Below are 72089 nucleotides of genomic sequence, written 5' to 3' on the forward strand. Positions count from 1 at the left end.
TTGGAAGAGAAGTACATGCGGATGAAATTATTCAGTGCTGACAGATGGGCTAGAGGTCTCCTCTCCTGCTGGCCTGGCAGCCTCTGCATGGAAACCCTTGCCTGGGAGATGCCCACGCCAGTGAGATGCTGGAAGTACAAGCCCAGCAGATATAATGGCCATGAGTCACAGTAACCTGCCAGCAGTCAGGTGCTTAGGAGGGAAGCTGAAGCCAGGACACACACTGAGCTGAGCAAGTAGCAGGACCATCCTGTTGTGCAGAACACAAAGAGCAGAGTGTTCAAGTCCCAGGATCAGGTTTCTCACAATAGAAGCTTGAGCTATGCCCTGAGCTTCAGGCTGTGCTCCAAGGTCGGGGGACAAAGCCCTGTCTCTTCCTGTCCGGGAGGATGCCACCCAAAACACATCCATTCCTCCTGGGCTTGGGCAGGGGGCCAGGACCAGCGGGGACCTGTCTCTGCCCATGAAAAGCTGAATGAGCAGCCCAGCACCTGTCAGGGTCCCAGAACCTCAGCTACAGCCTCCCAGACTGGGAGATCGGGGTTCTGCTTTTCATGGGTGCTCCGTGCCAGCGAACCTTCCCTCTGAGCAGCTGCAAGCTGTCTGCTCCTTTATGTTTCCGGTTTAACTGGCCTGGCCTTCACGTGAGGCCCTGTGTTCAGGATCCCAGGTCTAAAGAAAAAAAAGAAATAAAGAGGTAGGCGGCCCCTATTCCTTCAGAGCTGATGGACTCCCAAGTGTCCTGCCCCTCAGCCTGCCGGACAGCACAGAGTGGCTGGGGTTCTTTTTGGCCTATTCAAATTTTTGGATCACAGTCAAGCTTATTACTCTTGGCTGACAGTAAACCAGTGACTAACTGGGTAATTAAAGCCACAAGTCAGGAGGCCTGGGTGGCCCCTCCTCTGGAACCTCCCCCAGTGAGTGGCCTGTTGCACAGGCGAGTGTCTCCCCACAGCAGAAAAGTTTTGTGCATTGAAAGCCCTCTAGGATAACCTCCACCTTCTCTCAATGTCACTTCTCCACACGTCCATGGCTGGCTTCATCCCCCGTCACCCCTCCCCACCCCTTCCCCACTGCAAGGAAAGAGGAAATCTAACCACATCTCCGCCCCACCCCGCCCCGCCCCCCCACCACTGCCCCAATGGGAACATGACAGAAGGTTTCCAACTAAAACCCAAGTTACTCCGCAGAGCTTCCTGCCAGCCTGACGTGCTGGAGAGCATGGTGTGCCTGCCCCAGCTCTTTCTGTTCTACACAACTTCTCTGCTTCAGGCTCTCGAGAGCCTCCCCACTTCGTGGGGAGAGTAGAGAAGAACTTTAAAGCAGACAAGGCCACAGTTGAGGAGACCCCAGCTTGCGTCAAACACTGTGTCTCCTCCTGGTCTGGAGCTCATGGTGAATGTCTCTCCCCTGTTTCTGAAACTAAGTGAAGAACTGCTGAAGCCACAAAGTCCCCAAAGACACTTCTGTGTCTCCTTCTAACCTGGGGTGCTTGGGCCTGCCCAGCAGGGACGCTGTCTGTGGTTTACACATTCTTAGATGCCTCTGCCCAGCTGACCCTCTCTGACTGTCCCCACTCCCCCTTCTTCAATTTTGCTCCCTGTCCCTTTGGCATCCCTGTCTTAAGCAGCAGCCCTTTTTCCACCAAGGAGATATGGGTGGAAGAGGAGCTGCAGTTAGGGGTGAGAGGACTATATCATTTTTTTTGCATGCTATTCTAGAATAGGTTTGTGGTTATTTTAATTTAAGAAAAACAATTAATGTTCCCTCCGAATCTTTGAGGACCTTTGTTTGCTGGAAGTTGTGGACCATGCTAAGCCCATGGCTCTGTGCTGTTACCTACCTTGGCAAGCTGCTGCTCACACTGGGATAGAACAACCCTGACATAAGAAGCAAGAGGAATTTGGCTTTATACTTTTTAGCAAGAACCTCTTTCCACTGAAACTGTAAAACTCTGGAGGGCAGAGGCTTTCTGACATTGAAACTCCTGGTCTTGTGATAATACCTGAAAAATAGCAACTGTTCTCTGATGATGTATGCTGGTTGGATTACTATCATTCCTTTAAAAAAAAAAAAAACAGTTGAAGTCACTCTCTGTTCTCAAGATGCTGCATTTGCAAGTGTTTAGGCCACATGCGTGTTAAGAAATTGCACATATCACCAAAAACTGATGTTACCAAGCCCCTTGTCTCATCTACCATCTTATCACCTCTGTTTAGCAGGCTAAGACATAGCAAACCAGATGAACATTCAGGAGAGCTGCAGACATTTGAAGGCATTTGAGGCAAAGAAATCCAAGGGAGCTCTAATCTAGAATGACCCAAGTAGAAAGATGGTCCTGCTGTGAAGTGGCCCCAAGCCTCAGACCTCCCTTGGATGGTACCAAGTGCCTCTGGCCTTTGGGGCCATTGAAGATGCTCAGCTCAGAGTCTCTGCTGTGGCTGAACTTCCTGGCTGGCCAGGCCTGAGGGAGGTGGAGGAGGAAACTCTGTGGGTGAGCTGGGTGAGTGGGTCGGAGCACAGCACACACCCAGGGGTAACTGCAAGGAGGTGACTTAGGACAGAAGAAACCGCAGTATGGACAACCCCCTCTGCAGAAGTGACTTTCTGGTCCCTTTGTCCCTCAGACACACTCTTCAACTCAAAAATATTAATGGTGCATAGCTCGGAATGCAGACCCACATGTGTCTATGTATATACCTGTGCGTATGTCCTGCCAGAGTTCTTTGTTCCCAGGGAGAAACATAAGGTACCAACATCATAAACCTTTTCAGTGTCAAGTTACTACTGCTTAAAAAGTAACAAAAACAAACAAAGAAAGGACAATCCAGCCATCTATGAACAGAGAAATTTAAGTAAAAACGATGTGAGTTCTCACCAGTTGCTGATGATCAATATTCCAGAAAGGTATGATGTGCTGGCGACTTAGTTTTTAAGTGTGATGACAACCACCAGTTTAATGAAGGGTCAAATGTTGGAACCCTCTGAGTTATACATGAATGTTGGTAATATTTTAAATATTACCAAATATTAATAGTGGCATTTTGGTGATGGAAATAATTCAGCCACATCATGGCAAGTATGAGTATTTCATTTTATTCTCCTTTTCTAGAGTTAGTTTATAAGTCACTTCAAAGTAAACTTTCCCCTGGTTATCCTTGAGTTTGCTGGTTCTAAGGAGGGACCCAAGGACAGTATCCCCTGGGAACCACTCCAAGCAATGGGGTTAAGTCCCTGTCCCCCAGGGCATCTGCTGCCAACAAACCAGGCCACCAGACCTGGAGGGCTGCATGTTGGTCATAATGAGCCATCTGGCTGCCTGGTGGAAGAAGCCCATGGGAGCAGGTGTCTGCGATATTACTGACATTACCATTAACCTTTACCAAGGAGCAGGTTTGGTTTTATCCAGAATGGCTCAGCCTCCACTCTTGGTCCAAGACACTTCAGAGATTAGGCTCAAAATCATCAGCCTCCAAATTGAATATTTTCTTATAATTAAGTATTTTTAAATTGAAGTATAGTTGATTTATAATATTCTGATAGTTTCAGGTGTACAACAAATTGATTTGAATTTGTTTTTTGCAGATTATATTCCATTATAGGTTATAATTCCCTGTGCTGTATAGTAAATCCTTGTTGTTTATCTGTTTTATGTATAGTAAAATCTCATACTTCTCATTTGTCCCTCCCTCCAACCTTTACTCTCCCATTTGGTAAACCGTAAGTTTATTTTCTATGTCTGTAAGTCTGTTTCTGTTTTAGATATAAAATCATTTGTTTTATTTTTATATTCCACATATGAATGATATCATATAGAATTTTTCTTTGACTTACTTTATTAAATGTAATATTCTCTAGGTTAATTTATGTTGCTGCAAATGGCAATATTTCATTCTTTTTTATGGCTGAGTACTATTCCATTGAGTACACATGCCACGTCGTAAGCCAGTCTTCTGTGGATGGGCACTTGAGTTGCTTCCATGTCTTGGCTATTATAAGTGCTGCTTTGCACATTGGGGTGCATATATCATTTTGAATTAGAGTTTTCATTTTTTCCAGGTATATACCAAAGAGTGAAATTGTTGGATCATATGGTAGCTCTATTTTTAGCTTCTTAAGGAATCATACTATTTTCCACAGTGGCTGTACCGCTTTACATTCCCACCAACAGTGTAGGAGGGTTCCCTTTTCTCCACACCCTCGCCAACATTTATTTGTCGACTTTTTGGTAATAGCCACAGATTGAATATTTTCTTGAGCAATGGGGCCTGTGGTGCACCTGGGTTGTTCTGGGACTTCATTCTGCCCATCCCCCTCCCCATCGAGAAGGAGGAGGTTGGGTCTCTACCTTAGTGTTGCTCTTGCGTGTGTCCTGACCGATCACAATGGTAGGGCCAAAGCCTGGCTGCTGGGGATTCCTTTGCTTTTTAGATAAATGTGCAATTTAAGAGTATATAGCGTAGCTTTAGAAGAAATCCTCCAGCTATTCCTTGCTTCCAACAAAATGCCACCCCCGAGATTTTCCCATATAGAAATCTGTTTTATGTATTGCCACACTGAGACGTGTGTCATGAATAAATCGTCTCTATTAGAGTACCAAAGTATTACATAAGTGATTAAGCTTTAAAAAAATAAAAGAAACCTCAAAGTTGTCATGTCAGAAGTTATTGCCGTGTTACTTGGGTTCAATTGTTTTTCTAGGTGGGAAAGGAAATAGTGTCACAGTCTGTAACTGGGTGTCACACCTGAGGAAGCAGGCTGTGTTATTAGGGGTTGTTGGGAGCAGGGTCGCATAGAGGAAGAGCTCAGGTGAGCTCTGTGGGTCCCTGGCCCTACAGCGGGGTATTATAGAGCAGTGGAAAGGGGGATTTCTAGGGCCTCAGAAAGCCAGAGCCTTCCTTCCTCTCCAGCCGAGGAACTCACCTAGGAGATGGCTTTCACTCTTAAGACCTAATAGTCTCCCTCTGGGGGTTCTGCTCATCTGGGAGCAGACTATTAGAGCATACCCAGACCAGTCCTCTGAACCAGGTTTTCTGCCTAGAGTTTCAGACTGTGGCTTGAAGGTATGGTTTTCTTGGCCTGCTGCTGCTGCTGCTGCTAAGTCACTTCAGTCGTGTCCGACTCTATGCAACCCCATAGACGGTAGCCTACCAGGCTCCCCTGTCCCTGGGATTCTCCAGGCAAGAACACTGGAGTGGGTTGCCATTTCCTTCTCCAATGCATGAAAGTGAAAAGTGAAAGTGAAGTTGCTCAGTTGTGTCTTAGTGACCCCATGAACTGCAGCCTACCGGGCTCCTCTGTCCCTGGGGTTTTCCAGGCAAGAGTACTGGAGTAGGGTACCATTGCTTGGTCTGAGGAATTTCTAAATTCAAGGTGTCATTATTTTAAAACTGGGAGAATTCAGGTAAAATGGAAACTTCTGACTTCTTTAAAGTAGCAGGAGTGTTGGCAACGTTAGACTCTCATTGGTACATGGCAACAACAGTCAAGAGCTGGTGGTGGCCAACCCCATGAACTAAGGCACAGGAATCCGTACACGCACACCCATGCAGTGCCCCCCTGCTCACTGTCCTGTAGGCAGGGAGGATCCCTCCAGGGACCACCACTCCATTCTCTCTGCCACTCAGAGGCAGTCTAGACACACATTTCCGGATCAAAGTCAGCCCCAAGAGCCATGACTGACTCCTGCCTCAGCCCCCACACAAACACAAAAGCCTCCTCTCCATTTAGTAAAGCCAAAGAATGTCAGGATCAACCCATAATTGAAACTTTTTGAAAAAGAACTAAAGGCAGCTTTAGCCACAGCATTCCATAGCTCCTCATTAAAACCAGGACTTCCTGTGACTTGGGGACAGCTGGAGGCACAGAGCTGAATAATTCCAAAGCTCACGTGAAGGATGTTGACCTCCAGAATGCACAGCAGACTTGTGAGATTCTTGATAGGCTCTTGAGTCTTGAGGCAGGTGTGTTGGGTGTTCCAGACCACAGCACAATGCCAAGAAGCCCCAAGCCCTCAGGGACAAGGCAGTGGACAGTCACAGTCAAGGCCGAGGTCCCAGTGACCCCAGGCGAGCCCAGTTCACTGGCTCCAAGGGAGAACCAGCTAAGAAACAGGCCCAGCCCCAGAGCCCACTCGCACACACAGTACATGCCGCGTGCTCAGCCATGTCGGCTGCTTCCAGGGGTACACACTGACTCTCTCATGGGGTTCTCTGTGAGGGCTGCCATCTCCTCTGAACTGAATTGTGCAACATGTGCTTAAGGAGGCTTTGTTGTCAGAAAACCCTGGAGCCCTTCGAGGGATCTTAGGTAGCATCTGCTCCAGGGTTCCCAACAGAGACTGCTCTCCAGAATCACTTAGAACATGTTGCAAATACAGATTCTGAAGCTCCAGATCTCACCTCCCCACCCTATTCCCCAACACACACCCAGAGATTCTCCTGACCAGTCATGGTTGGGAAACCACTGATGTCATGCAAACCCTTCACTTCCATTTCTAAAGTACAGTCCGAGGTTAAGTAACTTTTCCAAGGTCACACAGCTGGTCTGCCAGGACTGGGCTTAAAGTACAGGTCTCTTGAACACAAACCAGGGCTTTTTTAGTGCATGCAGTCACAAAGAATCAGCCAGGACTGAACAACTAACACTTTCTTCACTTTAGGCTTCCCTGGTGACTCAGATGGTAAAGAATCCACGTGCAGTGCAGGAGACCCAGGTTTGATCCTTGGGTAGGGAAGATCCCCTGGAGAAGGGAATGGGTACCCACTCCGGTATTCTTATCTGGAAAATCCCATTGGCAGAGGAGCCTGGCAGATTACAATCTATGGGATAGCAAAGAGTCGGACACAACTGAACAACTAACACCTTTTTTCTACAACACACCACCTCCTGGATGTACCCACGAAGGGGTGGCCAGGCAACTCCAGAGGGTTTGGATGAGGAAGAGGATGAGAGGCAGAGTCTCTCTGCATGTGAAGCCGCCTCAGATCCCTTCCCTAATGTTAGCTCCCATTGTGGTTTACGGCCCAGATACCTCAGTCTCTTGGCATCTGAGGAGGAGATTTTGCTTCTTCCTCTGTAATTACCCCAGTTTCACTTGTTCTTTCAGAAGCCGGGGAAGGAACTATGCCTGTGTGTGTAGACTTCTCTGTGCCTCAGTTTACCTCTATAGAAAATTGGAGAGGATGGCGGCCCCTTGTGTCTGCCTTTTTGGAGCGCCATGGACCCATTGTGTGGCCTTACAAGGGCATCCTGTGCTCACTTAGGCAGATAAAGAAGCCTTCCATGCCTACACAGAGCTGGCCTTAAAGTCAAGGCTACTCTTGCCACATTTTAAATAATTATATGTCAAAATACCATTGTGACTCCTAGCTACCCCTACACCCCCTCCAGAAAGGGCTGCTGATCTTCTCTTGGTCTCTGGAGGGCTGGTAAAGAATTTTGAGGGGGTGATCTTGGAGCCCCAATTTTGTAGGACTAAACAAGGGCTTCCCCTGGTGGCTCAGAAGTTAAGAATCTGTCTGCAATGCGGAACACCCAGGTTCAGTCCCTAGGTGGGGAAGATCCCGGAGAAGGGAACAGCAACCCACTCCAGCATTCTTGCCTGGAGAATTCCACGGACAGAGGAGCCTGGGAGATTACAGTCCGTGGGGTCGCAAAAAGTCAGACATGATTGAGAGACTAGCACACACACACAAGATAAAACATTAAATACTACTACTACTAGTAAATAGCTAGGATTAAGTTGTTATTGTCAGGCACTCTGCCAAACATTTTACATGCATTTCATTCTCACTACAGCCCTGTAAATGAAGTGTTACAAGTTTTCTCATTTTACAGATGTGAAAAATTGGCTCAGAAAAGTTAAGGAACTTACCCAGGATCACAGAGCTGCTAAATGACAGAGCTGGGATTCAAACCCACATACTCTGGCCTCCAGGGGCAAACCTCTGATAAAAGGGCCTGATGACGGGTCTCTGTCATCATGAGGTTAACCTTCCATGTGTCACTGCCTGGTGCTCCCTAGTGGGATGTCACACCCTGATGCAGCTTAAGCCAAGGGCAGCTCGGGCGCCGCTGCTCTAACTGTCTGCTGGGACGTTCACAGCTCTGTCAGTTCAGGGACTGCCTGACCCAGCCTGACCAAATTAGAGCAGCTAATGGACGTGACATAATTTGACATGTACATTGTTAACCGAACCCCATGGGAGATGATTTAAAATAGAGACAATACCATGCTCTGAATTATTTTTGGGTTATGGAGCCCTTATTCTCTAACTCTTCTAGGAAAAAGAATTGTGTCATGATAAACCAAAAACCCCCAAGAAACTGCTCCAGGGTCAGGAGAGCAGCTGAGTGGCTGGATTGGCAGAAACTCTTCCTGAGAGTTTCAGGGATTTCACCCTTATTTCCTAACAATTTATCCCCCAAGCATTGCCCAAATCCCAGTTAAGAGCCAATAAATTCTATCCATCCTCCTCCCCCAGACTCCCCAAACAGCAGGACTCAGAACCCCAGTCAAAACCTAGCACTGGTAAGACTGCAAAACAGGTGCAGCTTGAGGCCCCATGTGCATCCCCCATCTGCTTTTCCCTCCCTCAGATGCACAGGACCAATGAGCTACCCAGGGGCCGTGCTTAGCGACCCACACAGGTGCACCCTCTCTGAGCATCACCCAATCCTAGTCATAGTCTTCCCCGTTCTGTTCCCCATGCCCTCATGCATGCTTCCTGACCTTCAGAAAGAGTATGTGTGTCCCTGCGTGCTAGTGCCACTCGTCCTCATGGCTTAATATGTGCTCATCCTCTCAAGCAAGACCTACTGACTATATGATACATACACGCTTGTGTGCTAAGTCGCTTCCGTCATGTCTGACTCTTTGCGACCCTATGGACCATAGTCCACCAGGCTCCTTTTACAAACTGGAGCACTTTAAGTAACACTATTTGGGAAGGATGGCCAGGAGAGATATAGAGCACATGGTGACCTCCATATGTGCATTCGCTTTTCCCCTTTCCTAGCAGAGCTCCACACTTCTAGCCGTGCATTTGGGAGAGATTGACCTAACTGCGGTTCTCTGGGTGGACCTTGGTTAGGGTCAAGACATCCAGTGGGTTCTATTGTCGTAGCTACCCTAGCCACAGTGATTGGCTTGGGGCTGGCCACCTGGACAGGCTAAGAATAAAACCATGGGAGACTAAGAAGAAACGAAGAGACACTGGGTCTTCTTTGGCTTGTCCAGCTATTATATCTGGCCTTACTTAAGTCCACACAACCTCTGAATTTCTGTTACATAAGCAAACAAAGCCTCTTTTTGTTTGAACCAAATGAATACATAACACAATAATACGTAACCTCTTGATTCCTTTTATGATTGAGCTCAGAGACCATTTTGTCAAGTTATATCACCTTTATTTTACAGCTTATTTAACTTTAAAAATGAACATACCAAAAAACAAATAAAATCCCTAATTTTCCACTGTTTAGTCAAGGCCTTCCAAAAATTCCCTAGGTTTGTGATGTCCCAGGTGAAGGAGGAAATAACAATGGTTTCAATAAAACAGAAGCCTATTTCTCTATCATACAAAATAAAACAGGATTCTGGCTGATATGGGAGCTACAGTGTCATCAAAGTTTCGGATTTCCTCTTTTTGTTCTGCCATCCTTAGCATATGACTTGCATCTTCAAATTCACTTCATGGTCCAATGTGGCAGCTAGAGCTCCAGCTATCACATTGATCTTCTGGTCCAAGAAGGCACAAGAGGAAGGGAGAAGGAGAAAAGAAAAACAAGTATGTCAGCAGTCTAGCCCCTCTTAAGGAGTTTTCACAGAAGACCAACCCCAAGACTTATGCTTATATCTCAATGGCCAACCCAGATGCAAATGTGGTTGACAAATGTAATCTTCCAGCTGGGCATATTGTCACCCAGTTTAAAATCTGAGTTGTGTTATGAAGGGAAAAGGGACGAGTAGATACTGTGTAGGCAACTAGCAGTTTTTGCCCCATCTCACTTCATAACCAAGCCTGGCTTCAGTGTGTAGTTCTGTTGCTTGGTATCTGCTCCTCCAAAGAGACTCCCTGATTCAAGCTGCAATTACCCTCTCCACAGACCCTTAACAGTTGGTAAAGAATCTGCCTGCAATGCAAAAGACCCTGCTTCAATTTCTGGGTCGGGAAGATCTGCTGGAGAAGGGATAGGCTATCCACTTTAGTATCCTTGGGCTTCCCTTGTGGTTCAGCTAGTAAAGAATCCACCTGCAATGCGGGAGACCTGTGTTTGATCCCTGGGTTGGGAAGATCCCCTGGAGAAGGAAAAGGCTACCCATTCCAGTATCCTGGCCTGGAGAATTTCACGGACTGTATAATCCATGGTGTCACAAAGAGTCAGACAAGACTCAGTGACTTTCACTTTCACTTTTTCAGACCCTTAACATCTTGAGCTGGTTGCTCTCCACCCCCCAGCCCCCCTCCCCCCACCACCAAGGATCCCTTGACCACCATCTTGTTAATCCACTTTTATTGAGCACTGCTGTCTTTCAGTAGAACACCTTAGTCTTTCATTAGAATCTTGGCTTCCATTTACGTCAGCACATTTGATCTTTTCTGTCACGCTCTAGTCAGACCCCATTCATACCTACCCTTCTTCATTCACCAGTCTCCCTAGAACTATGTTCTTTACAACACAGGTCTGCTCTTCAATATAAGTTTCTAACTTCTTTCTGGCATTAAAGTTCTTAGTCTCATGGGTGAGCGCCTAGGGCAACAAGGACTGTGGTCGAAAATAGCAGCTGAGTGGGGGCTGGTCTACAGATCGTCATGGATGACTACCTGTGGTTTGGTCTGGGGACAGGTGACTGAAGCCAGGCCAGTGACTTCTTTTTCAGTTCTCCCAAGGCCTTCTGACCCCTTCTTACACATTTCAGACCCTGTGGACAGCATTGTAGGCCTCATTAGTGAGCAGCACACACAAGGCAAGTCAAACAATAATAATGAAGTGAATTATTGATGTGATGGAGACAAAACATCTGCTCCTCCCTACCTCACCTGCACAAAAATAGAAAAAAATAAAGATAAAAAATCAATGCCTGATAAAGCTAAGAAAATGTGTTACCTTGAGTCTTCATATAAAGAATACCTTTCAAAAGTATCTAGTTCTTTCACTTGAATTTCCCATTTTGATTTTAATTATAAACTGGAAGTTATTGTAACTCAAAAATGTACATTCTCTTATGTCTTTCAACTAGAAACATCATTAGGCAGATGTGAACAATTATCCCCATTTGGATTTCTTTTTAAGTTTTTCAGAGGAACAAATAAGTTATGCATTAAATCCTTGGTTTAAAACTAAGCCTATGAGACACAGTATTATAGGTTTAACCAAGACAGCTTGACTTTGGATTTAGAAAGTTGAATTGATCCCATCATCTCTTTTATTAAAACTATCCATATATTCTTAAACCAAAGAAATGAAATAATGCATATTTTAGGGCCAGAAGCATTCATTATCTTGATGACTAAGAGATAAAGGGTGAAAAGATTTAAGATCTAAGAGACTTTGTTACTATGTTGAAAGGGGAGGAGGTAAAGAAATTCCAAGGGAAGGTGTTGGCATATATCCCCTCTGCTTTTTAATTTCCAATGACAGACAGTGACATCACCATTCCAAACAGTTCCCATTCAGATTAAACAAAATGTGATTCTCTGGGGAAAACGGGCAGCATAAACCAAAAAGAAGTGCATCTTGCTGAAAAGCCAGTCTGTACCCAGTCGTGACACCACCATCAGCCTGACTGGACCCCCGCAGAAGAGCAATGCCGGGAGTGACTTCACTCCCCTAAAAGCACAGTCAGAAGTCCCCAAGGAGGCCAGGGGAACTGGCTGGATCTCAGAGGAGACTCTCTGGTGCTGAAGAAGACAAAGGGAGGAAGACAGTTTGGGAAACAGAATGACCTTGAAACAACCTTTCTGCTTATCTCAGAAAGGTCATTAGAAGGAAAATGTACCCAGAACAACATTCTCCTCTGTCTGGGAGTCGAAGACCAGCCAGGCCCTGGCAGCCCTACAGCCTGGGCTTCTTTCCAGGCCTGCAGCTCCCCTACCGGCTGTTGAGCAATGTGACCCCGGACAGGCCTCTGAGGCCAGGGAGCCTGACCATTAGCTCACGGATGAGAAATTGCACTGTCCTTGGAGAGGCTGCCTAGTGGACTTTAAGAGCCTCCCTTGTGTTTTCCCCCTCCAATATACCACAGCCTGGTTTCCTCTCCCCTTCCTGTCGGAGCATTTTGTTGTGAGGACCTTAAGCCGCAAAGCTAGAGGGGGCATGCAAATCATTTTACACAAGAGGCATAGGTCCTGTACAACTAGCTGTGTGTTGCTGGACAAGTCTCTTAACTTCTCTGTGCTTCAGTTGTCACAACAGTAAAGTGGGGATTAGGATCGAGTTTACTTAAAAGGGCCATTAACCAGCATTCAGCGAAATCCCACTGGAAAGCGCCAAGGAACAGTGTGCAGGTCACAGAGCTCCATAAAGGCTGGCTGTCACTGCAAGTGTCAGGGGAGCAGTTTTTCCACACGTTTCCACTCTACCAACACTCATTCACCTCTCCCAACAGGGGACAAAGATGATAAGAGAATGAAATGTCTCACTTGATGTAGGAATCCTTTCATTGTGTCAGTGGTTCTTGAGATATCAAAAGTGTGTGTGTGTAGATTACTTTAATTTTACAAAGTCTACACTGATTAGGCTCCTTTTTCATCCAATAGTGAAAGGCTATGTATTCAACTGTGAGTGCACTGGCTTCAGGAACATGCGGATAAAATGTAACCAGCGTTATCTTGGTTCAAATTCCTTTTTTGTGACCAACTGTTGTCTCAATGAACCTTTGCAGGGTTTTTATTTGTTTTCTTCTTAGTTACAGCAGAGAGTAGAATAAACACATCCAGACCTTCTCACACGGAGATAGACTGATGCCAAATTAGGTCTGTGGAGGCCTCATTTTGGCTCCCCTGGTCACCATGCCGAACAGATTTTCATGCACATTGAAGACAGTCCATTAGTTCTTGGCAAGGAGAATGAAGTTTTCGAAGCTGCTTTCTCTAACAAACTCCCATTCCCCACCCACTCACCCCCTGCCACCCCCCGCTTCTCATACACAAAACCTTGCTGCAGGGGAGAGGCTCTCCCCCATTTGTGGAGAAGCGAGGTCAACCCCATCTGTAATCACCCGGCCACAGCCTTGATAGTCGTCACCTCTGGGATGCCCCTGGACTCTGCCCCATCATTAAATTCCCAGGGCACCACCCAGATTAAAATCTCTCCTTCTTTCTCAGGAGGGAAGCATTTTTATTTCAAAATCATATGGTAAGGGCTTTGAAAAGTAGTTTGCAAACTTCTCTGCCACTGGGGAAGGCATGTCCATTCACGTCAGAGATTTTCCCTCAGTGCCTTAGCTGTTGCACTGAGCTTCTGAGCTCTCACAGTGCAGCCAAAAAAGAAACAAAGAAGTTTGCCTCTATTTGTCACAGTAGAAATGTAAGCCATGATGATATGGTTGAGCCAGGGTTCTCAGTGGAATCTTTAGACTGGTTCCTGGGAGGAAAAGCCAGGAGGTTTCTGTTATAGTACCAGCTGCCACAGGGCCTGGGTTCCTTGACCTAGATGTGCTCTGAGCAAGGCGCCTTCTAGTAAGGGAGCAAGCACTGTAGTGAAAGAGGCGGAGGATCAATATTCACCAGCAACCAGTATTGTAGCGCACAGTTACCATGGTAACATCGTCAGCCCCAAATGACTGTCATGAGGTGAAAAAATTCTCTTAAAATAAATGAAACCAGAAAAGATATATTTATAAACCTCTTACCAAACACCTATCTATTGATAAAGTAGAACCTGTTCCTTAAGTGACAGATACTCACAGATTGGGAGGAATTTCATGACATAAACATTTTCTTAAAAGAATGGTTACTCACCCCCTAAAAATGATCTGGAAAAATAACAAATGCAGATTTTCTTTTTAAATATGGAGAGTTCTAAGGAGTGATGGGCCTATACACTTAGATATTATGCAGTTATGACATTAAAATTCTGCACTAAACTGTCGATACCTTGTTTGAAATTTACAAAGTGGTACTTAGTAGGAGTTTTCTTCTAAGTTGGACACACTATTTCTGGCAGGACCAATAAATAAAGTGTCATAAAACTTGTTATACAATGAGAAAAAAGACATTGGTCACACAGATTAAAAACTTGTGGGCACAGCTTTTGTTTTGTTCTTGAGAAGCTCCATCCTGCACTCGTCTTTCCTAATGAACAACAGTGTACCCAGCCAGAGTCCCCAGGTTCACAGCTCCCTGGCAAATCAGAGGTGGCCTGGAGATATAGTTCCAGGCAGTAGCGTCTAGGCAGAAGTCCCTGGGGAGGATGTTGTTGGGTGACAGTTTTCCAGAGTCTCTCTCATTTCTGTGTACCTTACAAGCAGAGAACTTACTGATAGCAACAGAGTATCCTTCCAAGCATCCCTGCATAGCATAACAGCCTCTGAAGATACAGATACTATCCAGAGCAAAGGGCAGGCCTGCCTACTGCTCATCCTGTAAGATTTGGGGTCCCTGAGTTCAAGGTTCCTCTCCCTGGAGGCAACCCATTGAGTGTGCTGACATTCCTGTGGGCTTATCTGTATCACCCCTATGGGACTTGGGCAAGGAGAACTACCACAAATCCTGCTGCTTGCTGTGTGCTGAGTAATAGAGCTGGCTGTCCCTGACCCAGGAGTCTCATGACTTCTACCAGCAACCATGAAACCAAGGCAGGCTAACTGCTTAGCTTGCAAACAGGATGATACCTCAGACCCTTCATTGTTTTTGGTTAAATTTTTTTAAAAAAAGAAAGAAAAGTAGGAGAGAGTTCTTGCCCACTAGCCCTTCTCCTTTCTTCCCGCCTTGAGGTTTCAGCAACCTCAATTTGGGGACCATGAGGTGACAAACATGAGGACAAAGGCAACATGCTAAGGATGGCATAGCAGAAAGATGAGGAAACTGGGTCCTAATAGAGAATTACTGTGGCAGCCCTGGATTGCAAAACTTGAGTCTTCTTGTTATGAGATATATATGCCTCAATATATCAATGTTGAGCCTCAATATATCAATATATGATATATATATATCAATATATGAGCCTCAATATATCAATGTTATAACAAGTCAATGTTAATTGTTTTTCTGCAAGCAAATGCATCTCTAAAGTTTGTGTCAAACATCGTAATTACATAAGAGTAATTGTGTCTAACACAGGCAACTTAGGGCGAGTATGTTGCTACCCTCCTTCTTGATCTGGATTCTGTCTTTCTGTATATGAACATTATCGTATATATCTTTTATAAGTTAACTCAAATCCTTTAGGGGAAATCAGGTAAAATTCAATTCAATAAGTGTAATTCAGTCCTGGTCCAAATTTATCTCTAAAATTGTATGAGTAACCCTTAAATTATTAGTTATCCTTTAAGGTATTAATCAAACAATAGGACGATCTCTTTCTGGAAATGTCTGCCACATACCATAAAGTCTGCTTAGTCACCAGTGTGTACCCAGATCCAGCAGAATGGCTGGCTCATAGCAGGGCCTTTGACTTTGTATTAACCAAGTGTTCATGAAAGGTCTCTCTTTATCAAATGTGTTGGTTATGCCCAAATGGTTCACACCCATTAGGATGACTTTTTTTTTAAGATATAACAGAGAGTATTTCAATACATTAGTTCTGTCATTTGACTATAATAAGCAGTTTAAGGAAAGACCACAGGTCAACTTCAAAGAAATAGTTTCTTATCTTTGTTCCTTGTGACTGTAAAATGCCACATAACCTAACAGTGGAATTCAAGGAATCTGTTCAGCCTTGAAAACTAGTGCAATAGGATACCAGAAGTAATAGTAATCACCACCAGGGATGAATACGCCTTTTAATGTTACGTACACACATTATTTTTAGAAGATTAGACAAAATTTAAATTTGTGTCAGAAAGAAAAATCAACTAATGTACAGGGTGAGAATATAGGAGGTTAGAACCTTACACCAAAAGTAGAATAAAGCAAAAGATGCTCTGCACAATGAGTTTATAGACATCCTTAGTATTGTCTTCAGTATATGTTATGATTCCTACTTTTGGTTCAAAATCTAAATTATACGAAATTATCTATAATATGTGTTCTTGGTATGATGTCTGTTTAAAAAATCTCTCCAAACCACAATGAAATACTATTTCACACCCATTAGGATGACTTTTTTTTTTTAATGCAAAACAGTATTTGCAGAATGTGGAAAAATTGGAACACTTGCTGGTGGTACTATAAAATGATGCAGCCACTGTGAAAAACAGTTTGTAGTTCCTCAGAAATTAAACATAGAATTACCATGATTCAGCGATTCCATTCCTAAAGAACTGAAAAGAGGGACTGAACCAGATACCTGCACCCAAGTGCTCCGAGGAGCATCATTTATAATGAGCAAAGGTGGAACCCAACTGTCCACCAGCCTATGAAGGGGATTAAAAAAAAATGTAGTATATGTACACAGTGAAATATTATTCAGACATAAAAATGAACAAAATTCTGATACATGCTACGTGAGAGAAACTTGACTATATGATGCAAAATGAAAAAGGACAAATACTGTGTTATTTTTGTCCCAAAAGACAAATATTATTTTTTTTTCCCTTTATGTAAGTTTCCTGGAATAGGCAAATTCACAGAGACAGAAGGTAAAATGATGGTTACCAAGATCTGGGCAGGGCGGTTGGGACGTTGTTCCTTATTGGGTACATACAGAGTTTCTGTTTGGGTTGATAAAAAAAGTTCTGGAAAATAGTGGTGATGGTTGCTCAATATTGTGAAGGTCCTTAATACCACTGAATCGTACACTTAAACATGGTTAAAATAGTAATTTTTATGTTGTATATATTTTACCACAAGGAAAAAAATCTATTAAACAAAAATTAAACTGAAAAGATGAGTTTTGTTTATTTGTTTTAGAAAGAGTAAATAGAACGGATTTTTAAATTCTGTTTGGGTTTTGTTCTGTTTGTTTCTGCTTGCTTTAAGCCCTGCCTGACTGTGCTAGGAAGGAGAGTGACTAAGATGCCCCCACAACATTGCCAAAGCCATTCAGGCTGTGGGTTTGGGTGGTCATGCGCCTCAGAAGGTCTTATGTCATTTGGAAAGCTCTCTAGTTTGGCAATCTTACTTCACTTTGTCAATGCCCAGGAGAGTGTATCATTGCAGCTCCCCTCCCCCCATCCCTCAGGCGTATGTTGGGCTAGGATCTGTTTGTGAAAATATTATTTTAGGATTGCTTTCACTCCTTTCATCTGCTTATTTTCCTTCCTGCATATTTCATAATGTAGCATAGAGATTTCTGATTCAGCAGTTAAAATAGTCTGTGCATTAGTTATCACTTCCTTGTGACCCACTTTATACACAATTACTCATTCTGGCATTGAAAGTCCAGATTAAAAAAAAAAAAATCCCTGGGACTAAAGTATGTATTAATATCTGTGGGAGTAAAAAGGAGATATTGACCAAATATCTATTGGCAGCACTCAAAGGACCCCAATCAGCCCCAAGATTTCCCATCTCATTTACTCTTCTATAAAAGCTCTCAAATTACACCCTCTTCAGTTATTCCACACCCACAATCCCACTTTTTCCACCTCCTCTACTTTCATTTCCTTCCTCTCAAAATACATCTCTATGATGAATCCACCAAACACTACTGTCTGCTGTATCTCCCTGCGCTAAGGGTCGAGGGGAACTCAAAGAGCAATGGGACAGTCCCTGCTCGGAGAAGGCATCCACGCCAGTGCAGTGTCCCCCCACCCCACAGACTCAAATGTGCTACGGGCACCCCTAAATGCTTACGACAGGCAGATTCTTGGGCCCCACCCCCCGCTAGAGAATCTGATCCAGTTGGTCTGCCCTTTTAACACCTCTCCAGGGAATTCTGATTGGGACCCTAAGAACATATTTTGAGAGACACGGTGACACAGTGGGAGGCAATAGAATCTCTTGCAAGCTTCACTGAGGTGGCTCCAGTCCCACGAAAGAACAGAGAAAGGGGAGACAGAATTGGTCTGAGAGATTGAGGGAAGGCTTGCTGGAAGAAGTGCTTTTGAAAAAGAGCTGAAAACTAGACAGTGGGAGGCACAGAGGCACGGTCATCTGCCGCCCCCGCTCTCGAAGGCGAGGGCGAGACTTTGGCCACATTCCTCCTGTCCAGGACCTTTGGAGCAATTGGGGAGGACAGGAGACCCTGGGATAAGGGATACACTCCTCTTGGAGAGGCCAAGTGGATGATACTTTTTTCTGGGGTTCCTTCCCTCACACAGAGCTCCAGCTCTAGACCCACCTGCTAGCAGAGCACCCTGCCCAAGGTCCTTCGCTTCTCTGACCTTGAGTGAGGGATGATGTTATCTGCCTTGTAGGCTGGGTGTAAGAATTCAGTGAGTTAATGTGTGTACAGTACCCTTGGTACACAATTTAAATTCAATTTATAAGAGCTAATGTTATTCTTATCATTCTAGGTTTTTCTTTAGAAGTGGGATTACTAGAACAGCGGTATAAGTGTTACTAAATGGGACGCATAAAACAATGTGTACAAATTTTGAGTTTTATAAAAGTGTCTAAAATTTGACTGCTAGAGATAAGGATGATTATTCATATTTATATCACTAGGTCCTTGGGAGGATATATACTAAGATATTGTTGTTTAGTCACTAGGCTGTGTCTGATTCTTTTGCAACCCATGGACTATAGGCTGCCAGGCTCCTCTGTCCCAGGGATTTCCCAGGCAAGAATACTGGAGTGGGTTGCAGTTCCTACTCCAGGGATTGAACTACATCCCGACCCAGGGATCAAACCTGTGTCTCCTGCTTGGTAGGCAGATGCTTTACCACTGAGCCACCTGAAAAGTGAAAGTGAAGTCACTCAGTCATGTCCGACTCTTTGCAACCCCATGGACTATAGCCCGCCAGGCTCCTCTGTCCATGGGATTTTCCAGGCAAGAATACTGGAGTGGGTTGCTATTTCCTTCTCCAGGAGACCTTCCCAACCCAGGGATTGAACCTGGGTCTCTCACATTGTAGGCAGATGCTTTACCATCTGAGCCACCAGGGAAGTCGAGAGCTACCTGGGAAGCCCAAATCAAAATATTAACAGAGATCATCTCTGGGTATTCTCTGTGTTCTTCTCGCTGCATTGATAAATGGCAGCCACTCTCTTCCTCCTCCTCAGTTCTCTTATTCTCTCTCCTTCCCTCTATACGCACACACACACACACACACAGAGCTAGTTTTAATGCCTGGAAGTTAACACTTTTTTCTCCCAGGAGACTCTTATTAAAATGTAAATATATTACCTGGGAAAAGCACCAGTTTCAACTCTTCCCCCAGGTTATTGATTCAATCAGCTGGCTGAATCCTGGCCCACAGTGAACACAGGTGGAAGGACTGGGCCAGGGCTACCATCCCCCAAGGATAAGCCCAGAATAAGAATGATGGCAGTGAGCATTCCAAGAGTTAGAAGCCACAACAAAAACAATTTGATGTTCAAGGAAAGGAAACCAAAGACCAGAGTAGGTTTGCAGAGGAAGGCTTGAGAGGGAATGGCTGCCTGCTCTCTGATTTGGTCGATGTTCAGTTGGACACAGAGGAATGAACCAATGGACCTTTCAATGTCTCCTGCGCAGTTCTGTAAAAAGCCAATTATTAGGTGAAAAGAAAGATCATGAGACTGGAGATTGGTTATTTGCACACACCTGTTCTTCTTGGCATATATTCTAGAGCAGAAGGTTATGGTTTATACAGTGAGTTTCAAAGGGCTGGTAAGTAACTCACTCTGAAAGCCCTTCTGAGATCTCTGAGTAGATAGATGTAACAGTTTGGCATTAAACTGACTCATTAAAATGTTTCCTGTATGAAAACTTCCCTTTTTTGATTATCTTATTTCATAGCTCTATTACTTTTGACCATAGGGTTGGTTTTAGAAAAGCAAAACCCTGTAACATTCCCTCCAGAATATTTTCATACCACAGTTGAAATCTACATTTTTGGAGAAATGCTTTGAGAGATTGGTATTTCCGAAATGCAACTTCGTTGTTTTTAGTTTTCCCAAATTTGAGACAGAAACACTTTTTTTTTTCCTAGAGCCCAGAGCCATCCCTGCCTAATCAGGGCCCAAACTTCATATCAAAGTTCAAATTGTAAGAAACAGATTTCCAGTTCTAGAACCAGGGGCTGCATAGAAAAGAGGATACTTAGGTTGCCAATGGAGACAAAGCCTGACACCGTCTCACATGTATCACAAGGAAAAATAAAGGGAGGTGGGAGGCTGAAGGAAGAGGCCAGCTAGGCTGTAACCCGTCTTCCTCGATTTGGCCTCTACTTCAGAGGAGGCTCCAGGAGTGGGTCTTTCAGGGCTCTGTCTTTGAAAGAGACAGGCCCAGGGGTTTGCTGGGCCTTCCTGGGTGAGGATCTCAATCCAGATCTGGAGGGAGCCTTTCCCTCTGGCCCTTTCAGTAATTCTGGAGGGAAAGGAATACAATACCCCAGGCAGGCAAACCTGCACAGCGAATAGAGAACAGGATGGGCAGGGGCAGGAAGGGTAGGGCCGCACTGGGGGAGGACAGAGGGAGGAGCCCACCAGAGCAAGTAGTGGTGGGGGTTGGTTTTTCTGCTAACCAGATGCCAAAGGGCGTCTGCAGGGCAGGGAGCTTGCTGGAGCTTCCCTTTCTCTGCCTGAGTGGGTGTTGCAGTTGTCTGTCCTGGGTCCTCTATGTTCTCCCCTACCAGGATCCGCATTAGAGCATCTCGCCTACCTCTGCAGCTCCCATCTGCATCAGCGCTCGAGGTTCCCAGATCTCTTCCCTGGGGACCAGACTCATGCATCCCTCCTCCACCATGACATCTCACTGGTACCTCAAATCCAACCTTTCCTGAGTGACCCTGGTACCTCTCCATTCTAATATGCCCTCTACTTGGATTCTATTATCTCAGTCAGGGGATGGGGTGCTCACTCACAGCAGAAATCTTCCTCACCATCCCACCCTTGCATCTTACCAAGTCCTTATGACCAACTAGACCCTTTAGCCACCCTAACCACAACCTGGGATGTTAGTCAGGCCACCGTCACTCTCAGGGGACTGGAGTTGCAGCCCCCTCCCTGGCCTCCCTGTCTCTACTCTTGTCCTCCTCATATCCAGCCTGGCTGATTTTTCAAGCAAGCAAATCTGATTCCATTTCAAGCCTCTTTCTATGTTCCCACTCCCATGCAATATGTTCAAAACCTAAACTTGGCATTGGCAGCTCACAATTCTATTCAGAATGGCAGCTTTTTAAAAAGTTACATTATGAACTATTTAAAACCCACAAAAAGGCATAAAGACTATAACAACATGCATACCCATCCCCTAACTTCAGAGATAAAGCCTTATCTCTACAATAGCCAAAACTGCCCCTGCGTCCCCTCCCCTCCTCTCCCACAGAGGTAACTGCCATTCTGCACCTGCCAGCACTCCTCTGATGTCTTTGTAATTTTCCTTAACATGGCTTTTCTATTTCATTATAACTTGTCATTTTTCCTTATGAGCCTCTCTTGCTGGTTAGATTTCAGGGAAGTCCAAGAAATGCTATGAAGAGACCACTGAAAAAGTTGTCCCTTCAGGTACATTCTCAGACTCTCAGGTCACCTCTCCTCCTTGCTGCTCTCCAGCGTGGTGCTTTGTATAAATTCACTGGGTGGGAGAGGTGGTGTCTTTGGGGACCCTTTGGGGACCCTTTGGGTAGGGGTTGGGAGGGTAAAAGACAAGGTGCTCAGACCCATACCACACCCTCCAGATCCTCACTGATTCCTGCTGTGGGGTAGCTGGACTCAGCCCACTCAGCTTCTGACTCCAGGGCTGCTCTGCTCCCTCCCCTCCAGCTCATGACCCAAGAGGCCCTCCCAGCCTTGGCTAGCAGCTCCCCTTGTCCTTTACCACTGCAGACCCCAGAGTAGACTCTGATTCTCAACTCAACCATCTCCCGTAAGACATGGGAACTGAAGGGAGTTCAGAGAAGCTAAGCTCCAGCCTTCCTCTGCCTAATCACACTACTCTGTTTCACTGTGATAAGTTGGGGCAGTTTGAGAGGTATCTTCCTTTCTGATCCCAAATATGAAGCAGAGTAACATCCACCCACTCCCAGGTCTGAGGTTCACATCAACCTCCCTGACAAGCAGACAAGGTTGTCCTTCATCTGCACCCTTCTTACCTCTGGGGTAGGTAGTCTCCAAAGAGGACCATTGTTAATTCATCTCTCCCTGTGTGTGCAATGCTCCTCCTATCAAGAAGTAGAAAGTACTTCCTTTCCCTGACTCAGGGCTGGTCTTGTGACTTGCTTTGATCAACAGAGTGCAGTAGAAGTAATGTTCTGGCAATTCTGAACCCAGACCCTACATGCACTGGAAGCTTCTTCTTCCTCTCAGTTGGAAGCCATCTGAATGTATTCTGATGTCATCATAGTGTGAGGAAGCCACCTGAAGAGGCCAGAGAAAGAGAGAGAATGGCCCAGCTCTTCCATTTATCTCAGCCAAGGCACCAAACCTGGGGGTTAAAAAGTTTTCTTGGATGTCTCAATTCCAGTAGATACTTCATGAACAGAAGAACCACCTAGCTGAACTCAACTCAGATTGCAGAATTATGAGAAATGATAAAATGTCGTTTTAAGCCATCAAGTTTTGGGTGGTGGCTTATTATGCTCAATAGTAAAATGAAACACCCCTCCAGCTGCATTTCCCCCCACTGCCTGCCTCATACTTTATGCTTCAACAACTCGTAGCAGCCTGTGTGACTCCCTGCATAGGCTGTGCTGCGTCTCACTTCCATACATTTTATTCCAGCTGTACTGTCTTCTCCCCACCTCACTCCTCTGCCTGGCTAACTCCTGTTCCACTTCTGACTCTCTCTCTCTTTTTTTTTTTTGATGCATCTATATTTCCCTTAGGCAAATCCCATCATTACACTATAATTATCTATTTATGTATCTGCCTCCCAAACTAGGCCTGAATTCTTTAAGGCTGGATACTATGTCTCATTCAGCTTTAAGACATTACTTTATATGGAAATGTGAGCAAGTCCCTTAAACTTCTTTAGTTCAGTTTCTGTGTCAGTCAGGGATAGAATTTAGTTGTCTGTAACAGAAACCCAACCTCACTGGGTTAATGAAACAATGGTTTATTTTTTCAGGCACCAAGACTGAAAGTAGGCCTTTGGGGGCAGAAAGAGTAGCTTCACAATGTCAAAATACCCCAGTGTTCTGTATTCCTGCTTCACCACCCTTAGGATATGGCTGTCCTCCTTACGGTTGCCTCAAGGTCACAACATAGCTGTTCGAGCACCAGCCTCACATCCGTGTTGAAAGAACAGGAGGAAGGAGCAATGTCCATACAAGGACAGCCACACTTTCCCAGAAATCCCCAGAAGACTTCTACTTAAGTCTCACTGGTCAGAACCATATCACATGGCCATTCATAGCTGCAGGAAAGACATGACATATGTTTGCAAAAATGATTAATGTTGACAGCAATCACCCATGGAGTATAAACGCTGAACTACAAGCAGTAATTGCTTGGGGTTATCTATCTGTAAGGAACAAAAAGAGGATGGATTTGGGGGTAGCAACTGGCAGTGTCTGTATCATTCCCTACCTGTAAAACAGGACTAAGACCTACCTTGTAGAGCTGATGAAATTGAGAGAGAATGCAGGCAAAATGCTGTTCTTAGTACCAAGGACATACTATGCATTGAATAAAAGCAATTCTCTTTCTGCATTTCCAGATGTGGCGCTTAATTCAAACATCCAAGAGTTTTCCCTGAAGGGGCAGAGAATTAGTTGGCTCAAGGCAACCATCCCACTCTGTCTACAATGCTTCTGCGGTGAATTTGCTTCTGACGATTAACAAATCTTTTCTCAAAGGTCTATTCAATTGTTAATAAATCCAAACAGAATTATCACTATGACTCTTCACTTACAAAGTGTGACCCAGAAAAAATAAAGCTTGGAGAAAGAGACAAAAGGCAAACGAGCTGTTTTCAATGCTTTGTGGCTATTGTGCTGTGTATTTCATTTCTGATTCATTGGGGAATATCCAGCACATAGGAGTCACTTAGATTGGTGAGCAGCCTCAGACCAGGGGGGTTAAGGATACAGTCTCCAAATTCTTAGTCACTGGCACCTGGAAATGTTAGCAGTAGGAAGATTTCTTTTTGCTAGGAAACTGCTCTGTGCATCTGTAACCACCCTTGCCCCGCTGGGGTTTTTTGTTTGTTAAAGCAGACTAAAATTTTCTGTATAGGTTAGGACATTTTTGTTTGCAAGAGAAAAACACAAAATGCCTTAATAAAAAGTGAATTTATTGCCCTGACTAAAAAGTCCAATGTAGAATTTCAGGCACAGCTGGCTCCAAGTACTCACAGGAATCTCTCCATCTCTCAGGTTCTAGCTCTTTGGTAACAAGACTGGCCACCTGGGGCTCCTGCATATCAACCCACCACCTCAGCAATCCCAGCAAAAAGAGGATGCCTTTTACCCAGTGGTTCCAGAAAAAGCTCTAGAATTGGCTCATCCTGGGTCACATGCTTACAACTGGATCAATCACTGTGTTAAGGGAATGTGGTTCTCTTATTGGTTAGTTTGGGTCACATGCCTGAACCTGGAGCCAGGAGGTTGGTTGAAATTGGGAGATGATGCTCCAGAGCATAATTAGGGTACTACTACCAGCAGAACAGTGTGCCCAGGCCCAGCCTCACAAAAGTTTATAGAATTCTAAACAGATTCAGATTCATTTGACTTTATTGAAAGTTAACACCATAATAATACCAGTGATATTCTTTGCCATCTGTCAAAATCCTACTCATTTTTTCAGGCTCATTTCAAATGCCACCACAAACAAATCTCTCTAATGAGATTAATTTTCCATCAGCACTTTATTTTTCTCTCATGACATGTATTATTTCTTGCCATGGATTATGGTGAGTTACACACCCACTTGTCTCTACCCTTGATCTGAACAAGACACCCCTCTCATTCACTATGGAGAGCGTGAGGATAAGGGTTTCTGTCTGGCTGTGACCAGGCCTTGGAATGCAGAGAATGCAGGATGGTGAGGAGGGGAGAGATCACATGGCCCCCTCCAGGAAGAAAACACATCCATGGGGCAAAATTGGATTTTAGAAGTCAGGCTGGCTTTTCTTTTTAAAGTCATATTGGAACCATCTTTTTTTTTTTTTTTAATATACATGTGTGATGAAACCTGGAGAGAAGCTGAAAACAGATTCAAGGCTTGAGATGGCAGCAGTCTTGGAAATATCATGTCCTGAATGAATTAGGGAGAGAGAGAGAGTTGTAAGATGCCTTCCCGTCTTCAATAAACAAAGATGCAAATATCCCAGGTGCCTTTTATACCCTCCCCAGGGCTAGCAGCTTATTAATCAGTTCAGAACCTTTCCACGCTGCTCCAGTTTTTTACAAGCTGTCTGTTTCCTCGCCTGTCCTTGGTGGCTTCCTTCCAGGGACACTCCCCTTGGGTGAAAAGGCGCCAGTATACGGAGATCCTTCCAGAGTCACCGTTGCTTGCAGACACCTGCAGATTTCCCTTGAACGTTTCCTGTTCAACTCAACAGGTTTTAATTATGTGAACTAATATTTGCTCACTCTTAAACCATGTTTACCCTCGTAAAAGGCAAACTCCAAAGGACTAGGATTAGGCGAACCCAGAAGGAGCTAAACGTTTATGTAAATGGGCTCGTGATTTCCCGCCACCTCACATTTCCTCACTGCTCCATCCTTCTGGGGACTTTGCACCTTGGTCTTCTCATTTAGAGCAAATGATCACAAATTCTCTTTTCAATTTCCACCTACCCCTGGTAGAAACAGGACTAAGTTCTCCTCCTAGAGACACCCCATTTTTCTGTGCAGAAACATCCTCTGTTGGTTCCTTACTCGAGACTCTGCTGCTACTGCTAAGTCACTTCAGTCATGTCCCACTCTGTGCAACCCCATAGACGGCAGCCCACCAGGCTCCCCCGTCCCTGGGATTCTCCAGGCAAGAACACTGGAGTGGGTTGCCATTTCCTTCTCCAATGCATGAAAGTGAAAAGTGAAAGTGAAGTCACTCAGTCGTGTCCGACTCCTAGCGACCCCATGGACTGCAGCTTACCAGGCTCCTCCGTCCATGGGATTTTCCCAAGAGTACTGGAGTGGGGTGCCATTGTCTTCTCTGACTCCAGACTCTATGTGACCCTAATGGTGCCGCAAAGGTGCTTCTCTTTCTGTGGCTACTGGGTCCTATTTCTGAACCAAAAATGGAAGGCCACCTCAGAAATTCTGAGATGTATTTTTACTCAGTTCTTGTCAAGCATATCACGTAGTTTGTTCCACAGCCAAGTTTCTTCCTCATAATTCTGACATGTTGGTCTGAAAACACACTCGTTTCCCATAACCAGAAGAGCCTGGAGCAGGGGAACTTTACAATTCAAGAAACATAAAAGTGGAAACTAGTCACATGAGGCTTCATTTGTTCTAACAGCGAACGCAAGAGTTTCTAATGTATAGTTTGGGGTTGTTGTTAGAGTCCAGTGATCTTATTTTGAGCTGAGAGAAAATGTAAGGTTCTTCCTCCCCTTCTCCCCCAAACATGCACACCAGGCTGCTCACATGGTGGGGCTGGGGGAGGAGCATCTTGGGAAAAGAAGCGAGAATCAAGTCACACATCCATCAACCAATGGGAAGTGAGCCACTTTATCCACAAAGTACTGAAGCAAGAGCATGTGAGTACCCTTCTGTCTACAGTAGAGCCTGTGTGTGGATCATGAGAAGTCTGACCCACACTAGAACTCTTCTCAGAGCAACAGATATTTAACAAGGCAAAACTCACACCTTTCCTCTTCTCTAAATTGGTTCTGTGATGTTGGGGGAATGAAAGTCTTTGACTTTCAATACTCATCACTCTGATATAAATAACCACTCTGAGGCCTCACACTTGACTTCCTCAAAGCTCAGGTCTTCACTTCCCCAATGTGTGGTCAAATACACCTGTTCCTCAAAAAAAAAAAAAAAAGGCATATTGGTTTCTTCTAAGTAAATTATCCTTGGGTATTTCTGAGGCAAGGTCCTCACCTAGGTGGTCAGTTGGATGCACATTGCATTCTCCAAAGACACTAACCTACAAATTCAGATAGGCAATTCTGGAAATCAAAGAAAACTTGCCATACGCTGTAATCTTAAATCAGGGCATGCCTTTAGGTATAAATAGTTCAGCTGAAAACATGCCTGTACAGACAAGCCGGGTACACTGAATATGTGCACACACACACAATGCCATTGTCACAAACAGAAAATTCCATGCTTTCAGGAAAGTCACCAGCCAAATCCTTAAATTGTGAAACTAAGAATGAAAGTGACAAAATGAGTGATTTCAACCCACCTTGATTATATTTTTGGAGCTTGGTCAGCAGAGCAATTTCCAAGTGCACCAGCTCAGATGGTTCACCAGGCAATGTGCGGTTCACCAGCCAGAAACCAAACTCTTTGTTAAGCTAGGGGGATGTTTCTTCTCATTTCAGCTCAAGCTCCAGTCATATAGCTTATAAACCACAGGTAACCAGCCTTCTCCAAAATGTGTAAAGAAAAAGGTTTTAAAAAGGAGGGGCAAACAGAATAAAACCAGCTCACACTGTGAGCCAGTGGAAAGTCTGTGAACAACCAGATAACTCCACACTGAGCACTGCTAGTTAACAGGCTCAACAAGCCAGTGCTCCATTTCAGACAAACTGGGAGGACAAACTGAGTTCTCACACGCTTGTCCATATGTGGCCCTACACCCATCATCCAGGTAGGCAAGAAAACAGTTTCCCTTAGGTGAGCAGACTTGTCTGGTGAGACTTAGGTGAGAAAGTCAAGTCTATAAACAAAAGCTGACCCTGGGGACTGGATAAAGTCTTAACTGGACCCCTTTCTATACTGAGGATGGGTTGAGATCACATAACCTATCTGAGGGCATCTGCTCAGATGGAAAGGAGCTGGGCTCTTAGTAGGGAAGAGGAAGCTGTGGGTTTCCTGGCCTGAGAGCCCAGATCCAATGTGCCATCAGTCTGCCTTGAAGATTCTGGGATGGAGTCTTTCTCCTTATCAGACTCAAAAATCCATGAGAACTGCACTTTAAAGTTCCATAAATACACAGTAAATGAATTGTCACTGACCATTTACAAGCATGGCATTTGTGGTAGCAACCACTAATACAGAACTTTTGCCCATTTAAGATCTGAGGCTTATGTTAGGGAAAACTATTACAAAGTGAAAAAAAAAAAAGAATTAAAAAAAATTTTTTTGACAGTTTCTTAGCTCGGTGTCATCACCTATCTTGGAATTTTTTAAAATAAATATCTAAAAATCCAGACAGCAAATGGTATCATTTTATTCATGCCCCGAGTGTTGGGCATGGATTCGCCTCTGCCTCTCACCATCATAAATCTCAGACTGATTAAATATCCTAATGTAAAAATCAAAATGAGTATTCAAAGGAAACATAAGAGAATATTTTACAATCTTGAGATAGGGAAAGACTTTCTAAGCAAAATGTAAAGCTCAGAAACCATAAAGAAAAAGATTTATAACCTTGACTGCATAAAAATTTTGAACTCTGTGAAGTAAAAGTCAATATAAATATAGACCAGGAGAAAATATTTATAAGAGCTATAACACAGAAAAAACACCCAGAATAAAGAGAATACATACAAACCACCCAATAATTAATGTACAAGGAAGAGTTATAGAAAATTTACAAATATAATTGGCCAGGTTGATATTACTCATGACCCCAAAATTTCATTCCTAGATAATATACCCAACAAAAATGTATGGACATGTATTCTGAAAGACATGCATAAGAACATCCATAGCATCATTATTTGCTAGTAATTGAAAGTTGGAAGGAATCCAAATATCCATCAGTAAATAAATTGTGGTATATTCACATAATGGAATATAATAAGCAATGTAAATGAATATATTACAGCAACAAGCAAGTACATGAATGACTCATAATGTTGAATGAAGGAAGCTAGACATGAGTGTATGCTGTATGATTCCATTTTATGAAGTTTAAAACCAGGCACGTCTAATCTGTGCAAATTATATTGCAGAATAGTGATTACTCTAGGGGAGGTGGGAAAAGTTCTGATAATATTCTGTTTCTTGACCTGGGTGGTGGGTGTAAGAAGAATTCTGTTAATTCTTTCAGTAGTATACTTTTCTGTATACTTTTATACTTTTCTGTATTTTTATACTTCGAGAAAATGCTACCAAAAATCCAAATGGTCAATAGCCATATGAAAAGATGTGCAATGAAAAGATGCAATCTTAAATGATGCAGCTTTTTCTGCATATGATGCTGGCAGTACTTTTTAAATTTAATGTTCAATGTTCATGAGTATTTTGGTGTCTTTGTAAATTAGAACAGAATTTTCAGGGAGAAGCTTTGGCATTATTTACCCAAAATTCAAATGTGCTTGCCTATTGATACAGAAATCTTACTTCAGGAATATATCCTTCAGAACTATTGATGCATAAGCACATAAATTTGTGAACAAAAAGCTTGCAGTAGTATTGTTTGTTTGATGCTGAAAAATGGCAAACCACCTATGTGTCCATAATTTGGCAAGAATGTAGCCTTTAAAGAAAATGAGGGAAGCTTTTATGTACTAACACAAAAAGAACTCCAGCAAACATTGTTAAGTTTCAAAAAATTTAAGCCACAGAACAGAAACATATTATATGATCTCGTTTATATATAAATGATCTGAATGTAAACTTTTAAAATAAAATTTAAAACAAGAAAACAAAACTGAAATCTGATGTGGCTTATTTATTTAAATATCTTACAAATCCTATCACCAAAAAAAAAAAAAAAAAAAGCACCTTAACTTCTCTCTGGAGATAGATAGAATGCAGTCCCTGGACCGTCTCTCTGTTTCCTGGACAAGTCCTAAAGACTGAACCGCAAGAGGAGAGAAGTGTTTCTTGTTCCACAGCCTCCCAGAGGAGCCTCAGTGTCTCACAAATGCCAGCTCCCACACAGGCCAGAGCAAGGGCACATGGAGTCTCTCCAGCCCTTTGTGCTTCCGAAGCACTTTTCAATAATTAACTAAACTGCCTGAAGGGCGAGGTGGGTGTGGCTCCCACGACACTACACTCCCTGGACAGAAACAGTCCTTTGGAATGCAAAGGCATCCCTTAGCAGTGGCTGTTCCCTGGCCCCTGCCCTTCCTCAGCCCCCAAACACAGAGAGGCAAGGGGCCTTCAAGGCCCTGCCCAGAAGGCAGTTCTTCTCCCGGAAGAGTTATACTATTCTCTGTCCTCCTGGCCCCACCTCCACTTATGGAGGAAGAACATTGCAACAGGCAGCAAGAGAAATACTATGTTAATACTGTCGACTGCAACTCTGCCTTTTTTTTTTTTTCCTCAAGGATCCTACGAACAACGAAAAATGCATACATCCTTCCAGTTTCTTACTGTACAAATAAATAGCAGGAGCAGTCTATGCTATTATATTTTCAAATGGTTAGCATCTGGAGCAAACTTTTCCAGCCTTTGGAATTTAATAAGCCATTAAAATTTCACAGTTTCGGAGGAGCCCAACAAAGGATTAATGATTTTCATTTTACCAAGCACAGACGGTTTCAAAAACAACCTGACTCTAATACCAAAACAATGTGAAAATGACAATCTCAGATTTTAAAAGCAGCACTCTGATACACTAAGGTCTTATGAAAAACACGTTTTCCTCATAGACTGTTAAACGTTTCCTCGCAGGCTGGCGTCAGTCCCCTTGGAAAGAGTTGATAGAGATTCTATCCTAAATTCCCAAAACTGTCTATGCCCAAGAAAGACAGGAAGGCATTAAAAAAAAGAAAATACTGATTCCAAGTACCCATCCCATATTTATAGCATCTGCATCTCAGTTCTTCAAGAATGGAGCCCTGGTATGTGTATTTTTTTTTTTTAACTGTTTTTAACTATGGTAAAATATTTATAGGGCTTCCCTGGTGGCTCAGAGGTTAAAGCGTCTGCCTGGAATGCAGGAGACCCGGGTTTGATCCCTGGGTTGGGAAGATCCCCTGGAGAAGGCAATGGCAACCCACTCCAGTACTCTTGCCTGGAGAATCTCGTGGATGGAGGAGCCTGGTAGGCTACAGTCCATGGGGTCACACGGAGTTGGACACGACTGAGTGACTTCACTTTCACTTTCAAAATATTTATAATATAAATTTTATCATTTTAACCATTTTTATATGTACAATTTAAAAATATATGGTGTGTGTTTTTTTGCTAATGTATAATTTGGGCTTCCCTGGTGGCTCAGACAGTTAAGAATCCACCTGCAATGCAGGAGGCCTGGGTTCAATCCCTAGGTTGGAAAGATTCCTTGGAGGAGGGCGTGGCAACCCACTCCAGTATTCAAGCCTGGAGAATCCCATGTACAGAGGAGCCTGGTGGGCTACAGTCCATGGTGGGGGGGTGGGTCACAAGAGCCAGACACAACTGAGGGACTAACCACAACTAACCAGACACATGTACAATTTAGTGGCTTTAATGCATTTGCAATGTTGTGCCATCATTATCACTGTTCATCTCCCCAAACGTTTTTACATCCCAAACAGAAACTCAGGAAGAGTTGAAAAATAACTCCCCATTTCTCCCTCCCCCTGAGCTCCAGGCAATCTCTATTCTACTTTCCAGGTACCACATATATATATATTGAATCATATGTTATTTGTTCTCTTGTTATTTTACTTAGCATAATATTTTCAAGTCTCATTTATTATAACATGTATTAGAATTTCATTCCTCTTTATGGCTAAATATGCATTATATTTCCTTTAACCATTCATCTCATGCTAAACAGTTGGGTTGTTTCTACTTTTCAGCTATTGTGAATAATGCTGCTACAGACATTGGTGTACAACTTTCTGTTTCGTTGCCTGCTTTCAGTTGTTTTGAGTATATACTAAGGAGTGGAATTACTGAATACAAGTAATGCTATGTTTACCATTTTGAGCGGTCAAACTGGTTTCCACAACAGCTGCACCATTTCACATTCCCATCAACAATGTATAAGAGTTCCAATTTCTCTACAATTATGTCAATGCTTACTATTTTCTGTTTGTTTTTTCATTGTTTTTGTTTTCTTCTTTTTGTGTTTCATTTTGTTTGGTTTTGGTTTTGGTAAAAGCCGTCCTAAGGGGTGTAAAGGGATATCTCTTTGTAGTTTTGATTAGCATTTTCCTCATGATTAATAGGGGCTTCCCTGACAGCTCAATGGTAAAGAACCTGCCTGCCAAAGCAGGAGCTGTGGATTTGATCTCTGGGTCAGGAAAATCCCCTGGAGGAGGAAATGGCAACCTACTCTGGTATTCTCGCCTAGGAAATCCCATGGACAGAAGGAGCCTGGCAGTACCTTTCCATAGAGTTGCAAAAGAGTCGGACACCACTTAACAACAAAACAATAACAGCGTGACTAATGATGCTGAACATCTTTTTGTGTGCTTGTTGGCCGTATGTATATCTTCTTTGGGGACATATCTACACAAGTGCTTTGTCCATTTTAAAATTAGGTTTGGTTTTATTTTTTTGTTTCTGAGTTATAGGAGTTTTAATATATTCTGAATATTAACTCCTTATCACACTTGCAAATATTTTTTCCCATTGTGTGGGTTGTCTTTTTAGTCTCTTCAGAGTATCCGTTGATGCACTGAGGTTTTTTATTTTGCTGAAGCCCAGTCTATTTTTCCTTTTCTTGCCTGCGCTTATGGTGTCATAGCCAAGAAATCATTATCAAGTCCAGTGTTATGAAGCTCTTCTCCTGTGTTTTCTTCTAAGAGTTTTATAGTTTAGCTCTTAAGTTTAGGTCTTTGTTCCTAAACAAAGCTGATTTTTTAAAATAGTATAAGGAAAGTGTCCAATTTCATTCTTCTACATGTGGATATCCAGTTTTCACAGTACCATTTGTTGAAAAGATTGTCCGTTCCATATTGCATGATCTTGGCACCCTTGTCAAAAATCATTTGATCATATATACAAGGGTTTGTTTCTAGGATTCTATTTTATACCATTGGTCTATATGTCTGTCCTTATGCCAATACCACACTGCTTTGGTTACTGTAGCTTTGTAGTAAGTTTTGAAATCAGGAAGAATGAGACCTCCAATTCTGTTCTTTGTTCCTCTTTTGAAATATTGTTTTGATTATTCCAGGTCCTTTAATATTCCATATGAATTTTAGAACAGATTTTTCTATTCTGAAAAAAATGCTGTTGGGATTTTGAAAGAGATTGCATTGAATGTATAGAGCAATTTCTGTAATATTTTCATCTTAATGGGCTTCATTGGTGGCTCAGATGGTAAAGAATCTGCCTGCAATACAAGAGACCAAGTTTGATCCCTGGATCAGGAAGCTCTCCTGGAGAAGGGAATGGCTATTCACTCCAGTATTCTTGCCTGGAGAATTCCATGGACTGAGTCTGGTGGGCTATGGCTACAGTTCATGGGGTCACTAAGAGTCACACACAACCAAGTGACTAACACACACTTCATCTTACCAAGCCTTCCAGTCCATGAACACAGGATGTCTTCCCATTTATTTGTATTCTTTAACTTCCTTCAGCAATGTTTTGTAATTTTCAATGTGCAAGTCTTTAGCCTCCTTGATTAGAAATTTATCCCTGAGACTTCCTTGGTAGTCCAGAAAGACTATGCTTCCACCGCAGAGGTCACAGGTTTGTTCCCTGGTGAGGAACTAAGATCCCACATGTTGCACAGTGTCATCAAAAAAATATAGTTTCATTCCTGAATACTATCTTTTTGACATCCTAATAAATGGAATAATTTTCTTCATTTCCATTTCAGACTTTTCGTTGCTAGTATACAGAAATGTAACTGATTTTTTGTATGTTTTTTTGTATCCTGCATCTGCTAAATATTATTCGCTCTAGTTGTTTTGTATGTATGTGTAGTCATTAGAATTTTTTACATAAAAAATTCTATCATCTCTGAAGAGATAACTTTATTCTTTTCTTTCCAATTTAGATACCTTTGCATTCTTTCTATTGCCTAATATCTCTGGCTAGAACTTCCAATATTATGTTGACTAGAAGCAGACATCTTTCTTTTGTTCCTAATCTTAAGAGAAAAGCTCTCAGTCTTTCACCATTGAGTATGATATTTGCTGAGGATTTTTAATGTATGGCCTTCTTAATACTGAGGAAGTTTCCCTCTGTTTCTAGTTTATTGAGTATTTTTGTTATCGAGTGTTAAATTTGTCAAAGTTTTCTGCATTAATTGAAATGATCCTGTGAGATTTTTTTTCTTCATTACATTAATGTAGTATATTGCAGAAACTGATTTTTAAATATTGAACTCTCCTTGCATTTCATGAATAAATTCCATTTGGTCACGGTACATAATCCTTTTAATATGTTGCTGAATTTTATTTGCTAATATTTTTTTTTAAAGCTATATTCTTATTGGACCCTGGTATATAGTTTTCTTTCCTTGTAGTATCTTTTTCTGGCTTTGGAATCAGGGTAATGCTGGTCTCATAAAATGAGTTAAAAAATATTCCCTTCTGTTCAGTTTAGGAAGATTGTGAGAAAGAGTGGTATTAAGGCTTTAAATTTTTGGTGGAATGCATCAGTAAAGATATATCATCCTGGAATGGCTTTTTCCCTAATTTATTTTATTGAAGTATGGCGGTTCAAACAGTAAAGAATCTGCCTGCAGTGTCAGAGACCTCAGTTTTACCCCTGGGTCGGGAAGGTCTCCTAGGGAAGGGAATGGCTACCCTACTCCAGTATTCTTGCCTGGAAAATTCCATGGACAGAAAAGCCTGTCAATGGGGTCATAGAGTCAGATCCCACTGAGTGGCTAACACTTTCACTTTCGTGATTGATTTACAATGTTGTTAATGTGTTAATGTCTGCTGTACCTCAAAATAATTCAGTTACACACATATACATTCTTTTTCATATTCTTTTCCACTGTGGTTTATCATAGGATATTAAATACAATTCCTTGTGATATACAGTAGGTACTTGTTGTTTTGGAGTGTATATTTTTTTAACCATCTTCTCCCTCTCCCCTGCTCCCATGTTTCTGATAAAGAGTTGGGTTTGGGTCTGACTACCCTAAACACCCAATCTGACCACTCTTAGATACAACTGTTGATCAACCAGTCATATTATATTTTAAAAAAGAAAGAAAAGGCTTTGGATAAGAAATGTACCCAAGCTACCCAGCTCTGGAAGTGCCCACAGGAGGGAAAGAAAAGGACACAGGGGTGAGCGAGCCTCTGAGAATGAGGAGAGCGTTGACACCCTCGGGAGGAAAGGTTGCCTGGTGTACAGGTTCACCCTTTGCCTGACTGCACCTGCTTCTATCCAGATAGCTTCTCCCCGCAGTTATACCTGGCCTGCAGCCACTAGCATTCTGGGCGGTGCTATGGACAAAATGCAACTCACAGGACTCAGATGAGCAGGGTCAGGTCCCTCCCTGAGCTCTAATGGACCAAGCGGTGGTGCTGCAGCAGGAGAGGGAGCTCCTTGGTGTGAACTGATCAATGTGAGGTTATTCTCACCAAAACATTTTCTTAGTCTTGGGCACAGAGATCCTGGACAATGGGAAAGCATCATAAAACTTGTAATTAGACAGGAAAGCTATTTTCTGCAGGTCCCTTTGCCTCTTAGCCTCAATCTCTCTTCTCCCCACCCCCATCTTTCCTCAGGCACTAGTCTAGCTTCCAGTAAAAACTTGCTCAGCCGCTTGTGTAGAAAGAGGAATTAATATTAGAATACTCAACGGACTGGTTCTCCTTGGGAGCAAGTAGCCAAGTAAATATACAAGTGAGAACCAGGGAAGGAACAAAATGGCATCAAGCCCAAGTGAGAAGTGCCTCAGCCATCCTGCAACAGCTTGGATGTGCCCAGAGAGCTACATCCTCTCTCTAGGTGAGTCACGGCCTCCACACCCAGCAGGGTGTAGACACACTGCACTGAAACTCGAATGGAATAGTAAGAAGTCAAGCAGGTAAAACACTTCCTTGCTATCAGTTTGATAAAATACTCAATGCTGCTTCAAAATGGAAGACGATACAAGGTTGGGTTTTCAACAATACAAGGTTTTACATGATCCCACTAAAACTAGGGTCCTGCAATAACACTTGAAAGCGTGTGGTCCCATAGATCTTTCCATCTATAAACACAGAAGTTCATGGAAGCTCTGAAAAACATTTTTGTTTGTTTGGTTTTAAGGGGAGGCGAGCTTCAACAGTGCTCTCGACCTTAAATAGATGATAAAAGACAATTTGGGAGATCTGAGTTTTCTCTTCAAAAATCCAAGATGTAAATATGTACTTAAACTATTCCTATTTATACTTGTTTCCCCCCTTACACCTCATAACATTTCAGTACAAAAGAGAAAGTGATAATAGCATCTCAGCTTTTCAGAACTGGCTCAGGAGACCAAAGGCCGAAAAGAGATTGTAACATTAGCTGGAAAGCCTGTGATTAAAAGTCCAAAACTTAAGACCTAACACTCAAATATTCTAAGCTACTATTACAACGAAACATTATTTCTCAAGATTGAGAAGGACTAGTGAAAAACTTTGTGGACCTGCAAAGGCATGAACTTACCTTCAATGCTTCAGGAAACTAAGCTCTGATCTTGACAAGCACTCAAGTTCATCTGCCCCTTTTTATAGCTAGAAAGTGTCCCAAATGAACTTTACCAGGTCATTTCATCACTATCATGATGACTATTGTCAATAAACACTGATTAAGCATCGAGACTTGGCCAGCACTAACATGAACAGACCTATTTCAACTTCCCTGAATCATTCCTTGGTGTACATATCCAAGGGCATTGCTCCATCACTGTTCTGGAATTGTACTCTTTGCAGTTTATATATATGTGTGTGTGTGTGTGTGTGTGTGTGTGTGTGTGTGCTGCTTTTGACACAAGCTTTCCTTGTAAATAGGCATTAAAATACACGCTTATAATTAGCTTCTAGGGAGGCAAATGTATGGTAGAGCAGGGCTCAGCAGGAGAGAAGTCAAGGCAGGTATTGAAGAAACATGGCCTGGAAGATGCATAATACAAAGGTTTTTTGAAGTGTGAGAAATACTACTAAAGTAAGGAAAGAAAACAGAGTCCTATCACTATAGACTTTTCAGTTATTATTTCCACACATATTAGCACGTGGTTCTAAAAGTGGATTTGCAACTTGTCCAATCTTGGAAAGCCACAGTAGGCTGGCATGTACAACACATAATCCCAGACAGATCACAGCTACAGGAGGGCAGCATCTTGTCTAATCATGCTGGTCTCTCCGGTCCTGGGGCCAGCACCTTGCCCCAGGATGGGCTTTCAGTTCCTTTCCCTCTCTCCCTCCCTCCCTCCACCCTTTCTTCCTGCCTGCCTCCCTCCCTTCCTTCCTTTCTCTCTCTCTTTCTTTCTCCCTTCTTTCCCTCTTTCCGATGTGACATGTGTATTTTATTCATCCCTTGCTGCTGCTGCTAAGTCACTTCAGTCGTGTCCGACGCTGTGTGACCCCATAGATGGCAGCCCACCAGGCTCCCCCATCCCTGGGATACTCCAGGCAAGAACACTGGAGTGGGTTGCCATTTCATTCATCCCTTAGGCAACTTGAATTGTCATCCTCCCTCCCCCCACCCTACCATGGATTTCAAGGTGACAGACTGGTGATAAGTTTGAACTGTTTTGCCTCTTAAATTCATCACAGACCACAGTTGCCAAATCATTTACTGAATAAAGCGTAGGTCACATCATTCACTGTCTGGCGATCACTCTTCTCCAGGTAAGATGGTTCACAGCCATCACTGTGGCAGGAAGTTGTCCTGTGTAGGTGCAAGTCATCCAGTCAGACTCTCCCCCAGGAACGCTCCTTCAGCACATGCTGGCATTTAGACAGCTGTCCCTCCTCTACTCAGTGCTGTTACCAGCCATCAGGTACTTGAACATTAACTCCCATTCCTTCAAACCATGGTAGTACCAACCCAGTGCCCATGATGATGGAATCCCCTCTGGTTATGGCTCATGAGATCATTTCTTTAAGAAGTGTTCTTCTGGAGACATCTGCCTTAAGTGGTGGAGTCCCCAGATGTGCAGTTCTCCTGGATAGCAAGGTTGTAATCAGTACTCTTCCCATCTTTGTAGATGCTGGTCACTATCCTCATACAGCCTCTCCCACCCCATGGTTCACTCTGTAAATTCTAGACAATTCAGTATTCTCTTCCATCGCTGACATCCCACCTGGCCATGGAAATGGGTCTCCTCATGGTATTCAGCATAGATGCCTCCAGAGTGATTAGACATCTTGCCTGTTGCCATTGTACTGCGGCTGAGGGACCCGCTCCCCTAGATTTCTGCCATCATCTTCTCCCTCCCAGAGAGGGAGAAGTCACCAACTTTCTAGAGGGTGTGGTTCTGGAGGGTATGGCACTGTCTGAATTCAGCGCCTGTTCTGCACTGGCTAACCTTGTCACACTCCTGGTCCTTGGCCTGGTACTTGTTACTGGTCTCCTTGGGGCTGTGGTGGGATGGATGCTGGATCCAGTGGGTGCTGCCATGCTGGGAGTGTGCCCGTTCCTGGTAACGCTAGCCTAGTCAGCCCCATCCCACCTTGCACCAGTTCCAGTTCTTGGGCAGATCCGATGGCGACCCATACTCACGAGGCCCAGAGTCTGTCCTGCACCCCAGCTGGGCATGCTGTTCCCAGCACAGGGGCTGGCAGTAGCCACAGCCTGGGTGGAAGGGGCCGCCCTGGGCCAGGCAGCCAGCAGCAAGGGCAGCACGAGCAGCAGCGGCGGCCAGCTTGCCCGGATGACTCCCTGGCTCCCGTGAGACTGGAATCTGACCCCAGCTCGGACCCCAGTTCAAGTATTTCTTAAATCACATCCTCACACACCTCCCCATTTGTTACTTTCTTAGGCTCTGGCATCTAAATCTAAGACCAGAAGTGAACTCTAAATCCTCATGTCTCTCAATTTACAGGGTCCTGCCATGGTACATAGAACTAGCCTCAGTGCAGAATAGAAAGGGTCCTTGATCCTTTGTGCTGTGCCTGGTCTAAGTTCCAGCTTACCTCCGGGTGTTCCGGCTGCCTTGTTTCCTAAACATTCCAGCCTCCCCTGAGAACTCAGAAAGGTAACGTCCACGCCAGGACTTAGGCACTGGGCCCTACCACTATCCACCCTTCGCAACTGTTTTTCTCATGTTGTACCAATTCTTCTTGCTACCCTTCTTCATATATTTGAAGACTGTGTCTCACCTGTTTCACTCAGATGACCTACTAAACTATTTTCTCTGCTCAGTTTATTAGAAGTTACAATGGACTTGAGTCTTACTAAGCTTTAAGTTTGTTGCCACTCATCACAGTCTACGCTGGTCTAAGTGATGAATACAGAGGTGCCCCTGGAGTAGCCAAAGACTGTGTGGAGAAAATAATATCTTCTCCAGGAGCGTGTCTTCTTCCCCCGAAGATACACAAGGTTGTGTTTGTGCCAAAAATAGAGCAGGGTTTTCAAGGACCAGATCTTATGGGGAGTGTGAACTTTAGTAAAACTGCCTTTAGAGCAAACTCACAATTCTCACTGCTCTCCTCACACCTTGTTTCCTCATAAAATTAGGCAAATATTAATAGCTGCAGAATTCAGATAATTACACAGTGCTTCATATTGCACCTGGAGAAGGCAATGGCACCCCACTCCAGTACTCTTGCCTGGAAAATCCCATGGACAGAGGGGCCTGGCAGGCTGCAGTCCATGGGGTCGCTGACAGTCAGACACGACTGAGCGACTTCACTTTCACTTTTCACTTTCATGCACTGGAGAAGGAAATGGCAATCCACTCCAGTGTTCTTGCCTGGAGAATCCCAGGGATGGCAGAGCCTGGTGGGCTGCCGTCTATGGAGTCGCACAGAGTTGGACACGACTGAAGTGACTTAGCAATAGCAGTCATACTGCATCATATAATAATACCATTTCCAAGTTAGCCTGAGTATAGTATTGTATTCTCAGCAGAAACACAGAGAGTAAGGGCGCATCCATATAATTCCCAAATGTCAAGCAAGTGACAATTAGCTGGGCTCTCCTCTGTAAAATCTCTTTTGTAAAATTAATAAATAAATGAGAAGGTATAGAATTCTATATTTACTATAGTAAAGTATAGAATATGCTACTCTATACCTTGGTAGAGTATCCTATAGAATTTACCTGTCGACTGCTTAAAGATAAAATTCAAAAGCTGTTGAAACCTGTTCATAGGATGTTGACATACAGAAAAGCAAGTCAATGGCTTTTATATAATGAAGAAATCCCTGTGTTCATCACTGATTCCCTCTTCCCTCCAAAGGCCACATTTCTAAGTTCAGTGGCAGGAGAGAAGATACTCATTACCCTTCCATCATTCCCAGAAGTAGTGCTGGAGAAAACATAACCACCCAGGCGTGTCATCACTACCCTGAGAGGGGTACACCCACAGGTAAAGCTGATCCCCAGCAAGGTGTGGGAGGTAATGAGCAGAGCTCTAGTTTGCAGGGAGGCATAAATCACAGAACTGTTGTACTTCAGAAACTGCTGCATTGTAACCAAAGAGCTGATAATTATGTCAATGAACATTCTACTTTCTCTTTACTATATCCATCTGTTCACTTACAAAACTAACACAGATGTTCTTTTCAAAGGCCATATATTTCTGAAAAATGCAAAAGGTCTCACTAAAAAGAAAATACTAGGTGAAAGAAAGCATTTTATTTTTATAACTTTTTTCTTAGCACGTGTTCATTCATCATCTTTATATGTGATGCATTATTCAGTTAATTATCTTTATAAAATTAAAATGTAATATATGAGGGAAATTGCCAGAAAGAAGGCAAAACTACAAACTGTGGTAAAAGTAGCTGGTTCTATTGTAAATTTTAGCTTACTAGAGAAGTCCCTTTCAGCCAATCTTTATCAAGCACCCTTTATATCAAACACCATGCCAGATGCTTTAGGAATACAAGAAGGCAGTATGATATATGGTCTGTGTCCTCAAGGCATTTTTAGTTTAATTGGAAAGAGCAGTGGTATGTAGATATAGATACAAAAATCAACAGTGCTAGCACATGAGTTGTGCCACAGTCAAAAATACAGACCTGGAGCCCAGTGCCTTATTTTAAATCCCAGCTCTACCCCTGAAGGCCAGGATTAGAGTTAAGGGCTCATCTTGGGCACACAATTTACAAGGGTGCCAAAAGTTTGGTGATCAAGATAAATATTTTAATGCAATATTTTTAAAAAAATCAAAATTAATACAAAAAACTCATGATACACAAAATAGCAAAAGTTTAAATACATACAGTCTCCAGCAATCCTGTGTCAAGTCATACTGGAGCCCTAAACCAAAGAAAAACATGCGTCCCTACGTAGATGTTTCATCGTAGTTTTAACTGCTATTATTTTTCTGTGACACTGATGTAGTTGAGAAAATGTTAAAAATGCAAAAGTAGGTGCACTAAACATCACATTATTTTAAGTGTCAATATTTTACTTTTACTCAAACTAGAATTTATTCCAATTTACTTTTCTGGCTTTCAAGGAAAGAAGGTTACCACTTACTGGCTTTGTAAACCTGAGTGAATTTCTTAACCTTTCTTCTCTCAGTTTTCTCCTCTGTAAAGGGTGGGGCAAGCAGGGCCACCTCCCAAGGTTGTCATGACGGTTAAATGAGTTATTACATTTTAGGCACTTAGAACCACACCCTGCCCAAATTCTTTCCAAGGTATGAATTCGTATTACAGTATCTCACATAGACAGTGAAAGTTCCGGAAGATCAGAGACCAGAGGTCAGCTTCTGCAGAGATGATTGGTGACTCATGATCTGATATATCACTGCACAGGAACATATGCTCCAAGGGGGCTTGCTCACCACCTTATAGGGAGGTCTACAGTAGGTCAAGACCCATGACAGGCACTTGATACATATTATTTTATTGGACGGGTGAAAATCAGAAAGTTCTTTACAAAGAAGATAAAATTTGAGTTGGTTGGCTTTGATTAAATGATCGGAATAAAACTGGAGATGATGAGAGAAGGCATGGTGACTTTAAATGTGCTGAGTTTGAGGTACTAGCAATATACCTAACTGGAAGTATCCATCAGCATATGGAAATGTGAGGGAGGCAGTTTGGAAGAAAGAAGCAAAATGTAAATGTGGCCGTAATTCACGTGGTTGCAATAGGAGCATCACATAAGCAGACGCCTCTCTAAAGGAGCAGACAGGCAAGAAGAAGAGCAAGGAGCAAGACCAAGATGTGGAGACAATGACTGGATGAGTCTACAGAGGAGCCACGGAAGCCACCTGGGCACTCAGGATGACTCTTGAGAGGTAGCAGCCTCCAAGTCATATAACATCTCCCTGACTCCTAAGACATCTCTTAAATAAGTGTAAATGATATGAATTAAGAAAGACTTAGATCATTAAAGGTACCCATTAAAAATTATTTTGTGTCTTCCAGAAGTTGATGGAAGTTCAGATGAAACATCTAGCAGTTAATAGAGTAGGGAATTGCCTGGAAGTCCGGTGATTAGGACTCTGTGCTCTCACTGCCAAGGATCCTGGATCAATACCTGGTCAAGGAACTAAAATTGAGGCTAAAAAAGTAAACAAAAGGAACACACACACACAAAAACACAATTGATAGGATATGTGTTAACATCATATATTTACTTCTAACTACATTCCAGAAAACACATTTATAAGCCATTTATTAGCTCATGGGGGATAAGCTAGTATGACATACACTGTCAGTTGCCTGTTTAAATCTATCCCTTCTGCTCTTGGGAAAGCCTTGACTTGGTTCCCATGACCAGGTGCCATGAAAGGGGCACCATGGGTCAAGCCCTGGGATGGTGTTCTAGATTCAGTTCCAGCCAATGAGACATGAGAAGAAATTTTCTGGTTAGGGGCATACTTCTGGGAGAAACTTTCTTGCTATTAAAGAGTGACAGGCAAGAAGAGGCCATTCCTTCCCTCTGACTCTGGAAATCTTGCTGGGATTTAGAGCTTGGAAGAGCTTCATATGTCTTGGGACAAGGGAAGAGCCAGCACATAGTGAGTGGCAGAGAAGAAAGTTGGATAGAGCCCGGGTCTTCCATGATGTCACTGAGCCCCTGGATTAACCAATGCTAGAATCAACCCACCTCTGGCCTTTTAAATGGAACAATAAATCCCCCTATTGTTTAACCCCGTTTGAATCAGAGTTTCTGTGACTCAGTCAATCATGGTTATAGGTTTAAGAAGAACTGACCTTCCCTCTGTGAGTGATTCATCAATTTTTTACTAGAATCCAGCCTTCATATGTATGGCATGAATTAGAGTTGTGAATCCTCAAAATGTGGATTCTTTGCTTCTTGGAATAGGATCTATAATGAATAAAAAAATGTTAGCATACGCTTGCTTGTCTTAAATGTATCAATAAATTACTAGGCTCACATGCCAGCAGAGATACCCCACCTAAGCTGCCTTGCTATGTAAGATTGGAGACTATAACAGTAAATGGTCTCTATTCAGAGAAGTAGCCGGACTCAGTAAGAAGCTTGATTGTGGATTATATGCTGTTTCATTTGTTACACAAATATTTGTTTCCAGCTGGAGTAGGAGTCCTATATTAATTAGAGCTAGAATTGCTGACTTGGTTTACAGAATGCAGACAAGAAACACTCCTCATTCCTGACTCTAAAAAGTTAGAAGGGGAAAGGAGGAGTGACATTATTCATACCAGAATAGCTTCGAGATGAGGTTGCATCACTTATGAAATTTTAAGGAATCACAGAAGATAGTGACACCAAATACAAAGCCAATTAACCCTTCTATTTGGCAGCTAATAGCCTTTTAGCATGTCTATTTTCTTTTCCCCCCTCATTAATTTTAAATGCTATTGACAAGACTTTTTTAACCTATTCATTTGTTTTTAATCCCTCTCCCACCCCATGCAGGGACCGCTCTCTCCCTTCTACCATGTGAGCAAAGAACAGGTTCTGTGCTTCCTTGTCTCAAAGGATGCCGGGGCAGAGCACAGAGCACAAGTTACCTGCAATATATTTCCCTTCCTGACTTTTGTTTTCGAAAGCTTAAGCCATTGATTCATTTGTAGGGTGCATGTGTGGCAGGAGGGGTGGGGGACCTACAAGGGAAACATGAAGAAAGTGGAGAGTTCATCAGACTAAAAGATTCCAGGAGACAGGGCAGATGGACAGAGGTCTAGGATCCTCAAGCATCAGCGACCAGAGCCATATCTATAAGCGACCTAAGGAGTGACCAGATCTTCAAAGGCTCAACTTTGTGATACAACCAAGGAACTAGGCAGCAGCCTCACCATAGGTCACCATGCTGTACGTGCTACAGGGGAGAAAACAGAGCCAGCAAGTTTGAAGGGACTGAACTAGCTGGGGCAGAAGGTGTCTCAGAGGTCACCAGTACAGTCCAGGTACTGAAGAACAGAGGGCCTTCCCCTATATCTTGGTGCTATGAGACCCCGAACTTTCAAACCACCCTTGGGGTAAGGAGGCTCTGGGGGCTGTTATGTATGCCTATTGATATACATTACCCTCTTGCTATATAAGAAAAGGTGAGGTTGAAATTAAGTTGATTTAAATACATGCAAAAACTCAGTATCCCTTGCCACCTAGGTCTGTGAACTAGAAGTCATACCTGCAGACACTGACGATTTAGGGCCCACCCTCAGCGAAATCCCTCTCTATATTAAGTTTGGGAGTGTGCCAGAAACCCTCGACTCTAAATTTGTCTTAAAATCTCCAAGTATAGCAGCTTTCATGTGGAGGGGCACAGCATGCATGCTGCCAGACCATTCTAGACAGAGACCGACTAGCAGCACCAGAAACACCTCTTTAAATTTCAGGAGCATCGGATGGTCCAACCTAAGGCCTGGTTGCAAGCAACAGAAGACAACTCTGCTCACTTTATCTTAGATGGAGTATTGGGAGGATATTGAAGCGTTCATAGGATAAATGGGACGACTGGAGACCAAGGTTCAGAAAATGGGCTGGACACCAAGAGAGGATGGACAGTAGACACCAAAGTCATGCCATGGGAGTGTCTGCCCACAGCACAACACCATCACTACAAGTGGTTTCTAAACAATCTTTGAATCTTCACCTTACTCCCTTGATGTTCAGTGTCCCAGAGAGGAGGGTCTGACTGGCTGGGCCAGGATCCTCCTCAGAATGACTGGGGTAGGGAGGAGAGATCATCCTTGATACAGAGTGGAGCACTACTCCTCCCCAGCATGACACATAGTGAGGCATTGCCTCCAGATGGAAAGGGAGATGCTGAGCAGAAAACAAACTAGGCAAATGTCCACATTCCCAACCATTCAGGGAGAACGAAAGGGTATTAAAGTTCTGAAAGCTCCAGCTTTAAATGAACTACCTTGGAAATACATTTGCCTTATTTCTTGGAATCAAGCCCTGTAAAAGTGTTACGTAGGCTTGTAATTTCACTCCCAGATCAATTTGTAACCCATGACCCTGATTCCTGCCCTGTACTTGGCCCTGGATTGCTTCTTTTGTTGATTTTAGATTACGATAGCAATTCCCAGCTCAGGGACAGGCTTGCCAGGCACCCACATTTAGAACAACACTTTCACTTTATCTGTCACCTCTTGCCTCTCAGGTACACATGAGTCCTGTTGGCTTCCTGGTAAAGTTAAGAGGGAAGATAAGCTTAAGGACCTTATTGATCCCTGGATAGGGAAGATCCCTTGGAGGAGGAGGAAATAGCAACCCACTCCAGTATCCTTGCCAGGGTAACCCCATGGACAGAGAAGCCTGGTGGGCTATAGTCCATGGGGTCCCAAAGAGTTGGATACAAATGTGCGTCTGTGCATGCACATATATATTCATATTCAGGCCTAAGGACCACAGAATTAGAAAGATATTTCATCTCCTTACTTAGAGGCAGAACCAAATTCTTGAAAAGTAGGAATATGGCCTGTTTTTTAAGCTCTTCAAGAGGCAGAAAAACACTATCCTCAATACATCCAACAATACATAAGACACAAACTGTGTTGAAGACTCAGAAGAAAACAGAGAACCCTTGGTAAAAATGGGAAGTGGGGGGAGGGATAAATCAGGAGATTGGGATTAACATATATACAGTACTATGTTTAAAATAGACAACGAACAAAGACCCACTGTATAGTACAGGAACTATACTCAACATTTTGTAATAATCTGTAAGGGAAGAGAATCTGAAGAAGAATATATATATAAAACATATAACTAGATCACTGTGCTGTACATCTGAAACTAACATAATATTGTAAGCAACTATACTTATATTAAAAAACAAACCAAACAAAAAAATGTGAAGGAAGATAGACAAGAATAGGAGGAAGAGGCTGTCCAAGGGATTATGACCATGGTTGGGGACATAACCTCCCCACATGCCTGACTGCTCCTGGCTGCTTTGCCAGCTTCAGGCAGCAGACAAAGTGAGCAGACAAAGCCTATGTTGGAAGCGGAGGCTTCTCTCACATCTGTCAGCACTGGAGGGAATAAGCCTCAGGATCTGAGTCTGACAAAAGAATCTCCCTTTTTCGAGAGGTTCATCAGGATCCAGACAGAGGGGAACACATGCTCTGGAAAGGGAAAAACCAGATGAGGTCTCAGGGCACATTCAAACCTGTGTGTGTATTAGTTGTTTAGTCGTGTCCGACTCTTTGCGACCCCATGGACTATAGCCCACCAGGCTCCTCTGTCCATGGGATTCTGCAGGCAAGAATACTGGAGTGGCTAGCCATTCCCTTCTCCAGGGGATCTTCCGACCCAGGGATGGAACCTGGGCTTCCCACGTTGCAGGCTGATTCTGAGCCGCAGTGCTACAGACCTGCAGTGAGCACTACAAAGGTCTTGCTGCTGCTGCTGCTGAGTCGCTTCAGTCGTGTCCAACTCTGTGCGACCCCATAGACGGCAGCCCCCCAGGCTTCCCCGTCCCTGGGATTCTCCAGGCAAGCATTGGTCAAAGCATGACCAATGTTTGATATATGCAAATTCATTGAATTTCTTTTAAAAAGAAGAAGTAGGGAAATTTTAAGTAAAGGCAAAATCTCTCCAGTGATTCTTGTTCTAGTTTTCCTTAGCTTTGTCCCTTGGCTCGTGCTATATGTAAGGGTCTTATGTTGTTAGTTAGGCCAAAGAAGGACCAAGTCATCCCAGGCCGTGCCTCCCTCCACCTTTCCCAGTCCCGGGTAACCGAATGTGCCAATAGGCAGGGCCTTGAAAGCCACAGCACCAGTGGCTCCAAAGTTGGCCACTGGCCAACAGTGAACAGGTTCTGGCTGGCCATACCTCAGATTTGGAAAGCTGCTCTGTACCCAACCCTGAGGTGTGGTGTAAAGCCCGGACAAGAACAGGCAAGTGCTGCCGAGCCCTGTGGACGCACAGGGGCGAGGAGCCTGCTCTGGGCTTACTCCAATTTAGGCTCTGAAAAGGGAAACCTGGGGTAAAGGTAAAGAGTCCTGAAGGAAAATAGAGCAAATTTTAAAATTCTAAGGATTCCGCTGAGACACAGAAGCCTGTATCTCTTCCCTGCCCCCTTCCCTCATGACTGATCACTCTGCTTAAGGAGTTTCTGCCTTGGGGAAAGTGAAACCACACATTTGTCTCATTTCTCATCTGAGTTGAAGCCAACATATATAGCAATTATAGATATAATAGAAAATATAAATAAAATACCTAATATTGAAGTTCCTCACAACATTTTCTTAAATATCATTGACAACAACTGAAGGTCATGACTTGAGGTTTCTGTGTGACTCATGTTCATTTCTTTCCATTTCTTAGCTGTCACAATCATCCCACAGTAAAAGGCTTTCTAGCCTATTATTACTTCAGGAACACTAACATTTCTTAAGGGACCTCCCTGCCTCAAGGAGTTTTTACTCCATCTCCAAAGAAGATAGAACATTCGTAAGGAGTGAGTCAACTTATCACATTAGTTAAGGCATCCATTGCTCGGCCATCAGTCTTTATATCAATCAGATCTGCATAGATATGCTATATGAGACCAAGTTGCTCATCTGAGGGCAAGCCTTCAGCTGGTCAGAAATTCCCAGGGTGAGCTTTACAAGCAGTTCTGGGACCCTCATGCTTCCGTGTTTTTTGGTGTAAGTTGCTGGCTCTCAATCATGTTTTAGGGCTCAGAAGGAAGTGAAAATGACTTCAATTCCAAAATGGAAGTGTACCATATAGTTCCACAAGATCTAGGTACACCGGATTTTTAATTTATAAAGATGCTTGCAAACTTTACCAAGGGCATCAGGACTGATAACTTGCTTCATGTCTCTCCTCTCTACTTCCTGCCTTACATGTTCACTCACCTCCTGCCTCCAGCTGAAGGAATGGGTACCCCTTCCGAGACCTGCATTACGCTCCTGATAGTGCTCCATCCTTTCTTCATTTCCTCCCTTGCTGGTAATTCCCCTACCCCAGCTTCTCCCTGAGAAACACGGTCATTGCTCCCCATCCTGAAAAACCTCTTCGTTCTACTCCTCCCCTTCTCGCTGCCAATCCCCTTGAATCCACTGTCCTCCTTTCTCTTCACCTGCCACTCATGCTGTCCTGAATGCACTTAATACTAGCTTTTTTTCCCACTTGCACTTTCTTCTTTGGATGTTTATACCTATTCTCATGATGTCATATATTACTTAAAAGCTGGTAATTCCAAAGATCTATCTTTAGTCCTAAACTCGTAGTTCCAAACCATGTCTCAGTGCATACTGGTTATGTCCACCTGGCTGTGCCAGAGGTGATGTGCCAGAGGCACCTAAATAAATCAGTCTAAATGCAAACTCGTCTGTTTTCTCCTCTCTTTTCAAATCCACATCCCCAGAAAATGCCTGAATTTTATCAACCTAAGAGTTACTTTCAAACATCAGAAATTCTAAACAAGAAAATGCTACACACAATAAACAATCCCAAAGATATAGAGGAATATGGAAGAAATCTGTGACATCCATAAAAGCCAACAAGGAAAACACTGAAGAATAATCTAAAAAATTATTGAATAAAGAAACCCCCAAAGATGTATGGGAAAACAGATTAAATAGTGAATTAATAAGGTATCTTAGAGACAACTGGTGAAGATGAGCCAGCTATTAATTAAGAAGTCAAAACTGATGGTTCTTGCTTGAATTTAATTTGCTTAGGCCTACCACGTCCCACTGAAAAGATCAAAGGACATCATTACCTGGAATATGGTATTACTGTTGGCAAAGCTGATTTTCTTGCTGGATCTGCCCAACAGAGCAGGAACATGTGCTTCTAGGAGAAAGGTAAATGTGATTTGTAGCTTTTCACACTCACTCGCAGTAGAGCAGACACCAGAGTAAACAAGCCCTAGAAGTGCCAAGGGAAAAAGCCAGAAGATGGGTGTCAAAAATCTTCATTTCCTCCATGTGTTAAACACAGTTACACACATCACAAATTGTGGTCACTTTCTACAAGTGACTCTGAGATTTAAGAGAACTAGATTCTAATCAATAGCCACCAGTTCCCAGCTTTCATGTGTATATTATTCAGTGACCTTTGGCAAATGACTTACTTTTTCTGAGATGATTTCTAGATCTCAGGACTGTCACACAAAAAGGACTGTCACACAGTTACAAACCATTCGACAAAATCAAGCTCAAGCAAGACAGTTAAATGTTCGAAATTCCCAGTCCTGCCAACTGTCTTGTAGAATGTTCAAATATAACTTTCCAGTTGCCAAAAAATGGAATCATGTTAGCTTACATTTCTAGGAAATGTCAGATGAGGCAATTTTGGAAATCCACCTGCTGTGCCTAAGCCTGAATCTAAAACAATAAATGGTCCATTTTTCTCTGAAAGTTGAATTCTACTGAATTAATCTTGTTACGAGATGAAAGCCTGAAAGTAAATCCGATGAATCACTCCTCCCACCATGCCGGTGTGTGGTGCGAGCTCGGCACCCCGCTTTCTCCCCAACATGGCTCGAGTCAGGAGCCAAGCTTCCGAAGCAAAGTGTGATCAACAGATGCTCGTTTCCATAACTGGCGCTTCTCCAGTAGCCAACCCCAAATTTAATTAGCCACTTATCTGAAGCAGAAAAGGATTTCTAAAGCATTCTAGTAACCTGTGCTCGACTTTCCTTTGGTCCTTGCCCCAGCCCCATGTGCCTCTTCACCCAGAAGTCTTTGAAGCATGCATGTCAAGAACAGGATATGTACTAATTCTTACTGTAAATAAACAGATCTCTAAAAATGTCCCTGCGATTGTTCTACTAAAGAGAAAGAATAACATCCCATTGAACTGAAGACCACATGTCTTCATGGGAAGAATACTAGAAATGAGGCTGTACATGTAACTCAGTACTAGCAGGTCTCTACTAATGTTTTACTTGGGCTAACTCACAACAGGTCTACTATAACCTTCCCAGCACTGGACTCCCTTTAACCTGTGGCCAGATCCTGCATGGTCCCAGGCTCTGCTTGTGTTATACCACCTGAGCACTACCCTCACCCCATTCTTCACTCTGCTGATCTCATATTCAGTGAATTCTGTCAATCTTGGAACAAAGGAACTGTCTACACTCAGTCCTCTTAACAACTATCTACTCTAAGATGGGGTTTCCAGGAACCCATGTGACTTCACAATCATCTCAGGGGGTCTTGTTGGCTCAGAGGGCTGGTGTCAAGCTGAAGCAGAAGGTATGGATGCCCATGGGGTACTGGCAGATGGCGAGGGGAGGTTAAGTCAAGCACTACCAGCTGGAACCACATTCCTCTTGCCTGCCCAGCATCCTTCGCCCTGCTTTTCTAAGAGAAAAGCTCCTCTTGGTTGTGGTGAGCCCATCCATGTGTGTCAGCTGACCTCCCCTTATCCTCAGAAAACCCAATTCCTCCAAGGCCACAGTGACTGGGATAAAGTTGAACCTGTGACTCAGGTCAAGCCAAACCTCTTATAATTTGAGTTCTCAGATAACACTTTCTCTGTGCACTGAGCTAAAAGAATGTGAGTCTTGCTCACCACATGGACAGAATATGTCTGCCAGGTGGAGGCAGGGGACTTCCCATACACACCATCTGAGCCTTGCATCTGACCCTGTCTGGAGCCTGGAGTTCACTTCTGTGAGCAAGTCAAGTCCCCTGTCTGCTTCATCTACATACTATGTGATTCTTTCCCTGAAAGCCTCCCTACACCTAAGCTCATCCCCTCCCCAGCTTATTTATATGGTTATCTTCCACCCTTTTGTGGCCTTTGCCTTAAATTTTCCATATTATCCCCTCTAGTCCTTTAAACTCAGATCAGCACCTAACTCTGAAAGGATGTTTCCTATATAAACCCATACCTGTCAAAGCCTTCAAGCCTCTGATATATGTGTACATGAAAACATTCCATCCCATAGTCGTATCCTAACTGCTATTCCATAAGACCCATTCTTGCTCTGTCACTGTTCTTTAAACAAGAGATTTTAATTGGTGGGAAAAAAAGAGAAGATTCTCACTTTAAAGCATCCTACTTTTAAGAAATGAATCCCATGGTGAAACACAGTGAGGCTCCAAGGTGTGTGCATGTGTTTTTTAATAAATGCTAGTGTTTGAAAGCTTATTGTACACTAAGCAGTGTGCTGAGGACCTTACATGTATTTATTCATTAATCCTTACAAAAACCTTATGTGCTGGGTACTTTTCTGTCCTGTTTAAAGGAAGAGGTATTAAGGCTTCAAGAGGCTAAAAAATCTGTTCAAGTTCACCCAGCTGGTAGGATGAAGTCTTTGTAGTGACTGAATCCACAGACTCTTTTTTATCATCCCTTAACCCCACCTGCACACCAGGGAACAGACATTTGCCTTCTTGGAATGTCTCAATGAGGCTTCTGTTGGAGTTGCTCTGCAGAAGTAACTCAGTACTAGTAGGTCAACATTTTAACTCACAACTCTTCTACCTAGCTCTGGACCCCTTCCAACACACAGCCAGATCCCAGGGGATCTGGTGGCTGCATTCATTTAGTATTATTCATTTTATTAATAGTATTAATATCCTTTTTTTTAACTTAAATGAAATATGCTTGGTTATTTTGCTTCTTGGTCCACAGCAATTCTAAAGGAATAAAAACTTAGAAGTGACTGTGAGGTGGAGACCGAGCCCAGAAAACAGTGAGAAATGACCAGGAGAGTCAGAAGGAGTCTGAAGAGCTCTTAAAGAGCCACAGGAATTCTAGATGTGCCCAGAGTCCACCTCTTCCCATGGCTCTCTATTTCCTGATTCACAGCCAGCCCTCAGAGCAAGGAGTTCACCTTCTATCAATGTTGAAGTACAGCATCATTACATGAAGTTGGTCCTCCAGGGCACTGGGGGCACTGTATAGCCCTGTAGAGTTGGCAAACGTGTGACTCTACTAAAAAGCTTATGTAGGGATTAAGTATCATCCAACTGTCCTTTAAAATATCTCAGTTCATCTCGGCTCTTCCCTTCATGGTAATTTTGAAGCCAGGAATCACATCTATTATGTCTAACTTCATAATGTGTCATATAGTACTTAATGCCCAAATGTCTTTATTATATAGATAATAAGTTCTACTTCCTTCCATGATGAATGAATTGTACATCCTTAAACACTGTCCAAGTTGTAAACGTTTTGTGTTAGATATTCCAGAGAAATCATTCCCTGAAACTTAAATGTTTAACTTACAGAAAGTTACCTCATTACCTTCATCCACACTCAATATTTTTATTTGCCCACAAATCCAGGAAGACTAGAACAAGAATAAGAAGTGCAGGGACAGTGTTTTAGAAACTGGGATAGGAAGTGAGAAAAAGTAGAAGAGACAGAAAATCTATATCAAAAGTAAGCACAGTGAAAGAATCTGCTAAAAGTTGCAAATGATTCTCAGGAAAGAAGGATATCTCCCCCCACAGACCCCTTACTTCCATCTCTACTCTGCAGATGCTAAAAAACAGCAATATTTTTGTATCATACTTTGTAGAACACTGGTAGTCAGCCTCCAAGGTAACCCCAATGACTCCTGTCTGGTGGTATTTACACTCTGGTGTAGTGTGTATGTATTGAGGAAGTGGATGGGGGATGCATACATGCTTGTATATCCATGATTGGAGGGAAGGGATCTGGGTTTAAAAGTTTAAAAGTATTCAATGTATTCATTAAAGAAAATTAAAACATAGGTAACAGAAAATTACTTGAAGTCCAGGCCCTCATGGAGCAGGAGTTCGCCTTGTTTATGTCCCTCACATCCTCTGCCTACCCAGGCTTGCTTGTTTGTTCAGCACCAAGAGTTCATGACAATGACAGAGGATGAATCAATGTTCAAGCCTGGCCTTGACAACCCTAGCAAAGGCTCTGCTTGATGATGTTTTTTCTTTTTTTTAATTTTTATTTTTAATTGAAGGATAATTGCTTTGCAATGTTATGTTAGTTTCTGCAACAACATGAATCAGCCATAGGTGTGTATATTTTATATATATATATGTATGTATGTATGTATGTATCTATCCCCTCCCTCTCAAGCCTCCCTCCCATCCCCCACCCCATCCCACCCTCTGGATTACATTTTTTTCTTTTAAGATTCATCCTCAAAGATACAGAAATGAATCATAAAAATGTATCTGTGTATAAATATGTACAAAGGGCACTTCAGTAAAATACTTTACAAGCACTTTCAGCACTTCCTGTGTACACCACACCAGAGCAGCTGTTTCCGGGAACCCTAAAGAAGACAGTTTCCGCCCTTAGCATCTAAATCTGATTTTATACTGCTCCTCAGCTAACATCAAAACTCATTTGTTTCATTGAGAGGGAGTGGCCATATTGTTAAAATAGACAATTTTCTAAAACTTTAGGCCCTCCATTATTCTATAACGCCTAGAGACCTTGAATAGAAATCTCTATGTCTGTAAAATTTTGTCTTATTTCTCCTTTCACTGCTGGAGACAGGAAATATCAAGTTGGCTTAAGGAGAGTCAGTTCAGATGCTTCTGTCTTCAGTTTACAGTGAAAAAAACCCTAATAGTTTAGGGCCTACTTTGTACCTAGCATTTTATGAAAATTAACTTTAATCCTCACAACAGACTTAGAAGGTAATATTCACCCCATTTTACACATAGGAAAAATGTGGTTCTGAGGCATTAAGTAACTTGCCTAAAATCACCCAGTTTGTAGGTCCTGGAGCCTGGATTGGAAGATCAGTCTTTACCTCCGAAGCCTCTTGTTCTTTTCATAGCACACCTGGACCTATTCAACAGGGCTCTTGTTTTCCATCTGATCGCCAGGCCTCCTGTCACTTGACCAAAATAGCTTTACCGGTCTTGGTCCTCTCACAAGAAAACTGAAACATCTCATGAGGAGCAGCCAGTTGAGGTCTGTGGGTAGCGTGGGGGCCTCAGAGGGGATGCACAGACACAGCCAGCACACCTCACTCAGCCTTTCCCACACAGAGCAAAGTCAAAGCCAAACACCTTGCCCAGACCGTTTAATTGTTAAAAATTCATACCTTCTTCCTTAAAAAGAAGGGAGTTTTATTGACAAGGGTTAAAATAGTCACAGATCAGATACAGTAGCTTCATCCTATTACTTAATCACCTGTATTTTTTCTGGGTGCTTATTTCTTGGGCAAGCAATATTTTTTTGCTTAGCGACACCAGTTGACTTGTTCCTTTTAGAAACTCTCCATTCCTTGGTGTTCAGTACCTTACCCTTGCTTCTCTGTAGTTGGCATGAGGGGTTTAAACAATCCAACTCTGAAATAGTGTCCTTAACTATTTGGCTACAGAGCGCCCATGTGCCAGACACTGTTCTTGGAAATCTGAGGTGCTTTCCCTCTTGAATGTAACTTCCTGTCTGGAAGATACTGAGGTGAGGGTTCAAGTTTGGTGTCCCTCTTTCACATACAACTTCCCTAGTCTTTCACTTGTTTCAACAGTGGTTTCTGAACACCTACTATGCACTAAGAATTCTCAGTATAGTTTGTTAGTTAGTAACTGCTACTCTGCTGGTTTGACTGCAGGTCCAGGGAGTGAATGAATATAATAATTAAGGCCTGTTGTAATAGCTAACACTCATACAGGGCTTAAAATGGACCAGGCACAGTTCCCAGGGCTTTACGTACCTTAACCCATTTAATTCAACACCAACTTTCATTTATAGTTGAAGAAACTGAAGCATAGAGAGGTTAAGATACTTGCCTGAGCTCACACAGCTTATAGAATCAAGATCTGAACCCAGGCAGCTTGGCTCCAAGTCCACATTTTTAAACACTGTGCTACATTGGTTCTCACATGATTAGGTTAATGGTATCCCAAGAATGTTTTATTTAAATAGCAGAGAAATGTTGTCCCCAAATGCCAAAAAATTTCCCCAAAATCCTATGTAACCTCTCACAGTCCTAAGCAGAGAAATGGTTAAAATGAGCTGCTTCGTGTGTTCTGTAATTCTGAGCAGTTCTGTATGTTAAGTGCATCCATTACTTAGCAGAATATAACTGCTGACTCTGCCATTCAGAAGAATCGCTCTGAAGCTGAAGTGGTAATAATTCAAAATTGACAGACTTGGAGAGACTTGAAAAGCCAGGCTTGTTATTAGCATTTAATAGAATCAGGTATTTAATAGACCATAGTAGAAAGTATTACAAAAATAAATCTCAATAAATGAGCAGATTTCAGGAATATTTGGGGGGCAAAGAATTTTTTTAATATTTCATATATAAGAAGTAGTGGTTGTTCCCGGAAATAAATCCCTTAAGTTGACAATATGGCTTTTATTTTTGACAGAATAGTTTTAGATTTCTTAAAGCATTTATTTTTAGAAAGGTTCAACTAGAGTATGTCAAAAAAATTATTCAACACTACATAGTTATAAAGATACAACACAGACTTGTTAAATACTGCAAAAAATAAATATTATCTTTCTGATTATCCTGTAAAGAAGTGACACTGATTGTTATATAAAAGTAAAAATAATGCAATTGTATATCAATTCAATACAATCCTTATGAAAGATTTTTAAGTTCAATGTAAGCATTAATACGGAGAAGGCAATGGCACCCCACTCCAGTACTCTTGCCTGGAAAATCCCATGGACGGAGGAGCCTGGTAGGCTGCAGTCCACGGGGTTGCTGAGAGTCGGACACGACTGAGCGACTTCACTTTCACTCTTTATGTTCATGCATTGGAGAGGGAAATGGCAACCCACTCCAGTGTTCTTGCCTGGAGAATCCCAGGGATGGGGGAGCCTGGTGGGCTGCTGTCTGTGGGATCGCACGCTGCTAAGTCACTTCAGTCATGTCCGACTCTGTGCGACCCCATAGATAGCAGCCCATCAGGCTCCCCATCCCTGGGATTCTCCAGGCCAAGAACACTGGAGTGGGTTGCCATTTCCTTCTCCAATTCATGAAAGTGAAATCGCTCAGTCATGCCCGACTCTTCACGACCCCATGGACTGCAGCCTACCAGCCTCCTCCATCCATGGGATTTTCCAGGCAAGAGTACTGGAGTGGGGTGCCATTGCCTTCTCCAAGCAATAGCAGCAGCAAGCATTAATAAATTCTATTAGTTCCTACTTATGAGTCTGTTGGTAGAACTGGCATGCTAAACTGAGACTAGGATACTAGAAGGCTGTTTTTACTGAAATAAGTACTAAAAATACTGTGCATTCCTTTCTTGTTCAATTCAGTATGTTAGTGACCCCTAAAAAATAAAGGAGACCAAAGGCATTTCCAGTTGGAAGATGTCACATAAAATTGGTATATCTGTCATCTCTCAAAAACCACCCAACAAAAAACAAAGGAAAGAAGACATAAAAAGGAGTGAATCTCATCTTTGAACAAAAAGTCCTTTTTAATTTAACCACAATATATGCGGCGGTGGTGGTGGTTCAGTCACTATGTCGAGACTCCTCTGTCCATGAGATTCTCCAGGCAAGAATATGAAGTAGGTTGCCATTTCCTTCTCCAGGGGATCTTCCCAACCCAGGGACTGAACCCAGGTCTCCTACATTGCAGGCAATCTCTTTCCTACATTGCCAGCGAATTCTTTACTGACTAAGCCAACAGGAAGCCCTCAAAAGGGTGGAAGGGGTACCAAAAGCAGTGGAGTTTGAGCAAAGGCATGAAAGGAAGCTGAGGGAGGGCACCCGAGGCTACATATCTTAGAAAGAGCTTAACAGGGCAACCAATGAGAGGCACATACTGAGGTGAGAAATCAATAGCTCAGTTGGCACGACAATAGAAGTAAGGTGGTATTATGGGTTGATTTGTGTGTGTCTCCAAAAGATGCACTGAATTTCTAACCTCTAAATGTGGCCTTATTTAGAGTTTGAAGACATAATCAAGGTAAAATGAGATCATACTAAATTAGGGTAGGCCCTAGTGCAATTACTGGTGTCTTTATAAGACAGAAATTTGGACCCAGAGAGGAGAATGCCATGTGAAGATGAAGACAGAGATTGAAGTGATGCTTTTACCAGCCAAGAAACACCCAGGTTTCTGGCAGCCAGGAGCTAGGATGGAGGCATGAGATGGATCCTCCCTCAGAGCCTCTAGAAGGAACCACCCTTGCCAACACCTTGGTTTTGAACTTCTGGCCTCCAGAACTGTGAGACAATGCATTTCTGTTGTCTTAAGCCACCTGATCTGCGGTACTTTGTTTCGGCAGCTCAAGCCGTCTAATACAGATGAGTAGGCTGGTAGCATGAATTTCCCTGGACCTAGTTTGGTTTTGAGTAGCAGAGAAAGTAGACCTAAGTTAGAGTTCCACCTACAAACCATATTCACAGGAAGTCATATGTTCAGAAAGAAAGAAAAGAGACTACACTGTGAACAGCTCTGCACTGCCTGTCTTCATTGGCTGGGGAAGAGAAAGGCTAAAATATCTTACATACAAAGCCCTGAGTAAAAGAAAAATTCCCCAGGGTATAGAAGGTGTCCTTGGCCCCTTCACTACACAGTGAAAGTTGCTCAGTCGTGTCCGACCCCGTGGACTGTAGCCCACCAAGTTCCTCTGTCCGTGGAATTTTCCAGGCAAGAGTATTGGAATGGGCTGCCATTCCATATACAAACCTCCTATAACTAAATATTTAATATAGGAAAAATTCTCCTCATTCAAACATGAAGAATGGAAAAGAAGGCAACAAAGATATAAGAAAAAACAAAAAAGGAAACATACAGAAACACAAATGCTGATGAATAGTCACCATGAAAATGTTACCTCAGAGCAGATGAAAAGTCTAAACACATATTTTGTCTTACTTTTTCAAAAGATGTAATGGAGCAATTGCTTTCAGTAAATGAGCATGAAACAAAAAAACAACACTCAGAGAAGCAGTGGGGGGAAGTGACTGAAGGAGCAGAAACATAAGCAGACAAAGCTCAGCAAAGAAATAAATGAAAAAGAAACCAAGACCACGGTAGCGAAACACGCAAAACCAGAAGCAGGGTAAGGAGGAGAAGATCCAGTGTGGAACAGAGCAGCCGAAAATGAGGGAAACGCACAAAATGAAACGTGAACAAAGACCAAAATGTTCAGAGAGAAATGTGTAAATGTTGGTCAGTTTATTTGTACGCAGGAGAGGGAATTGAATATTCACAAAATAAAAGTACCTGAAGAAGACAATATGAATAGTGGAAGAGAACAAACATTTAAAGATATATTTTAAGAAAACTTTCCTGGAATAAAAGAAGACTTGAATTTACAAATTGAAATTGCATACCATGTCCCACAAAAATCTTGATGTGGAACAGTCACAGTAAATGTATGGTTTGAAATCTAGAGATTTTAAAATAAATATTCTTTGAGCAGCCAAGCAAGTTGAAGGGAGGAATCAAGACATTTATAAGGAAAAACAGTCAAATTAGCCCCCGATTTCTCTGTGGTAACATTAGACAGATACTGTAGCAATACATGAAAAATTCTCCCAGAAAGAAAATATATATTTCAAACTGTCACTCACTTCCAAAGACAATAAGTAGTTTTGAATATGCAAACGCTCAGGAAATACTGTTTCCAAGAGCTCTTTTTGTTTTAGTATATGTGCTGCCGAAATGAACACCAAGAGCTCTTTCTGAAGAAACGATCATAGGACAAATTTCAGTCAACTGAGACATAAACAGACAAACTGCAGCCAAGAACTGCCTGTGAGCCCCCGAATCTATTTAATTGTGGGACTAGAAGAAAAACAAAAGTAGGAATTATGGTTTCAAAACCGAATGTAAACACTAAGAACTCTACCAAAGGTAGAAAAAATTTGAATAAAAATGTTGAGAGGGCAAGATGGAAAGGTAGGAGGTAGTTAAAGAATATTAACTTCTCCATTTTCTCTAGCTGAGAGCTTCAAGATTTCTTTAAACTGAGAAAGCAATTAATGAGAATATTAGAAATAATTAAGTTACCAAAAAAGATATCTTTTTATAATAATATCATATAGGTAATATAACTAAAATTAGATGGAAAAAGGGAAGGAAAATAAAGAGGGTATACAGTATAATAATCTCATCAGTGTTCACAGTAGAGAATTAACAGATTATTAGCTAAAGAGAAGATTAAGGACAGTATCAACCATCCTTAATAGAAAACTGTTAGATCTAGGAGGAAATAAAAAATTGACATTTCAGAATATCTGAAATATAGCAATAATGAAAATACTACAAAATCAGATTTTAGAGGTACGATTAGAACAGTGGTCCCAGGGAAGCTTATAGTCTTCAATAATAGCTATGTCTAAATAAAAAGGAAAAAAGAAAACAAAAACTTAAAACTCTGACAAAACTTTAAACTCTCAATATGTTAGGTTTAGTTATTTTTATTTCTTTTCTAAGGAAAACAGAATTAAGCTATAAAGATAAAAATAAAGGTTAGTGAATTAAAAGTCAGAGAAAAGGTAGAAATAAATTTCAAAAGCTGTTGCTTTAAAAACAAAACAAAAGGCAAATAAAATCCTGTCTAACAAATCAAGGACAGAAAGAGAAAATTTGAAAACATAAAAGAAATAAAACATAAGGGCAAATAATCACAGATACAGAAGAAATTGAAACACTCATGAAAGTTTGATGATGTAAAAGTATAATTTAACTAACTTTCCAAGAAGAGACAGAAAATCGAAACAGACCAACTGTAGAGAAGAAACAGAGAAAATGGTCAAACAACACAGGTTATAATCTCCTGGGAAGCTTTGAATCTCCTAGGAGTCCAGACTGTGCCCCAGGCCAATTCAATCTACATCTCTGGGAGATAGCAGTAGTTTTTAAGCTCCTCAAGTGTTCCAATACTTAGCCAAGGCTGAGAAGCACAATTCAAATTATTAAAGACATTGAAAATGATACTTGAACTGCTCTTGGGAATTCCCTGGCAGTCCAGTGGTTGGGACTTGGTGTTCTCTGCTAAGGCCCAGGTTTGATACTTGGTCAGGGAAATAAGATCCCACAAACCTTTCAGTGCAGCCGAAAAAAAGCAAACTACTCCCTTCCATAGAAAAATAAAGGAAATTCTTGTTAACCATTTACAAGGTAAATTCTTACCTTGCAATATTACTATTGATATTATTACTTTGTATAATAAGTAATAATTATTATTTATAGTAACTATAACATAATTTATAACATTATTATCAGTGTTACTTTGTGATAATACCAATTAAGATAAAACTGATGCTAAAATATGACAAAGATAGCACACACAGAAAACTATAGGCCAATATTTTTGATGATTATCAATGCCATAAAGCTTACAGTGAGTGTCAGCAAACAGAATTCAGCATCATATTAAAATAATAATAGACCAAGTAGCTTTCCTTCTAGGAATGCAGGTTTGGTTTAATATTAGAAAACCTATTATAATAACTCACCATATTAATAGATGTGGGGAGAAAAATCATATGTATGAGTGCCTCTATAGATGCTATAAAAAGATTAGATATAAATGCACTATCACCTCTTGATTAAAAACTCTCCCTAGAATAGGAATAGATGTATGCTTCCTTAGGGCTTCCCTGGTCTCAGAGGTTAAAGCGTCTGCCTTCAATGCGGGAGACCCAGGTTTGATCCCTGGGTTGGGAAGATCCCCCTGGAGAAGGAAATGGCAACCCACTCCAGTATTCTTGCCTGAAGAATCCCATGGACGGAGAAGCCTAGTAGGTTACAGTCCACGGGGTCGTAAGGAGTCGGACATGACTGAGCGACTTCACCTCACCTCACCTTAGTGTGACAAAAACGATCTCTCTCTCCAGTCTCAAAGCTAGAACCCTGCATGCTGGCTTGTGTACCCACTCAGGTCTTTCCACTGGCTGTGTCCTCCTGAAATATTGTGCTCCCAGACCTCCCCAAGGCTGATTTCTCCTCCACGTTTGCATCTCTGTTCAAATGGTACCTCCTCTGAAGGCCTCCCATGAAAATTCAGTGGAAGCACTTCACCCTCCCCATATATCGATTTCATTTATTTATTCACTGTCTTCCCTCCTTAGATTAAACTCTAGACGAGCTGGGTTTGGCCTGTTACGGCACCACCACATTGCCAGCGCCTACATCAGTGCCTGGCTTATCAAGTGGGCACTCAGTGAGGAGGGCGGGGATTGAAGAGAGAAGAAATCCTTCTGGAATACTCAACCCAAAGCATAGGCTAGAGGTGACCAACACAAAAGCCTTTTTATGAAAAATAAAATACTGTGGTTTGTGAGGTTCTTTAAATATTAAAATCAGACAGTGCAATATCTCCAATTTAAAGCATTTCATTTTGCATTGCATCTCCATCACGCAAGAGTCTTTTTTTGGCAAATTCCCCTGCTTTGGGCTTCCCTTGTGGCTCAGCTGGTAAAGAATCTGCCTGCAATGCAGGAGACGTGGGTTCAAGCCCTCGGTTGGGAAGATCCCCTGGAAAAGGGAAAGACTACTCACTCCAGTATTCCAGCCTGGAGAATTCCATGGACTATATAGTCCATGAGGTCACAAAGAGCTGGACACAACTGAGCAACTTTCATTTCACTTCACCTGCTTTGAAGCGTATGCTTTTCATTAGCTATATTTCTTCTTCTTGGAAATAACCATAACCGGAGTTTAAAATCAATGACTTAGAAAAGAATCTGCCTGACTCTCGTCTTCATCAGCTAGTTTCTCTTCTCCATCCACCGTTTTCTCCTGGTCAATGGGCACCTCAGCCATCCTACTGATCTTTCTGTTTGCCCATCTTGGCTGTCATTATGTGCTAAATCAACACAAAACCTCAGATATAGAACTAAGAATGGTCCTAGCTTAACCTGGCCTTTTCTGGGATAAAAATGCCCCACAACCATACTTCTGGTCCACTAGGCTAGTGAATGGGCTTCCCAGGTGGTGCTAGTGGTAAAGAACCCACCTGCCAATGCAGGAGACATAAGAGATGTGGGTTTGATTCCTGTGTTGGGAAGACCCCTTGGAGGAGGGCATGGCAGGGCAACCCACTCCAGTATTCTTGTCTGGAGAATCCCATGGACAGAGTAGCCTGGCAGGCTATAGTCCATAGGGTGGCAAAGAGTCGGACACGACTGAAGTGAATTAGCACACAAGATATTGAATTCCAAACTAGTTAAGTTAAAAGAGAAAAAACTTAACGGTGAAATGTGTGTTGACACAAGTATTATTGATGTACCTGGTCTTTAGCTAATGTAACAGGAGCTTTTCTGTATTTTAAAAGAGTGGATAAGGCTGAGTTTATTTCAAAATCATAAGAGACGTGGAAAATCATGGATCCTATGTAGGGCACACATCTGGCTCCATCCCCAGTATCCTTGGGACTATCCCGCCATGAACAAGGCAAAAAATATCAAAATATACCAACATTTACCTAATTTTTAAGTGAGTTATCTCAAGGTTGAAGGCCATTCATTGAATTTCCGAGAAATAGAGTAAATTAGACATTACATAAACTCTGCAAGTATGACACATTCCCCCTGAGAGGAAATGTTTGAACATTTATGTGAGATATTAGAGAAGAATATATACAGGCTTCCCAGGTGGCGCAGTTGGTAAAGAATCTGCCTGCCAATTCAGGAGGTACAAGAGATACAGTTTCAATCCCTGGGTCAGGAAGATCCCCTGAAGCAGGAAATGACAACCCACTCCAGTATCCTTGCCTGGAAAATTCCATGGACAGAGAAGCCTGGAGGGGTGACAGTCCATGGAGCTGCAAAGAATTGGGCATGACTGAGCGCGCAGTGCACACATCCAGTCAGAGCAAATTAATGAAAGTCTAAGGGCATTCCTCCTCCGCTCGAAAATCTTTTCATGAAAAGTTTAAGCAAAGAACAAAGTTGAAAGAATTTTGTGATGAACATCTATGTACCTTCTGCCTTGATTCAATTATTTCTGTTTTGTTTATACTTGCTTTATCACCTTATCCATCCCTCTACCATTATTAATCCACCTTATTGTTCAGTGCCTTTTTTTTTTGGCCACCATGCACAGCTTGCAAGATCTCAGCTCCCTAGTCAGAAATTGAACCTGGATCATTGCAGTGCCAAATCCTAACCACTAGACCAAGAAACTCCCATAGATGCATTTTTCTTAAAATTATAAACATCAGTACACTTCCCCCTAAATATTTCCTCCCTATGATTAACTAGAATTCAATATTTATTTACAGTAAAATTTGTATATACAACGAATACACTTCAATGTTTGCTGAGTTTCAACAAACACACACATTACTGAGTTTTAACAAGCACATATATCTGTGTAAACCAAACCTCTATAAAAATATAGAACATTATTATTACCCCCCAAAATTCCCTTTTGCCCCATCCTAGTTAATCCATACTTCCATGCCCTTAGAAGATATCAATATTCTGATTTTTTTCCAACATAGATTCAGTTCAGTTCATTCAGTCGCTCAGTTGTGTCTGACTCTTTGCGACTCCATGAACCACAGCATGCCAGGCCTCCCTGTCCATCACCAACTCCTAGAGTTTACCCAAACTCATGTCCATTGAGTCAGTGATGCCATCCAACCATCTCATCCTCTGTCATCCCCTTCTCCTCCTGCCCTCAATCTTTCCCAGCATCAGGGTCTTTTCAAATGAGTTAGCTCTTCACATCAGGAGGCCAAAGTATTGGAGTTTCAGCTTCAACATCAGTCCTTCCAATGAACACCCAGGACTGATCTCTTTTAGGATGGACTGGTTGCATCTCCTTGTAGTTCAAGGGACTCTCAAGAGTCTTCTCCAACATCATAGTTCAAAAGCATCAACTCTTCCGTGCTCAGCTTTCTTCACAGTCCAACTGTCACATCCATACATGACCGCTGAAAAAACCATAGCTTTGACTAGATGAAACTTTGTTGACAAAGTAATGTGTCTGATTTTTAATATGCTGTCTAGTTTGGTCATAACTTTCCTTCCAAGAAGTAACCGTCTTGTAATTTCATGGCTGCAATCATAGATTAGTTTTGCTTAATTTCATATAGATGGTATCATAAAGTATATACTCTTTTGTATATGGTTTCTTTTGTTCACCTTGTTTTCAAGATTCATCCATGTTGTTTCTTGTATTTATTGTATATTATGGAGTTGTATTCTACTATATCACAGTGTATACATCCAGTCTCATATTAATAGATATGTAGGATGTGAGAGTTGTGCATTTAGAATCCCCACCCGCAATATTTGAACATTCCAGTTGCTCCACATCACCACCAACATTTGGTATTGTCAGTCATTTTAGGTTTAGTCTTTTGGTAGGTGTGTAAGCAATTTTATTTTTAAATTAAAATATTCTTTCTATTCCAAAAAATATTTGCAGTTTACTAAAATTCATTTAAGATGAAAAACAAGCACAAAAATTAGAGTGAGAAAAAGAATAAGTGTTCATAGGTACGATGAGTTCAGGAAGTATTAGTACAAAGAAATAAATGCATGAAGTAAGTGCTTTGTAATTATTAAAAATGGTCCACTTCATCAGACCCTGGGGATCTTAGTGGCCAAAAAAAAAAAAAAGGGGAAAACATGACCAGTTACAGGATTTATACTGTCCTTATTGTAAAAACTTATTAACTGTTCAGGAGAAGGCATTTATAAGGTACTGGGAGAAGGCAATGGTACCCCACTCCAGTACTCTTGCCTGGAAAATCCCATGGACGGAGGAGCCTAGTAGGCTGCAGTCCATGGGGTTGCTAAGAGTCGGGCATGACTGAGTGACTTCACTTTCACTTTTCACTTTCATGAATTGGAGAAGGAAATGGCAACCCACTCCAGTGTTCTTGGCCTGGAGAATCCCAGGGATGGGGAGCCTGATGGGTTGCTATCTATGGGGTCACACAGAGCTGGACACAACTGAAGCGACTTAGCAGCAGCAGCAGGGCATAAGGAATCTCTCCTGTAGGGTCTCATATAGAAGACCCTGATTGATTCTATAGTACGCATTTTCAACTATGTGTTCTATGATAAATATACATTGTGTATCAAATTGCCCTTTTAAATATAACATCCCTCAGTGCAATCCAAAGGCTTATTGGAGCTTGTGACTCCAGAACAACCCTAAGAAATGAAGTGCAGCAGAGAATGTGAACATCGCCTTTTGTACTGAAATGAGATCATGCAAATCACTTTTTCTAGTTTTTCTCTCTGCCTCACAGTCTCTGTCTTACCTGAATTGATCGCTTTAATTAAAAGAATTTATGTATATTAAATTAATTTCAAATTATTCATATTTATTTCTTGAAACATTATACCCTTATCTCTTCCCTCAAAATTTTGTGTAATATTTCCTTTGTTTATGTGTTTTCACAGATGATCCTACTACCTCTCCAGTTTGATTATAAACTCCCAAAGGCAATGGCCATTTTTATATTGTAGTCAACAGTAAATGTTGACTAAGATATTACTGGTAGAGAAGAAAATATGACATAAATAAAAGCACTATGCAGTTATACAGTATAACATAACATTTACATTAAAACAGAAAATGTTTTTATGATGCTAGGATAATACTAAAACACATGTGAAATACCATAAATCTGGTATAGTATAAACCTAAACATAGAACCATTTAGAAGTCAGTATTATTTTGTATGTTCAATTATCGTTTTAGTTCTTTCCAAGTTAGGCCTTTAATCATTTTGCTCTCAGAAATTCTAAGAGGGAAAATCTGTGTTATTATTTGAAAAATCTTTCTTAATTGTTTATAAGAATGCATAATACTTAGCGTGTTCCTCTTCAGTATTAAATATTATTGTGCTTGCATTCTCAGTAGCTAAGTCATATCCAACTCTTTATGGCCCTGTGGACTCTAGCCCACCAGGCTCCTCTGTCCATAGAATTTCCCAGGCAAGAATACTGGAGTGGGTGTCACTCCTATGCCAAAGGGTCTTACTGGCCCAGAGATCAAACTCATGTCTCCTGCTTGGCCGGTGAATTCTTTACCACTGAGCCACCTGGGAAGCCATTAAGTATTACGACCGCCTTACTATGGTGATAAAAGCTACTGGTGGCAAACACTGCGTGCTGGCTGACCAGCAAACGCTTCCAACACTCTTCTCCCTTGCCTGCCTCTACTGGAGAAGGTATAAAAGTTAAAAACTCACTTTCCCAGTTGTCTTGGCAGCTTTGTGTGGTTACATGACAGTGTTACAAATAGGACACAAGGGAAAGTGTGCTGAATTTTTTTTTAATTCAAGTATAGTTGGTTTACAATATTGTGTTAATTGTCAGGTGTACAAATTAGTGATTCAGTAATTTTTGCAGATTATTTTCCATTAGAGGTTATTATAAGATACTAGGTATTACTTCCCTGTGCAGTGCAGCATATCCTTTTTGCTTCTCTATTTTATATATAATATCCCATATCCCTTATTATCCCTTCCCCATTTCCTCTCCCCTTTCATAACACAAGTTTGTTTTCTGTACCTGTGACTCTGTTTCCGTTTTGCATTTATATTTACTTATTTTTTAGATTCCACGTATAAATCAAATCACTTGGTATATGTCTCTGACTTATTTCACTGAGCATGGTGTTCTCTAGGTTCATCCACATTGCTGCAAATGGCAGTATTTCATTTTCTCACAGCTGAGTGATATTCCATTATAGGTGTGTGTGTGTGTGTGTGTGTGTGTGGTGTGTGTATCACATCTTCTTGATCCAATCATCTGTTAGTGAGCACTTGGGTTGCTTCCATGTCTTGACTATTGTAAATAGTGCTGCTTTGAAGATTGGGGTTCATGAATTTTTTCAAATTAATGTTTTTGGTTTTGTGGGTATATACCCAGGAGTGGAATTGTTGGACCATATGGTAGTTCTATTTTTAATTTTTTAAGGAACCTCTGTACTGTTTTCCCTATGGCTATACCGATTTACATTCCCATCAACAGTGTGCCCTTTTCTCCATACTCTCTCCAGCATTTGTTACTTGTAGACTTTTTCATGGTAGATATCATGATAGGTTTAAGGTGATATCTCACTGTGGTTTTCATTGCATTTCTCTAATAATTAGGGATGTTGAGCATCTTTCCATGTGCTTGTCCACCATCTGTATGTCATCTTTGAAAAAATGTTTATTCAAGTCTTCTGCCCATTTTTCAATTGGGTTGTTTGGGTTTTTTGATATTGAGTTGTATGAGCTGTTTGTATATTTTTAATATTAACCCTTTGACAGCTGCATCATTTGCAAATATGCAAACCCATTCCTTGGGTTCTCTTTTCATTTTGTTGATGGTTTCCTTTTCTGTGCAAAAGTTTTTAAGTTTAACTAGCTGGTTTTAGAAAAGGCAGAGGAACCAGAGATCAAATTGCCAACATCCGCTGGATCATGGAAAAGCAAGAGAGTTCCAGAAAAACATCTATTCTGCTTTATTGACTATGCCAAAGCCTTTGACTATGTAGATCACAATAAACTGTGGAAAATTCCGAAAGAGATGGGAATACCAGACCACCTGACCTGCCTCTTGAGAAATCTGTATGCAGGTCAGGAAGCAACAGTTAGAACTGGACATGGAACAACAGACTCATTTCAAATAGGAAAAGGAGTACGTCAAGGCTGTATACTGTCACCCTGCTTATTTAACTTCTATGCAGAGTACATCATGAGAAACACTGGACTGGAAGAAACACAAGCTGGAATCAAGATTGCCAGGAGAAATATCAATAACCTTAGATATGCAGATGACACCACCCTTATGGCAGAAAGTGAAGAGGAACTAAAAAGCCTCTTGATGAAAGTGAAAGCGGAGAGTGAAAAAGTTGGCCTAAAGCTCCACATTCAGAAAACAAAGATCATGGCATCCAGTCCCATCACTTCATGGGAAATAGATGGGGAAACAGTGGAAACAGTGTCAGACTTTATTTTTTGGGGCTCCAAATCACTGCAGATGGTGACTGCAGCCATGAAATTAAAAGACGCTTACTCCTTGGAAGAAAAGTTATGACCAACCTAGATAGCATATTCAAAAGCAGAGACATTAAGGTCTGTCTAGTCAAGGCTATGGTTTCTCCTGTGGTCATGTGCGGATGTGAGAGTTGGACTGTGAAGAAGGCTGAATGCCGAAGAATTGATGCTTTTGAACTGTGGTGTTGGAAAAGACTCTTGAGAGTCCCTTGGACTGCAAGGAGATCCAACCAGTCCATTCTGAAGGCGATCAGCCCTGGGATTTCTCTGGAGGGAATGATGCTAAAGCTGAAACTCCAGTACTTTGGCCATCTCATGTGAAGAGTTGACTCATTGGAAAAGACTCTGATGCTGAGAGGGATTGGCAGCAGGAGGAGAAGGGGACGACAGAGGATGAGATGGCTGGATGGCATCACTGACTCGATGGCCGTGAGTCTGAGTGAACTCCGGGAGTTGGTGATGGACAGGGAGACCTGGCGTGCTGCGATACATGGGGTCGCAAAGAGTCGGACATGACTGAGTGACTGAACTGAACTGAACTGAGGTTCCATTAGTTTATTTTTGCTCTTAATTCTTTTGCTTTAGGAAACTGACCCAAGAAAATATTGCTATGATTTATGTCAAGGAGTGTTCCATCAATGTTCTCTTCTGGGAGTTTTATGGTTTTGTGTCTTACATTTAAGTCTTTAAACCATTTTGAGTTTATCTTTATATATGGTATGCGGGAATGTAGTGTGTTGTATTCATATTTTTCCTGCTCTGCTTTCCATGCTGGCACCTAAAAGTAACACTTGGCAGAACCACAGCTGTGTTCCAGCCATAGGACAGAAATTCCTAACTACGGATGACAGACTGGCAAGATGAGAAAGAGCTTGGATCTATGATAACATACCTTTATCTTCATATTACCTATGAATTTCCTACTGTGGTGGCCAGCATCCCAATTGGCCCCCAGTGACCCTTAACTCTTGGCCTTTACAGCTTTGAGTAGTACCCTTCCACAAGGAATTAGGGCTGGCCTATGTGATTAACAAAATAGAACAGAGTGATGTTGTGTGACTTCTGGTGCTGGATCATAAAAGGCATCACAGCTTCTGCTTTGCTCTCTTGGATTGCTCACTGTGGGGAAAGCTAGCAGCCATCCTTTAAAGACATTCAGGGAGCTTTCTGGAGAGGCACATGTAGGGAGAAAATGCTTCCTGCCAACAGTCAGCACCAATTTACCAATCATGAAAGTGAGCCACTTTGGAACTATATCCTCCAGCCCCAGTCAAGCCTTCAGATGACTACAGCCATGAGAGTTAGCAGCAATCTGATCAAAGACCTTAAAACAGATTTACCCAGCCAAGTGACTCTTGAATTCTTGAACTATAGAAATCATGAGCAAGAATAAATTATTGTTATTGCTTAATCCATGAAACTTTAGGGATTATTTGTTTTGCAGAATTAAGTAACAGATACATCAGAATTCTTGTTATATAAGAGGAGTTTCAGCTCAGATGGTAAAGAATCTGCCTGCAATGCAGGAGATACAATTGTTATTTGGGTAACTTTTTATCATTGGAAGGACTGATGCTGAAGCTGAAACTCCATTACTTTGGCCACCTGATGTGAAGAACCAACTCATTGGAAAAGACCCTAATGCTGGGAAAGATTGAAGGCAGGAGGAGAAGGGGACAGAGGATGAGATGGTTGGATGACATAACCGACACAATGGACATGAGTTTGAGTAGGCTCCTGGAGTTGGTGATGGACAGGGAAGCTTGGAGTGCTGCAGTCCACAGGGTCGCAAAGAGTTGGACACGACTGAACTGAACTGAAACAGTTCTAAGTGATAAACTACTCCTGGAAATTTCGTGTATGTGAATCCATCCTAAAAACTGTATTCAAAGCGATATCAAACCCAAAATGAGGTTTAATTTCAGTACCAGTATGAAGAATAAGATGGGAAAAATGAACCACATTTCAAGAAACCTAAACTCTAGCCCCAACTCTGTCATTATTAACCTATGACATTGGGCAAATCTACCGGAGATCCTTTTCTTCATTTGAATGATGAGGAAACTGGACTAGATGATTTCCGTAGCTCCTTTTAACTCCTAATTTCTGACTCTGAGCTTTGAGTTCAATGGTTCAAAGAATTTGAAAAAGAATAAATACATGTATATGTATAACTAAATCACTTTGCTGTACATCTGAAACTAACACAACATTGTTAACCCTCCAATATAAAATTTAAAAAAAATTTAAGGTTCATTGGTACTGTTTTCAGGGCTCTGATAACCTTTAAAGAGAAAATTTTACCTGTTAAGTTAGTGTAGTAATAGTAAATATTGAGGAAAATGCAAGGTTATTGGCATTAACATACTATTGTTGGTGACAGAAATTGGTTTAATCCTCTTAGAAAGCAATTTGGTATTATGTCGGTGGGTTTCTTTTAAGCCAATGTTCTAACAGAAAAAAAAAAAAGTGATAGTGTCATTTTAGAAGTGGAACATATAGTACCCTTACAAATAATGTTTAAGAGTTTATACTGATAATGTAGAGAAATATATTTTCATACTAAGAAAAAGTTTAAAAAGAATAGAGATATCTCTTGATAGTCTTCTTTGGGTGGTGAAACTAGAGATTACTTTCCTCTCCATCTCCCACTGTTTTTATATTTTTCAAATTTTTCATCCATGGCTCATTTTTATAATTTTAAAGCCTGAATGAGAGCCTAGAGAAGGTAAAATTCAAAGAGGAAAATGCAAAAGAATGAAAAAAATTCAAGAGGGTGACTTTGGGTTCATTAAATAAGCCAAGATCTACTGTGGGTAGCTTGGTAGTTAATCAAGAGCAGATGCTGGCAGTAAGATAGGCCAGTCAAAGAAGAAGCAGTTTGATGAGGCTATGACATGGAAAATCGGATTAGGAAATAATCGAACACATATGGCACAAAACCAAGAGGAATAGAGGAACAGGAATATGGCAAATCCCAGGAGTCAAGGCCAATAGGAAGGGAAAAATGAAACAGAACAAAATATACAGACATAGCCATCACCTAATAACAGGTGGACTGAGAAGACTAAAGTTAACATTCTGTGCAGGTATTGCTGTAGTATGCCTATTTTTAAAGATTTTTTAATGTGAACCATTTTTAAATTCTTTATTGAATTTGTTACAATGTTGCTCCTTCTCTCTCTTTTTTTTGGGGGGGTGGGGGAAGATTTTTGGCCGCAAAGCACGTGAGATCTTCGCTCCATGACCAAGGATCAAACCCACACCCCCCTTATTGGAAGACAAAGTCTTAACTACTAGACCACCAGGGAAGTCCCATGTAGTATGTGTATTTAAGTTAATCAACAGACCACAACATCACATATACAAAAAGCAAGGATTTTTGTTTGCAACATACAGTGGAGTATGAGCGCTAGGTTATAAACAGTTTGGAATTAATATTTAGCACAGTTGTTGTTAGTTTTTCCTATAAATTTTTATATAATAATATCAGTTTTGCAGTTGTTGCGCTTAAGAAGAGATTGAACATTTTGTTTGGTACTTGCTTTCACTTTCTGGGCACTGAGATTAATCAG

General features: G+C 42.1%; 1 long non-coding RNA gene across 2 annotated transcripts; it reads right to left on the reverse strand.

The window, feature by feature from the left end:
- LOC108636993 lies at positions 9395-36833 on the reverse strand. 2 transcript variants are annotated; one of them, XR_001918691.1, is made up of 4 exons: positions 36758-36826; positions 35588-35736; positions 10830-10927; positions 9395-9742 (listed from the first exon to the last, which is right to left on the reverse strand). It is a non-coding gene; the product is annotated as an uncharacterized LOC108636993 (long non-coding RNA). The 2 variants fall into 2 exon arrangements; XR_001918690.1 differs by lacking the exon at positions 35588-35736 and having other exon boundaries at positions 36758-36833.

The sequence above is a fragment of the Capra hircus genome, chromosome 10 (assembly GCF_001704415.2).
Source record: "Capra hircus breed San Clemente chromosome 10, ASM170441v1, whole genome shotgun sequence".
Classification (NCBI taxonomy): Eukaryota; Metazoa; Chordata; class Mammalia; order Artiodactyla; family Bovidae; genus Capra; species Capra hircus.